Below are 72,089 nucleotides of genomic sequence, written 5' to 3'. Positions count from 1 at the left end.
ATTCTATCGCAATGCAATGTTTATGGTACAATGAACAAATTCTCTTGGATAAAAAAACAACATTCGAGTACCCACACTACTCTAAAATAGGCATAACATTTGCACATGACTTGATGGACACTGATGGAACAGTGTATACTTATCAAATGTTTCATGAGCAAACTACAAACCATTTAACAGCGAACTTCTTAGAATATGAAAGCCTAGTAAGAGCAGTTAAACAATATTTTAAAACATATACAACATACCATTTGGAGAAAATCTTGAATTACCATTCATTCCTTATCACATTCAAGACATCTTTAGAAATAAGAAAGGTTGTAAGATATAGTGCGATAGACTTATTCCAATTTTAGACTCTGCTATATATAGCTTTAAAAAGAAATGGGAAGATGAACTTGAAACAGATATAAGTGAAAAAGAATGGAAATCCTATCAAAAGATTATATTTCGAGCTCATATAAATTCAGACTTTAGATAATTCCAATATTCCTTAGGGCATATAATCTTACCAACAAACCTACTTTTGTTTAAGATGGGATATATGTCGAAAATAGTTTATGCTCATATTGTGAAAATGCACCAGAAAGCGGAATTCATCTCTTTTACGACTGTCCAAAATCAGAATCATATGGAATCAATTTTCCAATTGCATAAAAAGAAAAACAGATATCACATGGAATATCGATGAGATGAAAATCATATTTGGATTCTATGAAAAAAGGAACAAAGTCCTTAGTCTCCTGATAACAGTTGTCAAATTTACTCTTTTTAAAGTATGAACATATACTTGTACACCAAGTTTCGACACGATCAGAAAGGGGAAAAAAGTAAAATTTACAATATCGAGAGAACACGTGCCGTCTCTTCGTGTAACTTAACCAAATTTCTGATTGCCATTAATTGCTTGATTGATACTAACGTACAACTGACCCTTTTTCCTACAATGTCATTTGTTATGATATGCTTGTCAATGTGAGATACCGCCAAACTTATATTTGGTTGTGACTTGATGTCATGATTTTGTACCTAAAAATAAAGATGAAAAATCCCACAACCTCCGATAAGACCCATGCAATACAGAGCATAAAGCATTAGATACAATGAAGGATCATTCAAGTACATACATAGGTGGGTGTAGACAATGTCTGTGGGGTCAGTGGTTACCAAGTTCGCTGACTTGGATCACACATGTCATCATATCCCAGTTGTGTACATCGATACCATAGTTGTTCATCACTGGATTGTCTTGTTCAGTCTCGATTATTTACAGACCGCCGCCATACACCTGGAATATTGTTTAGTGGGTTGTTAAACAACAACCAAACTAAACTATAATATTCGTCATTAGAAATACGCATCATTAGTGTTTTAGTTTCTTAAATGAGGTTTATAATAGTACTAATGCATTTTGGAGTTCGATTAATTTTCTTGCTTCTGAAACACTTGGTATAGTATATTGTATTTCAAAGGGGTTGTTTGTTTGTTTAAAGTCGCAGCAAAAAATATTTCGTCTATGTGGCGGCGGTTTGTGAATAATCGAGTCTGGCTCAGATAATCCACCGATCAACAGTACGAGCATCGATGTACGCAAATAGGAATCAGCGAGCATGACCACACGTCATATCTGTAGGCCTAAACGAAAGCCGATAGTATGGTTAATTGTATATACGATTATAGTGTCAAATTAATACATTGTATATATGGAAGATTTATTTTCAGCTGAGAGGTTGCACGATTTTTCCGTGAACGTGTACAATATAGATCCCTCCCTCAATCCACATGCTATTGCAAAACAATGCTACTTCTACTCGGGCAATGTGACGTCTCCTGTGGTCACAGTCACAGTGACCTGCACGAGGCCCGTTAATGGCCGATATCTTCGTCTCACAGGGAAGAACAGAAGAGATTATGATGATGTGCTACCGTTCTGTGAAGTGCAAGTCTTTGGGGATAAGCAAACACACTTCAGTTCATGTAAGTCAGTACAGCCACTACGCTTGGACATATATATACTCTTCGCTAAAAGGTACGCATAGGCGTATTTTCAATTCAATCTTCCAACTGTAAAGTGAGATAGCACATGTAATTCAGGATCAGGTGCAGCCACATTTCACAGTATAAAAATTATTGTCTGGTACCATGCATAGTTTATAAAGTTGCCTGTTTTGTAGATTCCTGTATTGAACGTTAATGTACCACTGTACCCGTTATCCTGAGTGTGAGAGTGAACATAGTGTTACACCACATGTTGTAGTATTCTAGAAATATCACGGCAAGGGGTGGGGTGGGTGGGGTGGGTGGGGTGTCTTTGGTTTGGGGAGGAGGGGGAACCAAAAATGAGCTTGACACATTGTGCCCTTGTGGGGAGTCGAACCCGGGTCTTCGGCGTAATGAGCATTACGTTTGTGCTGCATTAAACCAACAAACAAAGAAACAAACAGACAAACAGAAACTTATTGTGGACAGTGTTAGCTACAACTGATCACCTACCTCTTTTACAGTATGTGTAAGAATGATAACGTTGTATTTACAGGCTCGACGCTCAAACTTCAGCGTGGTAAACGGTTCAGAAGTGCTTTCATTCAAGATCTACAGTCGGATATCGACGACCCTGCCGCTTGTGCCTCGGTCTGTGAAAGGGACATCCGCTGCACCGGTTTCAACTTTAGGTTGACGGAACGTACATGCCAGATGGTGCATGACACGGAGATTGGGGGCAACGGTTGCTGATGCTTCCTGGAACTGTTATCAGCACGAACCATGTTGGGTGCCTTGTCCTGCAGTTTAGCCACTGCCCAGTACATAAGTGCTTCATGTTGGGGGTCGGTCGGGTAGCCTAGTGGTTAAAGCATTCGCTCGTCACGCCGAAGACCCGGGTTCGATTCCCCACATGGGTACAATGCGTGAAGCTCATTTCTGAGTTTCCTTGCCGTGCTCTGGCTGGAATATAGCTAAAAGCGGCGTAAAAATAAACTCACTCACAATCATGCTGGTGTATTGTCGCTGCTGTACATCCTTAACGCATACACAGATTGGAGAGCACCGTACTGATGACGATCAACTGTATTCATACTGGTAGTTCAAGAACCCGTGAAGCTCCAGGTTAAATTGGTCTTCAGCAATCTGTGCTTGTGTCATAAGAGGTGACTAACGGGATCGGTGGTCAGCCTCGCTGACTTGGTTGACAGGTCATCGGACACACCACCACCATATAGCTGGAATATTGCTGAGTGAGGCGTTAAACAACGAACAAACAAACCATAGTTCCAGTGGGTGCCTTGTCACTTAGCACAACTAAATTATAGATGTTGAGACGGTTGCACTTTGCATTTAAAGGCAGACACTTCCACTCAATGAATTCAGTCATGATTTTTGCGCTCGAACGTTACTTGGACACCTTGTCCTTTAAGAACGCGAGGTGAAGTGAGGTGAAATGGGGTTTAACGTTGTGCTTAAGAATATTTCGCTCATTTGACGGCGTGCATGGTGTATGTGTGGCTGCTTGTACTAGCCCAGACTCCAGCTGGTTTTATAATGTTAGCTTACTGAGATACCATGCTGCAGTTAAAAAACACATTATACTGACTCCGAGCCGACGATGCCTTGTTGTATCCATTAATGCCAAGCGCCAGGCAGGGACCAACAAGTACCATATTTTAACGTCTTTTGGTAGGACGCGGTCGGGGATCGAACCCGCGACCTTCTCTCTCCGGGCGGACGCTCCAACCACTACACCACTGAGGCGGTTCCTTTAAGAACGTTATAGCGGAGGTGTTTCACAGATGTTTTTTTCGCTTTGCACTACATTTAATTTGCTGCGCACTCTAGAACATCTTCAAGAAGGATGAAAACAGCGGATGTTCGCCATTTGGAAAGTTTGTTTAGATTACTGAGTGAGTTTTACACCGCTTTTAGCAATATCCCAGCAATATGACGGTGGTTATATTAATGACGCCAACAAACGGAGATTGCATGATACACGCCCACCATACAGATTTCACAGTTGACTACATCTTGAACTTGTTTAATTATTTTATCGGCACGTGCAAACAATAGGATTTGTTCAATTGTCACGATTGTTCTGTGGAGGTAGGGGGTCATCAATTTTATGGTCACATGTATGAGAGGGGATGTCATTGATTTTGCACATGTCATGACTTTGTACATAAATTTTGGGGGAGTGGGTGTTTGGGGGATTGGCATTCACAATGTACGGTCTCTTACATGCTCTTTTAATCAGGAGTTCAAAAGGTGTCACACAGCTCAGAAGTTCAAGGTTGCAACAATCAATGCCCCAGTAGAGCTTTCAAAATAGTTTTTATTGATATGTGGAGGACATTTCAAATTTGTAATGAGACCTCGTATGTAATGAGACCTTGTGTAGTATTCTCTATATGTGCACATGCACATATCACTTTTGCCTAGCAACCATTGTTTCTGTATTTCGTCGTTTGTGACGTCATTAAACAATTGATCGTGACGTCAATGAAAAAACGCCGTCATACTTGTTTACCGTGTTTTACTGAACACATGTACATGAATAAAATGAAAAATAAAGAAATTATTAATGATAATGTCTATATATACAGTATATGTGTATATGTTGCGTACGTGTGTATATGTGTATGTTTTAATGCCAAATGTTTTAGAATTATGTATATTAAGGTATCGTTGGTGTCCCACAGGCCACATGGCTGCACATTGTTAAAAATATGTACTTTTATCGAATCGGGTTGTACCAATAATGTGTGACACCATAATAATAAACAAATTTTCTTCTTCTTCGTTTTCTTCTGTGCTGTAGTACTTCACTCTTGCTTGACAACGGTATACGAATCTATACCGAAACGTCGCATCATATATAATTTAGAAGGTGCTATCCATGAAGTATCGTATTTTTTTTCTTTCTTAGGGTCAATGTGTAGTCCCTAGGCGTCCGCATTCAAAACTGACCAACCGTAGCTTAGTGGTCAACATGAATAATTGACTGTTAATCGACCACTGTTTCTTATTTCGAAGCTTGGCAATTGTTTTATTGCTATTAATTTTTAACTTTACACGCAGCTGAGTGTGTGTTCAGAAGAAGATACAAAATAACTTGCACACATCGCTAAACGTGACATTTCACTATCCATCATTCCGCCATGACAGGTAGAATGATGGTGTGTGTTTTGATGTTGTTTGCTGTACAAGAAGCAGCAGGGACGGGTAAGTTTACCAATATTCGTAAGTTGTTTCATTTGTTTGGGTATTACGTTGCTATTCCATGGGGTGATTATTTTGGCTTTAAGGCTTTGCTCTGTATTGGGGATCGACTATTTGACGTTTATGGCCCTCGGGGTAGTTTTGTTGCGCTATTGTTAATTTGTTTGCGACTGAATGTTTTTTCAGTTACAGGTGAAAAATGAAATTTTTCAAGAACATTTATGAAAAAGGAAAGCCTGATGCAACATTTTTTTTAAGCAAAAGATTCTCGATGTTTCAATTATTTGTTTATGTATTTTTTATAAATTACGAGTTGGTCCCCGTATTTTCTCGGTATTTCCAGCTTCCAGTTTTTTTTTTTGTTACTTCAGTTATTTTCTTGCCCCCCAAATCATTCACTGCCCGAAATTTGAATGTAAAAACTAAGCAAAAGATTACAAAAAGGTAAAATGCCATCATTTATCAGGCCATAATCTTTCATGATTTAAAAGTGCATTATAACTTATAAATTATAAGTTGGAGAGAACTATATATTTAAAAATTGACCCCGTGAAAATTCACTATCCAGTCGGGCCAGTGACTCTGGAGATTTATTGGCCCGACTGGATTTTTACTAGCCACGGGCTAGCGGGCCAGTGGCTATTTCGCACAGTGTTTGAGTTTATAAAGTAATTTTTTAAACTTAGATGCTCTCAGATTCAATTTCCTGCTTTCTGGAGGTAAAATGAGTGAATCTCCAATTTTGTACAAAATATTATTTTTTCCTGCTACGTTTGACCAAACTTTTCAATGTTTTTTTTGTGAAAAAAAGTTTCTTTGTTCAAAATTGTAGCCTCTATACATAATGTTATGAACTAAACTTTATGAATATGTTTGGACATATCTGTATGCATGCAAAACAACTGTTTTGTTCAGTTTAAGTATTTACATACAATAGTTGTATTATTAAATTCAGTTGACAGTCCAGAAATTGCACGTGAAATGTACATCATATACATGATATCTTCAGGTTTGTTCAATATTGCTCACTCACTCAGTTTACTCATTGCAACTTAACAAGATAAGTCAGTCAGAAAAATCAGGGGCGTAGCTACCATTTTGAAAAAAGACCGGGCTTACACAAGATTGTTGCTAAAAAGGTTGAGCAAGCCCTCCATACTATCTAGATATATAAAGCTTTCCAGCCCATCGGGCTTACACGAAACAATTGGCTTGCTACGCGCCTGAAAATTGCTTTATTTATTTAAGTGATCGGGAAAAGGACAGATATTCAGTTCCTTGACGCAGCAAGAAACAGGATTAAGCTTCATTAAGTTCCTGAATCCAATTACTTGTGACAGTATTATCATAATATGATAGTAATTAATTAAGACATTAGAACTGACTTGGATTAGTACATTGTATATAGTAGGTAGTTCCATGTTTAACCTTGCATGAAGCATAGCCACTAGAGAGTAATATTTTTTGATAAAAGTGTAGGCAAAATGGGATGTAGGCAAAATGGGGACATGCCATGTCATTGCCCTGGATTCCTTATTTTACTTATCAAAGGTTGTTGTTATCACATGTAATTAGGTTTATTACTGATACTGCAGTGTAATATCTTTACGGCAATATTACACTAGTGTACCGCTAGACTTATGACGTCATAATGGTTACAGTTATGACGTCACAATGCTAATGCCTCTGTCGCAATGGTATTAGACCTTGCTTGACTCACTGGAATTGATATGAAAGTCATCACACTGTAGGCAGTTTCTATCAATTTATGTTGGAGAGTAATAACAGAATACTAAACTAGTTTTCGTGAAATGCTGTTTCTATTAAACTCAAGAAAGATTTAGTATCAAACTCCCTTTTACTCGTTTTGATACCAAAGTCGTTTAGTATCCTCTATGTATAATTCGGGTACCGATCAACTGTCGGGTATTTGATCTCGATCTCGATCTCTCTATCTCTCGATCTCGATCTCTCTCGATCTGGAGCCCCCGACTACCTACGGCCCTGAAATGGAAGTTTTGCACGATGTAATACCAAACATTACTATGATACAGATCTGAACCATGCTCTGCGGAAGCCAACAACTTCCAGTACTGTCGAATATCAAGGTCCAAGTGTCGCTGTTGATGGCAAGAATGGCACGCACTGGGATTCTCTTAGTTGTTTCTCTGTAGACTTCTCCGATCCTGATCACTGGTGGCAAGTGGACCTTCAGTACCAGGTCTTAGTGAAGATGATCACTGTGTCATCGAGGTCGGACTGCTGTCGTAAGTAATGATATTTTTCACCCTGAAGATCCGGGTAAGAATTGATTTTCGGTGACCCATGCTGTTCGTAAGAGGTGACATACGGGATCAGGTGGTCAGGCTCGCTGACTTGGTTCACACACGTCATCATATCCCAGTTGTGTACATCGATACCCATGCTGCTCATCACTGGATTGTCTTGTCCAGTCTCGATTATTTACAGACCGCCGCCATATAGCTGGAATATTGTTGAGTGCGTTCAGTTGGTACTGTTAAACAACAACCAAACCAAACTATAATACTCGTCATTAGGAATACACATCATTAGAGTTTTTGTTACTTGTATGAGGTTTCCAATAGTACTGATGTATTTCGGAGTTCGATTAATTTCCTTGCTTCTGAAACACTTGGTATTGTACATTGTATTTCAAATCTGTGGGCTTTTGGCAGTGTATGAAGTAAGGCCCGTCTGACGGGTTAGATTTCTGCTGGACGGTTTAAATTAACACTTAAGTTAACAGCTAGCCAGCCCGATGGACGGGTGAAAAATATATTCAGATAGCGTGTCCACTGGCACTGTCTATTTAGTATTTAAGAAGGACTGGTTAAATCTTTTCTCGGCTGGTAAGTTTTTGAAGTTATCAGCCCAGATGTCTGATTGGGTTTTTGGCTTATTTCATACACTGATTTTGGGCCTGTTTGTTTGTTTAACGTTGCACCCATTAACACTGCGTCTATATGGCGGCGGTTTGTAAACAGTCTGGATCAGACAATCCAGTGATCAACAGCCTGTGCATCAATCTACGCTTTGGGAATCGGCGAGCCTGACCACTCGTCAAATCTGCAGGCCTAAACGAAAGCCGATTTTAAAGTTTTTGTACACACGATTATAGTATCAAATTGATACATTATATATACTGATGTACAAAAGAGAGTACAAACCTTGTGTTTTCTAATTGGGTACTATATCTATGGTGTTATTACAACACGTACACAATGTTTGTGACTTGTCAGTCACAATCAGAACACTTTTCTAAATATTACGCCGTTTTCAAGAAAACATTTTACCAACACATCAAGTGTGTACTTTCTTTTGTACGTCAGTTTTATATGGATGATTTATTTTCAGCTGAGAGGTTGCACGATTTTTCCGTGGACGTGTACGATATAGATCCCTCCCTCAATCCACATGCTATTGCAAAACAATGCTACTTCTACTCGGGCAATGTGACGTCTCCTGGGGTCACAGTCACAGTGACCTGCACGAGGCCCGTTAATGGCCGATATCTTCGTCTCACAGGGAAGAACAGAAGAGATAATGAAGATGTGCTGCAGTTCTGTGAAGTGCAAGTCTTCGGGGATAGGCAAACACACTTCAGGTCATGTAAGTCAGCACGCTTTAACATATATATAAGTCTACTCTCCCCTAAAAGAAACGCATAGGTGTATTTTGACTGTAACTGTAACATAAGACAAGATAAGATAAGATTTATTATCCTCGGAGGAAGTTTGGTTTACATTCATAAGAGCTCCGGAGCATTTAAAGGATAGAAAATATTACACTGGCAATATCCAAACACAATAGTAATATTAAGATTGACAACAGCAATGTACATTATTAACACAAGTATTAAACATTTACGTGAGATAGCACATGCAATTCTGGATCAGTTACAGCCAGATTTCACAGTGTGAAAGATCAATGTCTGTTACCATGCAAAGGTTATGAAGTCGCCTGTTTTATAGATTCCAGAATCAAACGTTATTGCACCACTGGGTCCTTTTCTTTTGGGGGAGAGTATATGTTTGGTCCTGATTGAGTGATTGAATATAGTTTTACGCAACTTTTAGCAGTATTCTAGAAATATCACGGCGGGGGGACACCAGGAATGGGCTTCACACATTGTACCCTTGTGGGGAGTCGAACCCGGGTCTTCGGCGTGACGAGCGTTACACTTGTGCTGCGTTAAGCAAACAAAGAAACAAACAGACAAACAAACAAACACTTATTGTGGACAGTGTTAGCTACAACTGATCACCTACCTCTTTTACAGTATGTGTAAGAATGATAACGTTGTATTCACAGGCTCGACGCTCAAACTTCAGCGTGGTAAACGGTTCAGCAGTGCTTTCATTCAGGATCTACAGTCGGATATCGACGACCCCGCAGCTTGTGCCTCGGTCTGTGAAAGGGACATCCGCTGCACCGGTTTCAACTTTAGGTTGACGGAACGTACATGCCAGATGGTGCATGACACAGAGATTGGGGCAGCGGTTGCTGATGCTTCCTGGAACTGTTATCAGTACGAACCATGTTGGGTGCCTTGTCCTGCAGTTTAGCCACTGCCCAGTACATAAGTGCTTCATTATCATGTTGGGGGCGATCGGGTAGCCTAGTGGCTAAAGCGTTCGCTCGTCACGCCGAAGACCCGGGTTCGATTCCCCACATGGGTACAATGTGTGAAGCCCATTTCTGGTGTCTCCCGCCGTGATATTGCTTGAATGTTGCTTAAGGACGGGTAAAACTAAATTCACTCACAATCATGTTGGTGTATTGTCGCTGCTGTACATCCTTAACGCATACACAGATTGGAGAGCATCGTACTGATGACGATCAACTGTATTCATACTAGTAGTTCAAGCAACCGTGAAGCTCCGGGTTAAATTGGTCTTCAGCAACCTGTGCTTGTTGTAAGAGGTGACTAACGGGATCGGTGGTCAGGCTCGCTGACTTGGTTGACAGGTCATCGGACGCACCGCCACCATATAGCTGGAATATTGCTGAGTGAGGCGTTAAACAACGAACAAACAAACCACATTTCAAGTTGGTGCCTTGCCATTTAGCACAACTAAATTATAGATTTTGAGACGGCTGCAATACTTTTTTTGCATTTAAAGGCAGACACTTCCGCTCAAGGAATTCAGCCATGATCTTTGCGCTCGAACGGTACTTGGGCACCTTGTCCTTTCAGAAAGTGAGGTGAGGAGAAATGGGGTTTAACGTCGCACTTAAGAATATTTCGCTCATATGACGACGTGCGTGCGTGTGTATGTGCGGCTGCTTGCACTAGCCCAGACTTGAGCTGATTTTATAGTGCTAGGTCACTGAGATACCATTCCGCAGTTAAGCATGAATACCACACTCAGACACATATTGACCCCGAGCCGACCAGTCTTTGTTGTACCCATTAATGCCGAGCGCTAGGCAGGGACCAACACGTACCATATTTTAACGTCTTTTGGTATGGCGCGGTCGGGGATCGAACCCTCGACCTTCCGCTATTCAGGCGGACGCTCTAACCACTACACCACTGAGGCGGTTCCTTTAAGAATCTTATAGCTGAGGTGTTTTACAGATGTTTTTTCGCTTTGCTCTACATTTAGTTATTTGCTGCGCACTCTAGAACATCTTCAAGAAGGATGAAAACAGCGGATGTTTGCCATTTGGGAATTTTGTTTAGATTATTGTGTGAGTTTAGTTTTACGCCGCTTTTAGGAATATCTCAGCAATATGACGGTGGTTATATTAATGACGCCCACAAACGGAAGAAGATTTTGAACTTGTTTAATTATTTCATCGGCACGTGCAAACAATGGGATTTGTTCAATTGTCACGTTTGTTCTGGGGAGTAGGGGGTCATCAATTTTATGGTCAGATGTATGAGAGGGGATGTCATTGATTTTGCACATGTCATGACAGTGTAAATAAATTATAGGAGGGTGTGTGTGTGTGGGGGGGGATATTTGGGGGATTGGCATTCACATTGTACGGTCTCTTATATTCAAAAGGTGTCACACAGAAGAGAAGTTCAAGGTTACAAGTATCAATGCCCCAGTAGAGCTTTCAATATTCATATTCATATGTGGAGGACGTGTCAAATTTGACGCATCAGTGACAGAAATGATGTCCGCTGCAATTACCTGTTTTGATTGGTACCATACGTTCCTGTTTGCAGTTGCACATTGACTTTGTATTGTGCGTGTATTTATGACGGGTTCCGTCAGGAGGGCAGTATACGCTGTCGCTTTTATTCATCTTTCTGGTGTTATATGTCCATTCGTGTATAAGTAGATAGTCTGTAGAATATAATTGCAACTATTACCTTTAATACATTTGATGTCCACAGTTGTTACTTGTTGGGAGATGTTCCTGTGTATCATTTCTACAACTTTTAAGATTTTTACAACTTTCGTAAAGATTAAATGAAACAAAGTATTGATTATATCATTTTAAATCAAATGCCCTTGACTATTTCATGACCATATACTCTTAAAAAAACGTTCCAAGCCGTTTTGTATTTTTGGTTTGAAAATGAAAATCGTACTCATGCAAATTTCTTTCTTTTTTTTCTTTTCTTTTTTTTTTATATTTTTTTAAATTTTTTTTATTCATGTCATATAATATACATTGCTGGTTATGAAAAAAAAACCCATATAAACAAAATTATAAGCTTACAATCGCAAATCAAAAGTGCAATATTTTGTACCCTTTTTTTTTCAGACGGGAAGAGTTTGAAAAGAAAAGGATAGCGGTATAGACACAGGGTGCAGAAAGGTTTTACTCACAAGGGAACAAAGAATTCCATTTCATACGAAATTTTTCATCCTTTTCTCCGAAAATATGTTCTTCTAGTTTGAAATGGTATTTTATGAAATATATAAGCTGGTTGATATTTAATTCCGTAAAGTCATATCTTGTTTTGTTAATATATTTCTTGATAATGATAAACAGATGGTTAATAAGGACAGGTGCCTCCTGATCTCCCAGCAGGAAATGTTCAACACTTATATTACAGCTAGTTTTGTATCGATACCACTCAACAAATGTTGAGAGAAGGTGTTTTGTTTTTTCACAGAAATAAAATAAATGTTCTAAAGTTTCTATTTCTTTGTTGCAGAGGGTACAGGCATTATCATCATTGATACCTATCTTAAACAAAAATGACTTTGTTGTAACTATTCGATGAATCAGTTTACACTGAAAATTCCTGGCTTTATTTTCTATGGTAATTTTATTTATCAGTGCAAAACAGTCACAAAGATAGTCATCTGCTAGAGTAATATTAAGTTTGGTTTCCCATTTCCGCTGAAGATTATATAGAGAGAGCTTCCTTGACTTTCACATAGCTGAGTATATATGAATTTACAGTTAGCTGACTTGAGTATTTGTGTGAGAGTATTACACTGAGTGTTTACTGATTCTATCTTTTGATTTGTGTCTCTGATGGCTTTGATCCAGTGTTTGGGTATATATTTAAAAAATCTGAAATAAAGGAGATATGCTTCTTTAAGGTTAAATTCTTCTTTAAGCGTATCATAGGACTTGAACTCACCGTTGTTCGAGACAATTTCTTTCATATATTTCATGCCTTTTTTTATCCATGAGACGAACAACCCAATATCGGTAACAGGTACAAAATTAAGAAGTGGCAAGCACATAAAATCTTCAACACTTTCACTAATTTTAGAATGGATACTTGCATAGCATGAAACAACAAAAGTAGTTTTTAATATTTTTGGAGTAGGATTGTATTTTTTCCACTTGAAAGTTGAATAGATTAATGTCACTAAAAGATGATAATGTCTCAACTGCTAGGTGCTGCCACAACCCCTTTGATGTCAGTAATCTCCTTATCCATTTGATTTTCATGTACTTGCGGAATGATATAACATCGATCATTTTTAAGCCACCCTCACAGTAGTCGTTTATCAACATTTTCCTTTGGATTTTATCACGCTTCCCACCCCAAATAAACGTAAAAAGTATAGTATTCAAACGTTTGAAAAAGAGTTTAGAAGGATTAGGGAGGGCGATAAACAAGTGTGTAAAAAGGGGGATAATTTGAGTTTTAATTATCGTTATCCTGCCTATCAAAGTTAATGATCTATTTGACCACGAGAATAATCTTTTTCTAATTTTTGAAAACTGCGGTTCGAAATTTAATGTAATCATTTCTTCTAAATTGGTTGAAAAAATTATACCCAGGATTTTAAATGGTTCTTTGGACCAGCGAAGAGGTATATATGGGCAGAGTTGTTCATTTGTGTCTCGTTTGGACCCTATCCAGACAGCTATAGTTTTATCACAGTTTAAATTTAGACCAGATACTATTGCAAATGTTTTAATAATATGAATTAGCTCTGACAGTCCTCGTTCAGATCCATCTAAAGTGAAATTCATATCGTTTGCGTATTGGAAGATGAGATATTCTATATCTTTTATAGTAATACCATTGATATGCTTATTAGATTTAATTGCAATAGCCAACAGTTCGACACATGTTACAAAGAGATATGGCCCTACTGGGTCTCCTTGACGACATCCGCGTCCTAAGGAAAAGAAGTTCGACAACGAACCCGATAAAATTGAGGCACTACAGCTATTACGCTGAAAGAGTTTAATCCAATTTCTAAGTACCGGGCCAAAATTAAATACTTCCAGTACCTTGTCAATAAAGTCCCATTCGATAGTATCGAATGCCTTCTCAAAATCTACTGCAACTAAAAGACCAGGTAGTTTATATTCTTCACAATAATTCATTAAGTCATATAATATTCGAGTTTTTTCTCCTAGAAATCTATTTTTAAAGAAGCCTGTTTGAGTTTCACTTATTATCTCAGGAAGGACTTCTTTCAGTCGTGAAGCTATGGCCCCAGATGCAATTTTGTAATCTACATTTAGAAGAGTATATAGGTCGCCAATTTTTTAAGTATCGCCTATCACGAGAGTCTTTAGGCAAACATGTTATGATACCTTGTCGTTGAAAGTCTGTAACATTCCAGATTCCTATGCATATGTTATGGATCGCCAGAGAAATACACCTATGTCTTTCCAGAAAATTTTATAAAACTCTGCTGTGAAACCATCCGATCCAGGACTCTTTCCATTCTTCATACTATTTAAGGCTCGTGTACATTCATCTAGCGTAAGTGTATTTTCACAAAATTCGCGTTGATCATTTGATAATTTCTGGTCATAATCTTTCGTAAATACATCTAGGTAATCTTGCCAATCTTTTGCGTGTTTACTTGTGTATAAATTGCAATAATATTCTGAACATTCTTACAATATGTCTTCCTTTTCCGTCAGAATTTCATTTTCTGTTATTATTTCATTCATGTTCTTATTTATATAGCTTCTCTTTTCTAATTTCATAAAATATTCAGTATTCTTCTCTCCCTCTTCATACCATTTGGCCTTGCTCCTAAATATGATTCCTTTTATTTTTTCTGTCCTAATAGTTTCGAGTCTTTCTTTTTTTAAACACAATTTTGTATGATCATCACTACTTAATATTTGGGATCTAGCCTCCATTTCATAGATTTCACGTTCCAGCGTCTTTTCTTCTTTTTCAGTTTGTTTTTTCATTTTAATTGAATATTCAGTTGTGTTAGTTCTTATCTTCATTTTTAATATTTCGAAAAATACTTGATCGTTTACTGATAATTCAATACCTTCTAGATTGTCGATGTTTCCGGTAAAACAATATTCGGCCACTGTTTCACGTATCGTTTGCTTGACTTGTGTTACATAATCATTGTCATACAATAAAGATGGGTTGAACTTCCAGTAACCCGGTCCACGTTCTACTGGACTAAGGGCAAGTTCTAGGGAAATAATAGAATGATCTGATCTGTAACTTACATATACGTTTAACTAGGGACATAAGCTCTTCAGAGACGAGGAAATAATCGAGCCTACTCTGTTTTACTCCATTCCTTTGACGCCATGTGTACTGCTGTTTATCAGGATTGAAAATTCTCCACGGGTCAACTAAGCCTAGTTTTGTTTTTATGTCGACAATTTTCATATATGCTTCAGGATTATTTCTATGTTTTAAATTATAAGTGTCCAAATTATAATCCTGAACTACATTCCAGTCACCGCCCCAAATAATCGCTCCAGGTAATTGTTCTAATTCATTGGCAAGATCTTGAAAGAATTCAGGATTATCCTTATTTGGTCCATAGATATTTGTAATTGAGAACCGAATACTTTCTATTGTCATATCCAATATGATAAAACGTCCATTTTCGTCCAAAATCATTTCATGCACTTCATATTCAAAGTTATTTTTTAATCAGTATTAATGTCCCTGCACTATTACTGGTTCCATGTGAGAAGTAACATCTGTAGCCCCACTCGGCTGCCCATGTCTGTTCATTTTCTAAAGTACTATGAGATTCTTGAATAAATATTATAGATGATTTCCTATTTCGTACGAAATTAAAAATATCTACGTTTTATGCTGTCCGACTGGAGGCCCCTGGCATTTATAGATAAAATACACAAATTACTCATGTCTTATTTTTAATAAGTGAGTAGAACTGAGTGAGTGTGCGAGAGAGAGTAAGAGAGAGAGAGAAGGGGGGAGGGGGTAGTTTGACAGGGAGAGGGTAGTTTGACAGAGAGGAGTAAGAGAGAGATAGTAGGGATAGTAGGCAGAGAGGAAAAAATAAAATGAGAATGATTGGTAATCCCTTTGACATTTGCCCAATTTACACAATGTATTTTGCCCAATTTACACAACATATTTTTACATCTTAATCAGCATATATCAGTAACTTATTATGAACTACCTTCATGTTAGTGGTAAAAAAAAAGTCACAAATAAGATAATGAACGGTATCTAACACTTTGTCGTTGAAGTCTGTTGAGTCTATCACCAGTTACTGATTCTCGTCACAGGAATGAATGGACAGATGATCATGGAACACATTTGGTTATATACCGCCAATAAGCTGTCGCTTCCTACACTGTCCATGTGGGGCAGTATGAGTATCCAATGTAAACAATGATTCCCTAGAACTAAAAAACAAAAGGGGGTTTAGTTCAGGTTATATTCGACAACACAAGTGAGAAGATCCGTTAAATTCGACCTCGCGCGCAATGTTCGTGGGGCGCGTTTAACCGTTACGTTATCCTTACGTAACACCGGTGTATTGTCCACTATGTTAAATGAAACGATACAGTCAATCACTTTCGGTTTATAACCTTGTCAATGTCGTCGCAGGGGTTAAACTTGAACCTTTTGCCCGTCGTTGTTGTCGTTGCGTAAACCCGCCCGTTGAAATACCAAGCACTTTCAATCCCAGCGTGACTCTTGAGGACAACGTCAGTTTTAGTAACATCATCGGCTAACTTCGACTCCGACTTCTCCCGAATCTGTTTCCTCAAGCGAATAACTTGGCCTTTTGCCTCTGAAGATGTGAATTTTATTAACACCGGTTTTGTAATTGACTTGTTGGCATGGTCAATTCTATGAATAGCCAATATATCATCCTGGTTTACATCAAAGTTTGCTTTACTTTTCATCAATTCCATGAATTTTTTTCTCACATCTTCACCTTAAGATTCGGGTAAATTGAACACTTTGATATTGTTCTTTCTGGAGAATTGCTCGTTTTGATTACTCTGTCTAAAAGCTTCGGTTGCACGAGAAGCTACTTCAGCAATTTTCGATTCCATTTCATCCATTTGCGTTTGGTTTTTTTCTAAGTCTCTTCAGAGCTTTTCGTTTTCGTTCTTTAAGACCATCATATCAGTTTTAACCTCGTCTATGCCCACTTTGGAGATCACAGTTTCCGTAATTTCGTCTTTCAACTGCTCTCTTAATGAGTCAAAGTATTCGTCGACCACCGACTTCATTAGTTGTTTTATGTCATTTTTCGTAGGCATTTCCGATAAAAGATGACGAAATTCCTGCATATCTGCATTAATTTCTGTCAAATCTGGTTTTTGCTTAGGTGGCATTGTTAATGAATAAATTGCAGAGAAGACAACACACCCGTAGCACGCACTGCACGGTATCTTTCACCTCTGTACCGTCGGATGGGATTTACACGTGGTTAAAGTTTTCCTTTCAAAAACACAGTTTCTGACCCAAAAAAATCACAAAAGCTCACATCAATAGTGTCAGTAGCTTATGCACTTACTTCTCAGTCCATTTGGTTCTTAGGAAGGGCACTCCAAATAATAACTTTGGGCTTTTTGTGAGAGCTGTGATTACACGCGTCTGCACATAGCCAGCCAAGGGAGACAATCCTCTCATGCAAATTTCATGTCATACACCAATCATCTTTCAAGAGCGATTACTGTACAAACAACCATGGTCATAAGGAAGTGCAAGTAGTGATGCACTCTCACAACTTTCATTATTATCACAAAAACATAGATTGACTCCGATATATCTCCCAATTTCTTCAATCGTCAATTAAAAATGAAGTTCCACTACTTTTTTTGAAGAGTATAGATACCGGCGAATGCCAGATATTTATGTTCGGATGCATGCCATGTATTGTTGTGATATTGTACATTCCTCCAGAGCACAACATGAGATGCAGTTATCACCCGTTTGATGTCTTCATTTCCAATTTATCGGCACTATTATAGTACACTAAGGGAGAGAAAACAGTTGCTCAATTCTCATATGTGCAAATAATCTTTGATGTGATAAATTATTACTTATTCTTATCGTTTGTGAACTGTTAGCTAATGTGGATGAGGCCCAACAGGATGAGTCAGGAATTGTTGCCTTGTGTTCGCCGCGGATTTAGAGGAATGTCGAGAATGTCGGAAAATGGACTTCGAGTTTGATAGCATAGTACACGTTCACCTTTACGTGAAACCCCGTGATGATACCTGGCTAGAATTGGTCTTCAGCAACGCATGCTTGTGGTAAAAGGCCATTAACGGGATCGGTTGGTCAGGCTCGCTGACTTGTTTGAGTTGACGCTTGTCATCATAACCCATTGATCACTGGATTGTATGGTCCACACTCGATCATATACAGACCACCGCCACATAGCTAGAATATTGCTGAATGCAGCGTTAAACAACCAACCAACCTTTTCGCGAGAACCTTGTGAGGTGAGGGTGCTTTAACTTTGGATTCATGGTTATTCCAGTTTTATCGGGACGTGCATGCACGTGTGTGGCTGATTGTACTAGCCCGGGCTAATGCAAGTTGTACAATGTTGGCTCACTGTGCTATGTCGCAGGTGAAACACTCAGAGGCAATCTGTGTTTGTGATCGCCCTTAACGATGGAGGCAGGATAACAACATGTGCCATCATTTAACGTATGATGTACAGCAAACATTCAACCGCCGACCTCCTTGACGGGGCGGTGAGGCAACCTAGTGGTTAAAGCGTCCGCTCGTCACGCTGAAGACCCGGGTTCGATTCCCCACATGGGTACAACGTGTGAAGTCCATTTCTGTTGTCCCATGCCGGAATATTGCTACAAGCGGCGTAAAACCATACTCACTCACTGCATACCGTTAGTTGCCTGGCATTTAGCCTTAATATCCCACGCAGATTATTATCGTGTAAATGACGTAACACAGATGGTAACTTCCAGTACACGTCACCATTATGACATCATACTATTCAACAGGCAGTCCCAAGCATTTCGCCCGGTTATCTGCTCAGTTTAGGCCACTTCTGGTGTTACAGAATTTAAATATAATCTCTTGGTCCTTGTTCGTGTGGACCTGTAAGATTTGAGTTAGTTGTCTGACGACTCACTCCAGCTAGTCCAGTAGCTAAAACTGTTTTGAGTTCTAACCTTGCATTTTAGGTCCATCAGTATCACTTGTACAGTGAGAGTGGAATCTTTGTGATCTTTGCGACGGAAACTTTGCGATATGTCACAGAGTCTTTGTGATGTTAGCATCAGGAAGGGAAGGGTAAGGCTCTATAAATGGCCTGTATACCTACAAAATCAATATTACAAGAGAGCTGAAGTCACATTTACTTACATTAGGTTTCCATCAGTAACAAGTCCATATATGTTGTTCAGAAAGCTACTGATAACCATGTACAACCATTAATAGTCACAAAATTAATACTTTTTGATAAACAATCGGTATATTGTGACAAATGACACCACAAAATGTGTAAAAATAATACAAAGTGTTCCAATGAGGGTTTATCCTCTTTCATCATAAAGCATGTGCTGTTTTATCAGCGTAAAAAGCCGTACATATCAATTTCCACGAATTGGTCTAATGTCACATACCCGTCAACTCCATTTTGTCATTGGGACTTATCTGTGGTAATGAATGAATTTTCCGTTACATCAATTTCGTAATCACAAAGTTTCTGTGACATTAGCTGCATTAACTGCCTCTGTTGTTGAAATGTATAAGAACCATTTAGAGATGCATTCATATATTCATGTTTGCAAACAACGTTCAAATATTAGCACAGAAGAAAGCTACATTCCAGCAGTCTGTAAATAATCGAGTCTGGTCCAGACAGTCTAGTGATTGACATCATGAGCATTGATATACACAGCTGGGATATTGAGGAAATGTTTAACCTTGTCTTGTATTTGTGAATGCAGGTTTTCAAGCTTATGTTCGGCGAATAACTGGTTTTGTTTGATTGCTGTGTTAGTGTCAATGCGGGTTAAATCAATGGTTGATAACATGATCACCTCCCACGCGCTGTGACTACCATCACACACAATTACCATCGCGGCAGAACCATGACATGAACTCCGTTACAGTTGATGCTGATAAGGCAAGCACGAGTTACAGCAGCATCGTCTCTCACTCGACATTCGGGACGGTGGGGTAGCCTAGTGGTTAAAGCGTTCGCTCGTCACGCCGAAGACCCGGGTTCGATTCCCAGCATGGGCACAATGTGTGAAGCCCATTTCTTGTGGGCCAGCCGTGATATTGCTGGAATATTGCTAAAAGCGGCGTAAAACTAAAACTCACTCACTCACATCCTCGACATTCCCATTGAATCACGAGGCAAAGGTGCGCTAGGCTAAATTGTGAAATATCGGTGAATGGCTGCCGATATTTTCCTGCTTCATGTACTTCTGCTGTATTCCATAGAGTGGACTGTTGCAGTAGTCTAGACGTGATGTCACAAATACATGGGTTAGGCATTTTACTGATGGTGTGTCCATGTACCTGCTAATCTGTCTGATGTTCCTTAGGTGGAAATATGCAGATTTGCAGATGTTACTGACGTGATTTTCCATGCTTAATGTTGAGTCAAAGATGACACCTAGATTTCGAGCATGGCTTTCTGGTTGAAAGCATTGGTTTCTGGTATTCTTCATTGTAGTTTTACAATGCCATTTGAGAGTCATTTTTTAATATTGCAATTAGTACGGTGAGAGATAAAACAAAAGTCAAAATGATTTTATTAAATATCAAGTACATATGGTCTAGGGGCGATGGGGTAGCCTATAGGTTATAGCGTTCGCTCGTCACGCTGAAGACCCGGGTTCAATTCCCTACATGGGTACAATGTGTAAAGCCCATTTTTGGTGTCCGCCGCCGTAATATTGCTTGAATATTGCTAAAAGCGGCGTAAAAACATACTCTCTCACTCACGCACATATGGTCTAAAATGTACTGATCACTGTTCAGTGTTCTATCATTACGATGCAAATAACGTTGCAGCATAGATTTCTCCAGTCTCTAGAGTCGCACGTGATAGCACTGAATGCCCAACCCCTTACATCAGTGTCAACCAAAAATATCCTGGTGGAGTTCTTTATCTGTGCTCTTGATATGTTGATAAATAGCTGTCATGGTAACACCCTGTTCTACACAGAGTCTGGGGTCTATAGGTATATCAGATGGGTTTTCGGGGTATCCTGCTTGTAACATGGTGACAACACAGACTTCACCGTGGTGCACGACAAAACCTGGTGACCCTGACGCTCCATGTGTCAAGGAGCAGTGGAACTCCAGAAAGGAAGAGTCTGTTCCAAATTTGTCATAGATTTCCAGATGATCAGGCTTGATTCCTCTTTTCCACAATTCTATTTTCATCCTCTGAAAGACCTCCCTCTCAGTGATGGTGTAGCAGTTGTGTTCTCTGTACAGTTTCCGGTCCCCTACATGGCCTATTAAGCTGAACCTGCCTTTATAGTCTCCCCGGAAGCGTGTGAATGCTTGTGGAAACGGGTTCCCATCTGTAGAAGGTGCTAGTTCTACCACAGCGGTATCCAAATGTATATCAACATACCGTAAAGTCGTGAGTTTGTAGTAACAATCTCGCCCATGGGTGAAATGTGCATATACGTGTAGTTCAGTTGAATTTAATTTTTTTTGAACACAACGTTTGAAACATGATGAACGTTCACCAAAATCCACGTCCAAAATCTCTCCGTCTTGTATTTCTGCAGTAAATTAAAAAAAAGGGCATTACAATAAGCAAATACTCCTTCATCAACCATGAATAGATTCCTAAACTATAAATAAATTACTATTATTGTTGCCATATTAGGTCAGCAGTTGATATTTACTTTTTATCCTGTGTGAAATAGTAAGCGATAGGTTGTAGTAATTCAGTGTTCACACTTGATTACTCAACATATTCATTCAAGAAAACTGTAACTTGGTAAATATCCTATATAAATTAGTTTCTTACCAAGGGCGAATTGGAGGACATGCGCTGCTGTCATTATACACTTATCGCCCACTCTGAAGCCGGTTCCATAGGTGCCAATTAAGCAAACAGATGCAGCAGCTAGGCTGATCAGATCCATATCACTAACTGTTTCGACATCTATACCTTGGGTTGGCTTTGCCAAGAGAACCTGGAACAATAAAGTTGATATCAAACTATAATAGGAAATGAGGTACAGAAGCGCTGAAATCAAACATCACTGTAATCTACTGACGCTCATTGAAGGTAGAATAAGAGCTGATATGATCAGTTCGACTGGATGATGATTACATTTTTCAAGATGTATGCCAAGGTGGTTACCTGGAAATAGAACTTTAGTTGTGGCTTTCTTTGCATCAGAACCAGGTGCTGCTCCATCAGGTTTGGGCGCAGCGGCGGCATGTCCCTGCAGTGAGTGAGTGAGTGAGTTTAGTTTTACGTCGTATTTTGCAATATTGCAGCAATATTAAAACGGGGGACACCAGAAACATGCTTTACACATTGCATCCACGTGGGGAATCGAACTCGGGTCTTTGGCGTGACTAGCGATCGCTTTAACCACTAGGCAACCCGAACGGCCCACAGAAAAAAAACGCGTTTAGTACTCTCGTTAGTTCAGATCTTTATATTCCGGAAATCCCATATTCCATACGATCTAGTAGTGTCTGTGTTTTTGCCGAATAACACCAGTTATTTCGCACGACTGTCGCTGGATGGGCGTTAAGAGCTAATCCCGGATTGAGGTAGGAGTAGGCAATAGATTCAACACTGATTCAGATTCACTGTACGCAAAACATGTAAGATTTCATTATAACAGATACTTACAGAGTCCTGACGAACCTCCTGTACAGATCTTCTAGAGGCACCTGCAGAAGCTGAAAACACAGAATGTAACATATGTGCTTGCTTGATATTGTGAAATGAATAAATGGATGCATGGCCACAAGTTTATGTCACAGATTACAAGCTAGGCAACAGGAAACAGGAAATGTGTTTATATGGTTGGTTTGTTGTGTAATGCCGCAATAAGCAATATTCTAACTTTATGGCAGCGGTCTGTAATTAATCGAGTGATCAACAGCATGAGCATCGACCTACGCAACCGGTATACAATGACATGTGTCAACCAAGTCAGCGAGCCTGACCACCTGATCCCGTCAGTCGCCTCTTACGACAAGCATGGGTTACTGGAGACAAATTCTTGCCCGGATCCTCAAGGGTTTCATACCATATGAAGACTGACACAAAGGGTTTACAGAATCACGACTTATTGAAAACATATTTGAAGTCTTACCTGCGCTGAATGTTAGAAACTATAACAATATACGTACCCTTGTAGTCAGGAAGGTCTTGCAGGAGATCATTCCGTCCAATCTGAGTCAGACAACTCTTCAGTTTGTCAATAATATTATCAGGCATGACCTGTTCCAGAATGGTCAACAAATCAAAAGCATTTCTGATTGTTTCCAGCTTTTTTTTCCCTATTATGTCTTTAAAATAGAACTTGGCCTGTTTAACTTCATCTGATGTCAGATCCCGTGCTATCCCAAATAAGACCAGTCTGAAAAACAACAACACATAATATAGGTCTACATTATACAGTGATTCCTATCTTTCCTACATTATACAGTGATTCCTCTATCTCTTCATTATACAGTGATTCCTCTTGGGCTACATTATACAGTGATTCCTCTTGGACAACAGAATTATACAGTGATTCCTCTTGGGCTACATTATACAGTGATTCCTCTTTTAACCACATTATACAGTGATTCCTCTAGGTGACAAGGAGTGTTTATACAGTGATTCCTCTTGGGGGCTACATTATACAGTGATTCCTCTTGGGCTACATTATACAGTGATTCCTCTTGGGGCTACATTATACAGTGATTCCTCTTGGGCTACATTATACAGTGATTCCTCTAGGGCTACATTATACAGTGATTCCCTCTTGGGCTACATTATACAGTGATTCCTCTTGGGCTACATTATACAGTGATTCATCTATACATTATACAGTGATTCCTCTTGGGCTGATTCCTCTAGGGCTACATTTATACAGTGATTCCTCTTGGGGCTACATTTCCTACAGTGTGATTCCTCTTGGGCTACATTATACAGTGATTCCTCTAGGGCTACATTATACAGTGATTCCTCTAGGGCTACATTATACAGTGATTCCTCTAGGGCTACATTATACAGTGATTCCTCTAGGGCTACATTATACAGTGATTCCTCTAGGGGCTACATTATACAGTGATTCCTCTAGGGCTACATTATACAGTGATTCCTCTAGGGCTACATTATACAGTGATTCCTCTTCTACATTATACAGTGATTCCTCTTGGGCTACATTATACAGTGATTCCTCTGGGGCTACATTATACAGTGATTCCTCTAGGGCTACATTATACAGTGATTCCTCTAGGGCTACATTATACAGTGATTCCTCTAGGGCTACATTATACAGTGATTCCTCTAGGGCTACATTATACAGTGATTCCTCTAGGGCTACATTATACAGTGATTCCTCTAGGGCTACATTATACAGTGATTCCTCTAGGGCTACATTATACAGTGATTCCTCTAGGGCTACATTATACAGTGATTCCTCTACAGGGCTACATGATATCTAGGGCTACATTATACAGTGATTCCTCTAGGATTCCTACATTATTTTTCAGTGATTCCTCTAGGGCTACAGTGTGATTCCTCTAGGGGACTACATTACAGTACAGTGATTCCTCTTTATAGGGCTACATTATACAGTGATTCCTCTTGGAGGATCCCGACTACATTAATACAGTGATTCCTCTTGGGCTACATTATACAGTGATTCCTCTTCTTCGGGCTACATTATACCCCACCGCAATGGGTACAACAAGGACTCCTCAAGAATGGTATCAATGTCTAAGTGAACTTTTGATAGTTCAAAGTCTTGCTTCAGATCAAAACGGCAACTGACAAATTTTGGACATTTTAAAAAGAAATGGTTAGCATCTTCCACCGGAGTACCACAATTGCAAGCTGTACTCTCAGATAGATTAACACGAACGGTTCTGCATGTATTTAACTGTAGTATATTTCTCTTTCTTTCACCAAATAGAAAATATTTTGGAACCTAGTAATTTTTTCCAGGTAACTTTGATTTAAACGATGATAATGAATTTGTACATTTTGTTGTAGAGGAGAGAGCATTCCATAAACTTGCAGAATCATAAATAAATTACTTTTGGAGAATTGACGTGCGAAATTTAGGAACAGCCAAATCTGATTTGTTACGCAACCTACAATAAACGGAAACATGGAAACCAGGTTGAAACCTACAATAAACGAAAAAACAGAAACCAGGTTGAAACCTACAATAAACGAAAACCTGGAAACCTGGTTGAAACCCACAATAAACGAAAAAACGGAAACCAGGTTGAAACCTACAATAAACGAAAACCTGGAAACCTGGTTGAAACCTACAATAAACGAAAACACGGAAACCAGCTGGATCTGGCTTGGAGGAGTGGGTAATGAATCGCACTGGAAACCAGCCGGAAATGGTGCAAAATTCAGTTTCAGTTTTCATGGAAACCACAATGAAACTTTTAAAACTACATGGAAACCAACTGGAAATGGTGGTTTCCATGTCATTTCTTCTCAGTTTCAGTGTTCCGGAAACCAACTTATTTTTGTAGTGCAAGTTGTATCCGGAAATGGTTTCAGTAAAAGGTGGAAGTAAATCTATCAGGTAATCAGGAGCTTGCATATAAACAATTTTGTAGAATGTACAGAGTTTCCTTTGTGTTCGTCTGACTTTCAATGGTAACCAACCAGTTTCACTGTAAAAGCTATATCTCTGTCTATCTCCCACTACCGCCCACCGTTCTGTCCCCGTCTTACCTGAAGTCACACACAGTTCCATCGGGAAACTCGCTCTTTTGATCACGAGCCAGATCTTCTTGGTCAGTCCCCTGAAGGTGTTTTAGAAGGTCGTTGCGGCCAATCTTCGAAAAGGCCTGAGTCAGGAGTGACGTTTTGCCTTGCTGTATCAACCGTCTCTCTGCTAAAGTTGTGAACATACTAAAAGCATCATTCATCGTGCTTGGGGGGAGGAGATCCTTAAACAGGTATTTTAGGGCATCCAGGTCATCAGTGCCAAGGTTTAATGCAGTCTTCAGAATCAATGCTTTAAAGTTTGGTTCGGGAACTGCATCCGTCTCTAAAGTGGCCATTGTTGAATTTTTATGAGATGTGATGAAAGTCAACCTGAAATGAACAGGAATATTCATTATTACCTATAGGAAAATAACTGTAGGTAGATTCCTTTGATGTGAAGGTTTCACCTTAACATTATTCCAGTAGGACACACCTGTAATATAACTCCTGTAGGATTAGCCACCGTGTCCTGAAATCGAGTATTGACAAAATGCTTCATAAGTTATTATTCAGAAGGAATCTAGTGCATAGGTACAGCGGTACATGACCAGGTCGGTCACGTGTATGGGCTGACCATTACTGGATCAGTACTGATCCTTTACAGTTGAGCATTTTTGCAACTAAAGTTCGGATTATCTGCAGATGATGCAGCAATATTCTAGGAAAATCCTAGCTATTTTTTAAATAGTCTGAAATATTCATAAACTACGAATGGAAATTAAAGATAATTAAACAAAGATGGTAGTGTGGTGCTGGTACTTCCAAAAACGCAAATTTTGCTTTTATATCGGAATATAGAACAAGCAAATCAAACAGCATATTAGATATTAAGGAATTACTTTAATACAAAAACAAACATTAAAAGGCTTAGAGAAAATGTTTTGAAGCTTCCTATAGAATGCCTGTAAATAGTTTTTTATCACATGACAACAAACACGAGAACGCCTGCTTGTAACTTTTCGTTAAGAGTATATACATGAATGATAATACGTTTACTGTAATCACTTATAACATACTTTATCAGATGTACAAAAGAAACAGCTAACAATCCAAATATGTAATTTTCTGAATAAAATTGATATTTTATACTTATCCTGACTCATGCTACTTGCTTGTCTTCTTCTTCTTGCGAACACAGTGGAACACTTGTATCTCCCAATTGAAGTTCCCTTCAATGTAAAATCACTAATTAGTACTCACCACGAGTTATCTGTCCCCTCAAAAGCGCGGGAACGATGGCGCCACCTCCTGCCATGTGCCTCACTCTCTCCTCATACAGCGAGCCCAACACTTGAATTTTCAGGGAAATCCAAAGTGTTATGTGGGGAGGACGGGAGGGCTTACCTCATGAGTCAGGATAAGTATAAAATATCAATTTTATTCAGAAAATTACATATTTTTCCTTATCCTGACTCATGCTACTTGCTTGTAGAATCCGACGGAAACGGAGGTGGGAATACAGAATACTTTGGATTTAGATAATTAGTGATTTGTACTGTAATGACTGTAATAACCCTTATGGGAACTTCATAAAGGCACTGAATTGATGAATTCCTGCTGCTAACTTATCAGCTGCCATATATGGGTTATTACAATATAAATATTATGATCAAAGTATATACAACATGAATACTATGCTTAAGACTAAATAGACTTAAGCTTGACAATATGATAGCATAAACTTCATAGAGTTTGTTAGCTAATATACTTTTATGATATAACTATAGTACTGAGCTTAAGATATGATTAAACTTAAGCTAAAAATATAATAGCAACAAACTCCGTAGAGTTTGTTAGCTAATATACTTTTATGATATAACTATAGTACTGAGCTTAAGATATGATTAAACTTAAGCTAAATATATAATAGCAAAAAACTCCGTAGAGTTTGTTAGCTAATATACTTTTATGATATAACCATAGTACTGAGCTTAAGATATGATTAAACTTAAGCTAAATATATAATAGCAAAGACTCCGTAGAGTTTGTTAGCTAATATACTTTATAATATAACCATAATACTGAGCTTAAGATATGATTAAACTTAAGCTAAATATATAATAGCAAAAACTCCGTAGAGTTTGTTAGCTAATATATTGTTATGATATAACAACCTTAGTACTGAGCTTAAGATAATAAATGAACTTAAGCAAAATATATATAGCATATAGCTATTTAGTACTGTTATAAGATAAGTAGTAAATCTGTAAGATTGACTTATCTTCTCCGAGGAACTGTCAACTGTTGTGCGAGGACCATGGGACCGAAATGGTGGATACCCGAGACGTCCTTGGTGATATCTCTCAGATAATGGTTGGCAAACACCATATCGGATCTCCAGAAACAACCCTCCATTATGGTATTCAAAGAGCAGTTGCCGTGTAGAGCAAGTGTAGATGCTAGCGCTCTAATTTCATGAGGATTAGATGCTCTTGGAGGGTCGAGTCCTGCAGCCTTGTAGGCACGTAGTATGACAGTTCTCATCCAAATGGAGATAGTAGTACGTGAGACTTCAGTCTGCGTAGCTGTTGATAGAGGAATAAATAATCTCTTGAATTTTTTTCCTCCTCTGTTTGGATCGGTGGAGATATATTTTCAGTGCTCTTACTGGGCATAGCGATAGATCCATCGTATCATGAGCTCCAAGTATAGATGAGAGAGCTGGGACGTGGAATAACCTGTCTGGTTGACCTGGTAATTGGTTCTTGGCAATAAAATCCCAACGTAGTCCCAAATGCACCATGTTATGAATATCATCAAAGCGTGTTCTCTCGTAAATCAATGCGTGAATCTCTGACATCCTGGCAGCCGTAGCTAGAGATAACAGGAACAAAGTTTTCTGAGTCAGAAATTCAAATGATGTAGATTCTAACGGTTCATATGCCTCACTTGTGAGGTGTTGGAGCACTATATTTAGATCCCAAGCTGGAGCGTGAAATCTTCGTTTCTGATCCTCCAATCGGAATGCTCGTAGCAAGGCGAGTAACTCTGGGGTCTTGGTTAGCTTGACACCCGTTCTCATAGTTATAACAGAGCTTAATTCTGCAAGATAAGTGGATAAGGTTGAGCCTTTTAGATTTTTAGTCTGACGCAGATAACATAAGTAGTCAGCCACTTGAGGATGAGTAGCATATCTAGCTGTAAATGCTTTCTTTGCAGCATAATTGACAAAACTGTGCCATTTGTCATCGTATAAGTTGCGAGTGGAGTTACGCAAGGCAAGCGTGACTGCTTTGCCGCTCTGGCTGAATAACCTCTCTTATTTAGACACGCCTTGATACAGTCCATACGTGAAGTTGGAATGCTTCTGGCTTTCCGTGTGTTTGTTTGGTGTGCGGATGTATTAACAGATTCGGGCACTTTGGAAGTTGTAGTATTGGTTGTCCGATTTCTTGTATAAGAGTAGGAACCACGTTCTCACTGGCCAGTAGGGCGCTACCAAAAGAGTTGGAGGCTTTGAGTTAGCTTGATTTGAGTAACACTTGTGGGATTAACGCTGGCGGCGGGAACGCGCGCGCATTGAGTCCTTCCCATGATATGCTTAGTGCGTCAGTTGCCCATGCTAGTGGGTCTGGAACTGGCGATACGAATGTTGTCAGTTGATTGTTGAATCGAGTGGCAAATAGGTCTATTAGTGGAGCTCCTATTTCCTTGATAATTTGTGCGAATATCTCTGTATGGAGCATCCATTCTGTAGGCGATGGTAGGTGTGGCCGAGAGAGAGCGTCTGCTATTACATTCTTTGCTCCTGGAATGTGACATGCTCTGACATGTATGTTGAGATTGTTGATTAAATCGAACAATTGTAAACAGAGTCAATAGGTTCGGGGACCTGGTTGAGCCTTGTTTGTTCACATAAACGCCACTGTTGAATTGTCTGTGTGAATCATCACCTGAGCATTCTGTAGTAAGTTGCTCCAGTGCATGATGGCGTTTATCACTGCTTGCATCTCTAGCAGATATATGTGTAATTTGCTCTCTTGATTGCTCCATAGCCCTGATGCCGTCCTGTTGGCGAGATGAGCTCCCCAACCTTGTAGTGACACGTCTACGTAGAGATGTGTTTCCGATTCCGTCATTATTATGGAGACGCCTACGCAAACATTCGATCTCTTGGTCCACCATAGTAGGTGAGGTTTGACGTGATTCGGTAGACTGAACGGTAGAGAGTCCTCGAGATGCGAATTGATGAGGACTTGCAACGGACGTAATTGTAGTCTGCCTCTGACTGTCATGTCTTGAGCTGACGTGAGTAACCCCACCAGGCTGTGCCACTGTCGTAGTGGTAGCGGAGAGAGTAAGGCTTGTGGGATTGATTGTTGGATCTTGATCCATTGGTCCTCCGGTACAATTATACGATTCTGCGCCGTTACAAATCAAATACCTAGAAATTGCAGATCTTGTTTAGGTTCTAGGTCCGACTTAAGTAGATTTACTAACCATCCTAGTTGTGTTAGTAGCTTGATGATGAAGTTCAACTGTAGTCTGAGACACTTTGGATCTGGATTCACTTGTATCCCGACGTCGAGGTAAAACGCGCTGCGAAGTCCTTGACGATGTAGGTGAGCAACCAGGGGTGACTGCCATCGTTGAACTTTATGTAAAAAATCGCCTAACTGCCGTGCCCCTCGTCCTTACTTGACAGGGGAGGTCTCTAATCTCATGAAGGCAGCCCAATCATGAAGGTTCAGTTTAACTGGACTGTAATGAAGGCTTTGCTCGTTCACTGATATGTTGTTGTCACTTGCAACCTATGTCTTGAACTGTGAACTATGATCGACCTCTGCGTAGGGCGTTGTCCCTCGCGGTCCAATCAGAACAAGGCATTTTGATTCTGTAGTGTACCCGCGCGCTGTGATGTCACCGGTGTAGCAGGAAAAGGAACCTTGTATAATTTAGTGCCGTCGTTGATATTAGATCAATCGTCGGTCTTGTCCTTAACTTCCCGAAGTTACACGAGTGACCACGTGTTACGAGGGTTAAAGGTAAACGTGCGAATCTTCCGCTGCGAATTACCTCGCCCTGTAATATTAATGCTGGGTAGGTTATTTTCCTGGCTGCTGTGAATGTAACTTCAGTCTTGAAGATAATGCCGTCGTCCTTATATATAGGCTCAATAAAACTTGCAAGTTGTCAGCTTGTAGACTGCATACATCAATGCAGCGTCATAATTTTAGAATTAATGCTGAACTTGTTGTACATATTTCTTCTCAGGAGATCGTTGACGATTATGTGTTTTACTAGCTGTAACAAGGCTGCTGCTCAATTTCGTTATTGAATTGTCTGCAGATCTGCGTAGTGGTCAACTTGGTGTGACTGTATGGCGCCTTGCATGTAAATAATCGTATCGTAGTCCGGGATTGCATACCTAGCAATATATACGATAATGGTGATTCCTGCGATGATCTGCGAAACGTCGTTGATGCCCTTGATGTAGGTAGTCGGCCTGAAGATCCTTAATTAGGCTCTTCATCTGTAAATAGTACTTCGCGTAACTATATAATGTTCAAGTTAAAAAGTTAAGTACTGCGACATCTCTGTCTTGTGGAAGTCTGTGCGAATACCTACGCGCAGGCTCGGTAATGACATATAGCGTTCTGTTGATAAATAAATACAGCGACGTTCTGCGTTGTAAATAGCCTGTGCGAATGCCTTCGCGTAGGCTTGTAGACGGCATGTGGCATACAGTTGACAGACAAGTACTGCGATGTCTCTGCTTCGCTGGATTCCATCCAGTATCTAATTTCTGCATCCGAGAATACAATACCCTCTTCTTCTTCTGACGTCAGATCACAGATAATAGAGTGAGGTGGAGTCCTAGATCTATATGAGGATCGACGAGAAGAATGTGGTGAACGGACTGACGAGTGGCTTGTATAGGGAGACCTAGGTGGAGACTTCCTTGGCGAACGCTGGTGGCTTCGTGAAGCTCTCGATGAATCCCTTTTAAGATCTTCTGGATGAAGATGACTTGGAGCCACTTAACCTTCGTGGAGTCCTTCGTGAAGGTATCGAGTGAGAGTCCGAATCATTAGATAGGAGCTTGCTTCACGAACGACCTCTGTGTTCTTCAGGGTCTGAGCTCGGTGAAGCACTCCTCCTCCGTGAAGCCTTTCGCGAATGATGAGGATGTGGGTCCTTCGTGGAGGCGGCCTGGGACGTCCTTCCCGAAGGCTTCGATACGGGCTGGGTTGCCCTTCTTGGAGGCGCGTCTGTGGGCTCTGGGGCCCTACGCGAAGTCATAGCGGGCTCTGGGGCCCTACATGACTGTAAGTGGGGTGGGCTCTGGGGCCCGCGGCTCTGAGGCCTCTGTAAACCGTATCGGTCTTCCATCAGCATCATAATCTGGTTGACCAAGTTGTCTGGGACGGTCTGCGCTGATGTAGACGCTGCCCTCTCTATGGTAGCGACGGGACCCTCAGGTAGAATCTCTGGCGTCAGCGTAGGCATCTCTAGCTGCGTGTTGATCTGCGCTGATACTGGTCGCTTCTTATGTCGTACATCTGAAGTGATAATCGGTAGATCGTCATCATATAAGGTCAATTCTGAAACAGGAAGAATGTCAGATGAAAAATCTTTAGTAGTCTTCGTAGGTTTCACTTTCGACGAAGCTGGAGCCCTTGGGGTGCGGAGCGTAAGTTGTGACGACGTAGAAGCTCTCCTGGTCTTAGACTGGGACGACGGGATGTCCTGGGATGCAGGTCGCTTCTTGGATATAGCGGACTGCGTCCCAACGCTTCTCCCCCGAGGGTAACTCAAGCGGAACACAAGACGGTAGAGGGTCGTCCGCCAACAGCTGACAGGGTATATCTGACTCTGATCTATCAGCCATGACTGAAGTCTGTTTCCGTGATCTATCTGCTGTGCGTCTCAAGACGCAAAATAAATATTTATCAAAATTAGATAATTTTATACAATAATTGCAACGTGAAACAGTAGAGCATGGCGTAGTACAACTAAAGCATATTAAAAGCGGATCAGCAGCAGAGAAACGTAATTTACAAACAGTGCAGATTTTTATTAACGCAATCTACTGAGCAAGCACGGCGCCCGTGAATAAAACTGTAGAAACACGAATAAATATCAATGCATCATGTATAAGGATACTAGTTACACCTCTATAGAAGATTATAAGAGGTAAACAACTAAATATAAATAAAGGATATAATGTGTAGGGAGACACAGGCGCTCTCACGTCCTGCTCACTGGGCGAAGGAGAGAGTGAGGCACATAGCAGGAGGTGGCGCCCTCGTTCCCGCGCTTTTGAAGGGACAGATAACTCGTGGTGAGTACTAATGAGTGATTTTACATTGAAGGGAACTTCAATTGGGAGATACAAGTGTTCCACTGTGTTCGCAAGAAGAAGAAGACAAGCCAGTAGCATGAGTCAGGATAAGGAAAAATAGATAAAGTGCATTAAGGATTTTTGATTATTGTGTATTAAGCTATGAACGGTTAGCCCAGTTGGGTAGCCCAGTCGCTCGTTGCTGGTCACGCCGGGTTCCATTGCACACAAGTGTACAATGTGTGAAGCCCATTTCTGGTGTCCCCAGCCGTGATATTGCTGGAATAGTGTTAAAAGCGGTGTAAAACCATACTCACTCACTCATTATATCAGCACCACATCAGAATTTGGACCCAAACTCTATGAAGGTGAAAATAAACCAAATTTGTTAGCCTTTTACCAAGTTAAGAACTATAGTCCGTTTGGCTCAAAAGCGGACCGATGACTTGCAATCTATAGTATGACCAGAAATTATTGAGAATTTTAGGAATATGTTTAGTTGGATTCTAGTGTAAACAACCTTGACCAGCTATCAAGTGTTACATTCAAAAGAGACAACTCCGTTAATCCTTTTTCATTAGTTTGTGAAGAGTTATCCCCCTTTGTTTACTTGCTAGCAGACGACATTTTCAGTGATCCTCAGAATGAATGATTTAGAGAAGAGGATTTTAGAGTATTAAAACAAGGACATCAGATCAGCTGAAGTGATTTCAAGTAGAACAGGCATCCCTTTGTCCACTGTTTATCATGTTTTGAAAAATATTGCAAATGGATATGGCATTGAGCACCAGGGAGGCGCAGGTAGGCCCAGAAAATTGACTGTCGGTGACAGGAGGCGGCTTGGTATTCTTGTTTCTAAAACAAACGAAGGAGTTTTGAAAACTTAAGGCTGGATATGATTGATAGAGGAACTGTCGCTGTCTGTAAGGAGACAATTAGAACTGAGCTGCATGCAATGGGTTGGCAGAAAAGCCGAGGAATTCCATCACCGATCATGAAACCTGAACAAAAGGAGCGAAGGTTGAACTGGTGCTTACAGCATAGAAATTTTCACTGGGACAATGTGATTTTCTCAGATGAAAGTTCTGTGTGGCTGTTTCCTAAAACACTGAAATTCTGGAGCAAACAAACTGAAAAACCTTTGTATCAGCGCCCAAAGTACAGTCTGAAATTTAACGTGTGGGGTGGCATATCTGTGTTAGGGGCAACGCCCCTCTGTGTATTTGAAGGGAATATGAGCAGGGAGCGGTACACAGATATTCTCGAGGGACATTTACTTCCATCTGCTCACGTGTTCTATGGAATTTTTTTTGATATTCCAGCAGGACAACGACCCAAAACATCGTTCCAAGCATTCACAGGCCTGGTTTTGGACCCAAAATATGACATTATTAGATTGGCCAAGCTATAGCCCTGACCTAAATCCAATAGAAAATGTTTGGGGACTTACGAAGGAAAGTGTCAATAAGAAAAATCTGACAAATATTGCTGAAATGAAAGAAGAGGTGGTCCGATATTGGGACAGCATGGACCACGACTTTCTAACTCCTTTGATCAGTAGTATACCCCGCCGCATTGAAGCCTGCATTGCTGCCCATGGTGACTTGACAAAATACTAACTGTTCACCTGTCTTTGAATCTGGAGTTATGTTCTGCTAATATTCACATTTAATACGTGAGTAATGAGTGAAAAAAAATAAAATTACAATCTTAAATTCTCAATAATTTCTGGTTGTACTGTAACTCGAAAACTGATAAACATATAACACTCAATGAAACGCCGATCATAACAAAAACATCAGACCAACTTTTTTATTTTTTCTGCAGAATTTATGTCCTAAAAATAAATAGTTGTTTAACAAACTACTATTAAAATAATGTAATTTTCTGAATAAAATTGATATTTTATACTTATCCTGACTCATGCTTATTGCTTGTCTCCTTCCTCTTGCGAACGTTAGTGGAACACTTGTATCTTCTATTGAAGCTCCCTTCAATAAAAACAGACGTAAAATCACTACTCACCATGAGTTATCTGTCTGGCCGTTTTGACGGGGAAAAGTGGCGCCACCGCTCCCACATGCTTCACTCTCTCCGAATTATAAGCCCGACACTTTAATTTGCAGGGAAATCCAAAGTGTCTAGTGGGGAGGTTGGGAGGGCTTACCTTATATGCATGAGTCAGGATAAGTATAAAATATCAATTTTATTCAGAAAATTACATATTTTTCCTTATCCTGACTCATGCTTATTGCTTGTAGAATCCGTCGGATTTGGTGGTGGGTCAAGCTACTTCTGGATTTCATTTAGTGATTTACTTCTTATATACCCCCCTATGGGAACTTCTTGTTGGCACTTCTATTTTACTGCTAGTCTCTGCTGCTGCTGTAACCCTGTAATTCCAGCTGTCTCTGATGGGGGGACCACAATTGTTAACTTTTGTTCCTGGCTTCTGTTAACATTTTATGTGGATTTTGCGACTCCATCTCTTGATGCAAGCATCAAGTGGAGAAGCGACCCTTTCCTGTACGAGTATCCTTACAAGTACTGGGTCATATCACTTATGCTAGTCTGTCCTTAGACGTGCATATAGACTCTAAAGCTGAACTCTTCCGAGTGTAGGCTTTTGCAAGTCATGTGATAAAAGGGCGATACTTCGTCTCAGCGCCTTTGAGGGACTGTCAACTGTTGTGCAACAACCAGCGGGCCGAAATGGTGAATGCCGGTGACGTCCTCGGTGGCGCTGTCCCTCAGGTAATGGTTGGCAGACACCAAGTCTGATTTCCAGAAGCAGCCCTCCATTATCGTCCTGATAGAGCAATTCCCATGTAGAGCGAGTGTTGACGCCAGAGCTCTAACTTCGTGTGGGTTGGAGGCTCTTGGAGGATCCAGTCCTGCTGCTTTGTAGGCCTGTAGTATGACAGTTCTGATCCAGATTGATATCGTAGTGCCGGAGACCTCCGTCTGTGTTGCTGTCGATATCGGGACGAAAAGACGCTTGAATTTCTGTCTCCTGGTCCTGGATCTTTGTAGGTAGACTTTCAATGCTCTTACTGGGCACAAGGATAGGTCCTGCGTATCCTGTGGTCCAAGGACTGATGATAGTGCTGGGTCGTGGAATTGTCTGTCTGGTTGACCTGGCAGTTGATTCTTTGCGATGAAGTCCCATCTCAGTCCCATATGCACGGTGTTTTGATTTTCATCAAATCGTGTTCTCTCGAAGTCCAGAGCATGTATTTCCGACATCCTTGCTGCTGTTGCTAAGGCGATCAGGAACAGCGTTTTCTGCGTCAAGAACTCAAAGGATGTCCTCTCTAATGGTTCGTAGACGTCACTGGTGAGATGTCGTAGAACTACGTTGAGGTCCCTCGCCGGAGCTTTGAATCTCTGTTGTTGGTCCTCCAATTTAAAAGAGTGTAGTAATTCTTCGTTTGTCGTAGGTGACAAAGGTAGTCCGCCACTTGAGGGTGTGTCGCCTTTATGGCTGTAAAGCCGGTCCTCGCAGCGTATGTCTCAAAACTTCGCCACTTGTCGTCGTACACGGTGCGTGTAGACTTGCGTAGTGTGCTAGTGTGACTGCTTTCGCTGCCCTGGCGGAATATCCTCTCTTGTTCAAGCACATCTTGATACAGTCCACCTCTGGGTTGCTGTGCGCCTGCTTTGTGTGAGGATGTACTAGCAGATTCGTCCACTCTGGTAGTTGCAGTTGAGGTTGTACTAATTCTTGTATGAGAATGGGGAACCATATTCTCGCTGGCCAGTAAGGCGCGACCAAATTCAGTTGTACGTCCTTCGTCTGGCTGATTTTCTGCAACACCCTCGGTATTAGAGCTGGTGGTGGAAACGCGTAAGCGTTTAGTCCTTCCCAGGAGATGCTTAGAGCGTCCGTTGCCCATGCTCGTGGATCTGGTACTGGTGAGACGAATGTTATCAGTTGATTGTTGAATCTTGTGGCGAAGAGGTCTATTAGTGGTGCTCCCATCTCTTGTATGATCTGCTTGAAGATCTCTGGATGTAGCATCCATTCTGTTGGGGATGGCTGCGTTGGACGGGATAGTGCGTCTGCTATCACATTCTTGGCTCCTGGAATGTGGCATGCTCTTATGTGGATGTTCAGGTTGTCTGTTATGCTGAACAGTTGAAAGCAGAGGTCCAGGAGGTTCGCCGACCTTGTCGATCCTTGCCTGTTGATGTAGAACGCCACTGTGGAGTTGTCCATCACCATTAGATGAGCATTCTCCAGAATGTTTGTCCAGTGGAGTATGGCATTTAGTACTGCTTTCATTTCCAGCATGTTGATGTGCAGATCTTTCTCCTCTTTGGTCCATGTCCCAGCTGACACTTCGTCGTCGAGATGTGCTCCCCAACCTTGGAGCGATGCGTCAACGTAGAGATGCGTCTTGCACTCCGGCTCTGCTAAATAGGTGCCTCCGCAAACATTCGATCTCTGGGTCCACCATAGTAGATATGGGCGTAGTGCGTCCGGGAGTCCGAAGGGTTCCGGGTTGTCCAGATGAGCATTGACGAAGACCTGTAGTGGGCGTAGTTGTAGTCTCCCTCTGGCTGTCATGTCTTGCGCTGACGTGAGGAGACCCAACAGACTCTGCCATTGTCGTAGTGGCCACGGAGAGAGTAGAGCTTGCAAGATCGTCTGTTGTATCTTGAGCCATCGGTCCTCTGGTACCACTATGCGGTTCTGTGTTGTGATGAACCGGATTCCTAGGAACTGCAGGTCCTGTGTAGGTTCTAGGTCCGACTTGAGGAGATTCACTAGCCACCCCAGTTGTGTAAGCAGTCTGATGGTGAAGTCCAGTTGTAGTCTGAGATGCTTGGGATCTTGATGTACTTGAATCCCGTCGTCTAGGTAGAATGCACTGCGTAGACCTCGATGATGTAGGTATGTGACTATGGGCTTCGTCACCCTTGTAAACAACCAGGGGGCCGATGATATTCCAAATGGCAGGACCTTCCATTGGTAGTGTCGTCCGTCCAGTGTAAACCTGAGGTACTTCCTTGAGTCCGGGATGTACAGGAATATGCAGGTAGGCGTCTTGTAGATCTATGCTGGCCATGTAGTCCATCGGACGGATGAGGTGTAGGAGTTGTGGTAGATGTATCATGCTGAACTTTGGTGGTCTGCGTAGATAATCTCTGTTGAAGGCCCTCATGTTGTAGATGAGTCGGAACTTTTCTTTGGAGTTTTTCTTTGGCACTAGGAAAACTGGGGAGTAGAATCCTGGTGAGAGCTGGTCCTGGTCCACCACTTCTATGGCTTCCTTCTCTAGTAGAGATGTGACCGCTTCTCGTAACCTCTCTGTTCGATGGGTCGTGAAGTTGAACTTGTGAGGTTCGTCTGTCAACGGCGGAGTTGCTTGCAGTTGTATGCGATATCTGTCTCTTAGGATGCTGGATACAAATGGATCTTGAAGAATTCCCCAGTTCTCCCAGTAGTTTTGAAGACGTCCACCCACTTGTGAAGGTTGTACAGGAATGGCTGGGGGTGGAAGACTCCAGTCGTTCCGAACCCCTCCTTCATCATCTCTTATCCTTGGCGCTTCTGGGTGCCCTGCCTCGTCCGGGTCGTCCTCGATAGTTGCCGGCTGGGCGACGAAAAGAGTCCTTCCCTCCTCTGAAGGTGCTCATTTTCTTGTCTCTTGCCTTCTGGATGCCTGCGAACTTCCACTTGCCCGAGTAGCGCTGGGACGTCTGCCTGATGACACTGGCTAGTGTATCGATGGACTTTATCATGAGGACTTCTCTGGAGTCTTTGGTATGTCTTTGGCGACGTCGTCAATCTCCCCTGCAAAGATGGATGATGTCGACCATGGGGCTCAGTAGAGCGACTTCGTGAAGCGTTCGCTTCGGTTGCAGGATGCCAGTAGTCCTCGTCGTCTCGCCAACGTCAACGCTGCTGAGATGGATGATAGATGGTCCGTCATAAACTGCTGGTCCTTCTTCTGCATGAGTAGAGCAGAGTAGATCATTTGGTCCTCCTCTGCGGTAGAGTCCTTGAACTTGGTGATGAGCGTCTCATTCACTGCCCTGGATCTGTTCAGGCCGAAGAACATCCTTCTGGACATCGTCTCTATCTGTGCCAGCTTTTTGTCGTCAATCTTATAAGACTTGGTTCGGGCGTCGTTGATAACCTTGTAGTTATCATCGATCTCTTGTGCCTTCATGAAGGGGTCCATATTGTGTAGAGAGAACTTCTTAGCGTTGAACTGTGGCATATTCAGCGCCTGGGATTTCGTTGCCTTCCTAAAGGCTGCGTCCAAGTTCTCTGGAACCTCCGAGATGGGATCAATTACGTAGAGTGATCGTGGTCGACATCATCGCCCTTCATCAGGTACGTGAGTGCTGCATTCTCTTCCTTAGAGGGTGACGCTAACTCAAGTCCGTTGGCCATCCAATATCTTATCTCTGCGGCCGAGAAGATAATACCGCCCTCGTCCTCTGTTTCAGGGGCGTTGATCTGGGATCGTTGATCATCCTCCGCTGGGGATCTGTGTGGAGACCTGCGCGGAGACCTGCGTGGCGATCTGCGTGGAGATGAGCCTGTAGAGCTGCGTCTGTAGGGCGATCTGCGTGGAGACCTGTGTGGCGGCAAGCGTCTCTTGGTTCGGCGAATCCCTTGACGATCTGTGAGATGTTGATGACGTCCTTGAGGCTGTCTCCGCAGACCTTCGCGAAGGCTGTTCATCTGAGTCGTCAATAGAAGGCCTCTCCGATGTTTCGTCGGCGGTGGGTCCTTTGTGCAGGTCCGGGTCATCTCTGTGGGTGGTGTCCAGGGCTGGTTGTCGATCTCTTTCCTGCGCGAAGCGCCTCTCCATCATCTCCATTATCTGCTGCGAGAACTGCTGCATGAAGGCCCCGGGGTTGAATGTCTGCGGTGATAGAGGAGCTGCCCTCTCTGTGTTGGTAGCGATATGGTCCAGGGATCGCTCATCTGCCGTCAGTGTAGGTACCTCGGACTGCGTAGATAACTGCGCTGAAGTTACCGTTGCTGAGGCCTGCTTCTTCTTGGGGCGATGTATCTCCGGGATGATGAGCGGCTGCTCATCATAGAGTCCTCTTTCCTCCATCGGGACAATCTCGGCCGAGAAAGTCCTAATCGTCTGCGCAGACGTCCCCGTAGAGCTTCTCGCCTTCTTAGGGGTGTGGCCGTCTCTGCGTAGAGGATGGCTTCTTCTTCTTCGTCTGCGATGAAGGGATGTCCGAAGTGGCAGCCCTCTTCTTCGAAGTGGCGGACAACGTCCCATGCCCATCCTCCGAAGACATCTCCGGCGGATCACTAGAAGGAAGAGGGTCGTCTGACAGCAGTTGACACGTGAGGGACTCAGCCGGATTTGTCTTTAGCATGCCTAAGTACACAGAAAATATATTTATTAAATTCAATATTGGTTAAATGCTGACAAAGGTTGCAGCGAGAGCTGGAAGTACATGGTGTTGTGCAGCTAGGGCACAATAAATGCGGGTCTGCAGCAGAGAACCTAAACCTACAACGAAAACAGGTTTTCATGAAACGTAAACAACGGAACAAACACGGACAAAACCGTGAATAAACAGTGAAAATTTGCGAATAAATTTCAAACCATATTGTTGAAGGATACTCCCTAAACCCCTATAAAGGTAATGTATAGGGTAATAACTAATAAATAAAAGGATAGCTCCCTAAACTGACATTTCACTACACACGCTTGTTGATAACCTGGCTGTTCTACCAGCAAGTGGTCCTCCCTTGTAAGAAATAGCGAAAAGTGACAACAAAATGATGACCGTTTCTTAAACAACTTTTTTATTCGGGTGTCCAAAAGTATGAGACAAATCATCAGAGTTGGTCTGTCGATTTCAAGTGACTGTGCCAAATTTGGTTTGGCTGCAATTATTAGATTTTGTGTTAGTGAGCAATTCATAGGTCTCAAATGAAATCAAACGGACTATAAATGATTCAATAGCCTTGTCGGCACTTGTGCACGTACACCTGGCTGTTCCTGTCTTTGCACTCCTCCCTCGTAAGAAATAGTGAACTGTGTCAAAATGTAAAGATAGTTTGTTAGACAACTTTTTTATTTTCAGGACATATATTCTGCAAAAAACTCACAGAGTTGGTCTGATGTTTTATTATGATCAGCGCTTCATTGAGTATTATATGTTTATCAGTTTTCGAGTTAGATTGCAATTCATCGGTCCGCTTTTGAGCCAAACGGACTATAGCAATCACTCAATATCTGTGAGATGGGACGATGGACAGCTCATCCTAGTTTGATAATATTTGTCCACTCCGGGGCGGTGGGGTAGCCTAATGGTTAAAGCGTTTGCTTGTCAAGCCGGAGACCCGGCGTTCGATTCCACACATAGGTAAATAGTGTGAAGATCATTACCATGTGAATACGAAGTATTACCATGTCAAGCCGAACCACCCATATGCTACAACAATTATGTTGCACTAGGACTTAGCAGATTTCTTACTTGTATTTTTAGATGATTCTCCTGTGTACCGAATTACTCTTGCAAATGCATGTGTTATACAAATGTCCCTCTTGTGTTAACGTCCATCACCTTCTGTGAGTGGTTATTTATTGAACCACATAACGTCGGTGTCTGTGTCGGCTGCTTGGTGAACGAGAAGATCCTGAGACAACAGTCAGAGCCACCAACGTGTTTTCAGAAGTCAAATGTTCACGATCTACGATTCCTGACAATACATGTCTTAAGTGTCTTCCTCAATGCTCCAAGTAGTATATACAATTGGGACAAATTACACAACGATGCAACGTGATACAACTGGGTTTATTTTTTGGGTTTTTTTATGTTGAGTGCTTGGGATTGTCCTCAATACACTGTTAACTATAGAGGCTGAAGCCCCTGGAACCTGCCACTTACGCCATAATGCATTATGGCATGGTCGATGCAGCTATTACCCAGCATGACCCCACCATAGAGCTGGGACTTTGGGTGCGTGGGACGGATCGCTCTGAGCAAGCAAATATACTCCTCACAAAAAATTAAGCTCACACACACATTTTTAGTCTCATTACATTTTCATTTATTGAAATTGTACATCATGGAATGATGCAATAGAAAGGTGAAACATATGTACACATGAATAACAAAATGAAATGAAATGGTATTGAGCAATAATAGACTTACAAATCATCAAAAGCATGTACCCGTGAAAGAGTCGTGCAAAATGTGCTGCGTTGATGGAGCAAAATGTTAACATTAAAGTTCAAGTCAGTTTTGGACAGCGAAGCAGTGTTCAGCAACGCGTATGACCACAATGAGCACGAATGCAAGCTGCTACACGTCTTGGCATTGACCGGAAATGAGCCTTTAAAGTTGCTGTTGTGGAATGTTCTGCCACTCTCTCTGTAATGCCTGTTCAAGTTCATCCAGAGTCGGGGTGAACATGGAGACTGTAAACACGACTTCCAATAATGTCCCAAGCATGTTCAGTGGGATTAAGATCATGTGAGCTTGCAGGCCAGTCCATATATATATCTATATATACAATCTTTCTTGGGCATTATCATCCATGGACAGGCATTATCATCCATAAAAATGAAGTTAGGACCCGCCTGTTGTACCAGAAGTATGGTTACAGGTAGGTTTTAACCGATCAGACTGCATGTATGAAATGTGGAGCACACTCATGCCACACATTTGCATGTTGTTTCTGAGGGTGGTTGTGTGCGGGTGATGTTACCAATGTTATCAGATAAATCAATTTGACAGTCACTAAAGGTTATGTATTCTTTGAATATTTACCTTTCAGTAACATGCCGGCCAAAATCGCTGTCGATATTTATAAAGATATTACACTGAAAATACTTGTTGCTTAATTTTTTGTGAGGAGTATATATCGCTCTTCCGGGTCTGCGACAGCTCGAAACGCAGACACACGTCCTCCAGTATAGATGTGCCGACCGCTTGGCTGCCTCCCCCCTGATAAAGAACGTAACGGCAGAGGAGTGAGTGAGTTGGGTTTTACAACGCTTTGAGCAATATCCCAGCAATATCATGGCGGGTACATATTATCAAATAGGGATCGAACCCTGACGAGCAAACGCTCTAACCACAAACCTACCCCACCGCCCCGAAATAGAGGAAGGTCGATGACGAGCCTATGAATTTATGACTACTGATCACTACTAGATGTGGAGCAGCCTGAGGGTGCTAGGATGTTAGCTGCTTTTGCTTCTTTTGCCTCTAAAACTCTTATATCCCGAAGCAGCCATATTGGTTTGAGGCTACAGCAAGCGATTAACGCGATTGTTAGCTGCGAAAAGGCTGCGTTCCTTGGTAAGGCGAAGAGCTGTAATCACACACAAGCGGTGGAAGTCGCAGTGGCTGAGCGGGATAGGCGACTGACTTTGTGTGCTGCGATTAGGTGCCTGGCTCTGAGGGTGTTGGTTGAAGGATAGCAGGAATGTCAGTTATTGCTGATCAATAAGGTCAAAGTGAACATTCAAACGCCAACACCTAATACTCGAGATATAACCCCCTCAAGTATTAAGACAAGCAGTACCCCTCTGTCTCATTCATCACCAGACGTTGGAAGAAGGCTTGGGGTATTGCCTGCCAGTCTGCAATGAGATACTGGGCCAGTGTTACACGGTTGTTTGGAGGGGCGTGGTAACTCGCGCCAAACATGTTCAATAGGGGCTAAATCCTGTGAATATGCCGGGCATTCCATGTGCTGAACATTGTTCTGTCTAAGGAAGTCCGTCACGACAAGGGCACTGTGTAGTCGGGCATTGCCATCTTGGAATATGGATCTGACGCCAATACGCTGTAAACATGGCAAAACAAGGGGTCTGATAATCTCCCATAGATAGCGATTTCCGGTTACCATTAATTACATAGAGATGTGTCCTTTCATGAAAGGAAAACGCACCCCAAAACCATGATAACCCCGCCTTCAAATGGCAAACGTTGGTTGACGTTAACGTCAGCAAACCTTTCTCCTGGACGCCGATACACACGGGTGCTACCATCATTGAACTGTAAAGTAAACCTAGTAAACCTAAACCTCGTCAGAGAAAATAACTGATGCCCACTGAGCACGTTGCCAACAAACATGGCGTCTACACCAGTCACGTCTTGCCGCCCTGTATCGCTGAAGGAGTGGTGGTCGTATTGTTGATCGCAGTGCCCGAAGATTGTTCCTCTTCAGTCGGTTCCTGACAGTCTGATCAGATACCAGGGTACCTGTGGCAGCTCTCAGTTGGTCAGTTGTCTGGCAGTTACTGCGTAATGGAGGGACATATTTGTCAGGTATCGGTCTTCTCTAGGAGTTGTTCACGGAGGCCTGCCAGAACGTTGTCGATTATTCAGCGTTGCCATAACCTTTCAATGACACTCTGACTCACATTTGACTCTGAGCCACCCTGTGTTGAGTTTCGTCATCTTGAAGCCAGGCAAGAGCTCTTCCTCTGTCATGCTCAGTTGACGTCTTGCCATTGTTGAATTTCAAGTATCAGTATCCATGCAACAATTGCCAGGTTTGTAGGGAAAATAAGCATGCACAGCACTAATCCCACGAACACCATATGCAAATGCTGTTCATGATGAAACATCAGCTTCCACATGCTCAGTAGTGGCGTTTTTGTGAAGCACTCAATTATGTGTTCATTTTTTAAAACCCTACTACATGATGACTATTGGCACCATGGTTATCTGAAGCCTTTATCCAGGTCCTGCAATGGTTTTGAATAAACTACCATACACGGAATGTACAATTTCATCATGTAGAATGCAACCAACCTCATCAATAACATTATGGATTTGTTTTCTTATGGATATCTCAAGACATCGGCTGTATATCCACATTCATGGAAATATTTAAACAGAGATTTTATGACTGCTTCACTCAATACTGGCATGCCTCACTATTTTCGTCATCCAAATGTAATTACTATTCACAATTTAAATCATCTCTCAGCGTCGAACCATTTTAACCATTGAACTGCTACCAAATCAACGTAAAATCAGAACTCGCAGTGGAATGTGGCCGTCATACAAACGTATAATGAACGTCTCTGCCTCTTTTGTCATGCTGCTGGCCTTGATTACATATAAACTCGATATTTTATGTCGAAAATAGACCCAACAAAGATCTGACTGTTTTTCAAAACATTTGACTCAACCACCGACAACTGAAACCTTCATCCGACTGCTGTCATCGGACAATATCCATATCTTAACATCATTGAGTAAATATTTCCGTATAAGGAATGAGTAAATATAAGATTAATGAATACTTAATTGTACTCAGTTTTGCCGGGTTGTGAATATTATGTGAAAAGTGAGCCCTTGCTCTTTCATTGCTCAGACATATATGCAAACAATCTCGGTCTTGACAATTCTTTTGCTCGTGTTCAGAGTTCTGTGTGGAGAACCGGAACTCCAACAACAATCAACTCGGGTGACAGCAGGTTGGTTTATTGCTGTTTTCTGCTACATTCTATAAGTAGAGATCCTGTACGCAATCGTTTGATATTTCTTTCCACACCTGTGATACCATGTTCACCTTTTGATACAGTATAATGGTTTATTTTATACATGACTTGTCAAAAGTCTCGATAACGAGAATCGTGGATAATATTCGGGAACGTCACTGGTCATCATCATCATTGTCCAATTGACTTTTTGTTTCTTTGAAGTTTGAGAAGGGTGGGGGTGCTTTGGGTGGGGGTGTTGTAATCCATAGTTAGTTTAAAATGGTTCATCATCCGAGCCCCCACCAAACATGACGTCTCATGAAAAAATGCTGAAGACAAGTTAATCTCCCACTCGCAGCACCAAGGATACTCAGATGATACATTCAATGTAACCATATGTATATACATAATGTTATAGTGACTAATTCAGGACAGCCATCGTCCAAATATTTAAAAAATCAAAAGCTATGTAGTCAAGACATGTGACTTTATTGTAATTATTTATATGACGCTAATCTGTATTCTATGTAATCCTTATCACTTCCGCATTGTACATTGTATTTGGACTGTCTGTAGGGACGACCACGAGCAGGAGAATGCCGCTCGTTGGAAACGCCCTGGGGTTGAGCAGGTACTCCGCTCACCTTATGTATGTCTTGTGTATTTGTTTGTCATGTAACTAAAGAAGTTTGAACTCAACTATACCTTCGTCTTCATCAACGCACACTTCATCTTAATTATGAGCTAATACCCCAGTTGACGTATAACCACGCGTTGACAACTTGGTGTTAGAATCCGGCTGGAGTAACTTTTTAGCTTACTCCCGATCTTGAAAACCTCTCTATGTGCCTACCATTAACATGATGTATCAAGGATGATTCCCCAAGTTCTACGTCTACTTGAAGAGATTACAAGCGTCTTGATCAACATGGATCCTCAACGCCGCCATCTTCACTGGTGCATCATACAACAACCACCTGATGGACAACCTAAAAGTTAAGGATGAAACACCCAGATACCACAGTCCAAGCAAGTACACAGTATTAAGAAGACATTGACAGCGAAGTAATATTCAGCATTTTAGAGTTTTGAAGTCAGAGTAGGATTATTGTTATTTTTTTCTCATTGGGCATAGCACCCACAATATATGGGCAAGCTCTGTCAACGACACAGGAATAGCACCCATCGTACTTAAACGGGCAACAGTACCCACAAGTACCATCTGAGTCGCGCGGTAAAGTTAGACTCCAGGGCCCCTATTCTCGAAAGGATCCTAGCCCTAGGATATCCTAACTTTTATCCTAGGGTCTAGGATAGGTGCCCTACCTTATTCTCGAAAAGTATCCTAGCGCTGGGATATCCTAACTTAGGTCAAATACTAGGATAGGTTCTGACTTGTCCTAAGTCTATCTTAGTGGAAATCAACATGTTGTGGTTCTTGTTTGTTCACCAATTTTGACGTTGTCAAACAAAATAACTCGCCTAAATTACATTTGAATTTACAAGAGCACACAGTTTTGATGTGTTACAAAGAGTTTTTGAGTTTATATTATCAATTTATCGATAATGAATAGACACACTTCTTGCGATGCACATATTCTTTAGATCTACAAAGAGATTTGTTCAGTTCTTACCTATTCTCGGCCTTTTTAATCACAACATTGCTCTTTCCAGTCACATTGCCGTGAAATGTCAATGTCAAGGCCAACTTGATAGGGGAAGTAACTCCGATCCTGTTTATTTCCTAGGTGAATTTTTCAGTTTGTGAGATATGCATAATGAGAGTTCAAATGACGATTTTCATAAAAGCAAATCACGATGAAAATATTTTTTGCACATATCTTTAATATCCTTATTGTTTTTTGGCAGACTTTCAAACTCTGAAGTAGAAATGTTATCGCCTCGTCAAAAAATTAATTTTCAAAAAACTACCATATAATGTGATGAAAATATCGAATAATTTCTTCTAGATCTACTAAGTCCACCAAAAGCTGAATTTCCTCATATTATGTGTTTTTTTATGAAATGAATCATGGGTAATATTTAGGGGAATCCCCAACTTAATGAGGGTTTTTCTATCTCACCTACTGAAGAGCTCGCTATCCTAGCTAGGATAGGCAGCACAAGTTAGGACAGGGATATGATCGTTTCGAGAATGGGTCTTATCATAACGGTAGGATGTCCTAGCTTCTGTCTTAACTACTTAGGATCTGTCTTAGCTGGGACACTTTCGAGAATAGGGGCCCTGGTTTCAAATTTCTTAATGTGAAATATTTGCTGAGATGTTTAATGTGTACTTTTTATGTGGCCAATTATTGTCATTATTTGGTACTGAGCCTCACCTCCCGATTTCAAAGATATTTTCCAAAGTTTTAAATACCTGGATGTGAAATGTACATTACAAAGATCATTTAATTATTTTTCTAATAAGTCAGACTGGCAAGATGATCACATTTATACCGTAATTGCATAGATATATTTGTTGCACGAGATGTCAATGACTTGTTCCTGAATTGTTCCTTTGTGATTATTTACCGATCTGAACTGTTGGTATTTATATAGCTTCACTCCTATCAGTTTGGACTCAGTTTATTTAAGCTTGGGGTCCAAGCTTTACGGAGCAGAGGGAAGTTGTTATAGGGACTAATTCAGGACAGCCATCGTCCAAATATTTAAAAAGTCCAAAACTATGTACTCAAGACATGTGAGACTTTATTGTAATATATACATGACGCTAACCTGTATTTTGAATCCCTACTGTACATCCTTATCACTACTGCATTGTAAATTGACTTGTCAGCCTATTAATTATTGTATAAGACATTTATAACCTTCATTGGTAATCCCCCTTGGCCGTGTCTACCATCACATCATCTGGTCAAGGAAGTGCTATTGTTTTTCTGTCTGTCCATTGATGAGTCGTCGCCTGTCCATTGTTGTAAAAAACTGTATATATACTTAGTATGCTCACATCTAGACAGTGAAGGAGTACGAGTTCGGTATTTGGACTGTCTGTAGGGACGACCACGAGCAGGAGAATGCCGCTCGTTGGAAACGCCCTGGGGTTGAGCAGGTACTCTGCTCACCTAAGTTATGTCTTGTGTATTTGTTTGTCATGTAACTAAAGAAGTTTGTAATACATTTTTATTGGAGCGGATCTGTTACAAAGTCTTCATTGTATATATCATTCAAATGTTATAATTTCCATGAATAGTTGAAACTTTCAGACATTATCTGTCTTCATGGTATTGAACTAAAGTGCATACTGTTGTGTACTGACTCCGACCTTCTAAATGAAACACATGAGATATCGTAGGTCTGCATAGTTTAATCGCACGGTTCGAAGTGAGGTACATCTGCCAAGGTTATTACGTCACTGTGTGACGTAATCACACCACCTGCTCACACGCGCGGATGTAGATGACATAACATAACATTTCCCCCCTTACAAAGAATACCTGAGCGAAACCCACTGAATAGATAAACAGTTCCTATAAGTAAAAGCTAAAACTTCTTAAACATAAACAAACTATCTGAACTATCATAAACAGATGAACTATTACCAAATAAACACTTGAGTTAGTGTATTTACTTTGGCTTACTTTAACTAGAAAGGTAAAACTTTAACAGGAGATAAAATTCAACGACCATTCAGCTAATATTTAGAGTCCACTTTGTTAGATGTTCCCTAAGTACAGGTTCAGTCTATCTGGAGGACCTGGATTGTCCTGCTTGAGCCGTCTAGGAGTGGGCTGAAGCACTGGCTCCAGTGAGCTTGTCTCACCACATGAGACACTAGCATGATTAGAGTCTCTCGTCGGTGCTGCACACCTCTCTGGTAAATCTGGTTCAATTTGAAGGCTAATATTGTGTTCCTCTCTGGATCGCAACTGGTCGATGTGTCTGCGACACTGCCCGTTAACCACATCGACATCATAATGTCTCTCACCATGCTGAGCAGTAACTTGTCCTGGTACCCATTTATCTGCACCACGATAGTCTCTCACCCACACTTTACCGTCCACTTGTCTGGTCTCTGTCATATTACCACTTTGACTCAACAGCTTTGTTGACATAACAGATTGAATATCCGGTTTTAGCAAATCCAGTCTTGTTCTCAGTTCTCGTCCCAAGAATAACTTGGCTGGTGTCTCATTTGTGACACAGTGCGGAGCAGCCCTGTATGCTAACAGGAACTGAGCAACTTTCTTTTCAACATTTCCATCACTATTTTCGGATGCTCTCATGGACTGCTTAAAGGATTGTACCAATCTTTCGGCCTGACCATTCGTCGCTGGATGGTACGGAGCGGACAAAACATGCTTGACTCCATTACTCTTCAAGAATGCCTCAAACTCATTTGAAACAAATTGTGGCCCATTATCAGTTACTAACTGATGTGGCAACCCAAACTGGGCAAACAATTTTCTCACTTCCTTTACTGTAGCTGCTGAAGTTGTAGACTTCATGATTATTATTTCTGGCCATTTGGAATATGCATCCGTAATCAATAGGAACATATGACCTATAAAGGGGCCAGCAAAGTCCATATGAATACGATGCCATGACCACGGCCGCACTGGTGCAGACGATGGATTTGCCTGATTACTTTGACATGCTGAGCATGTCTTGGCGATACCCTCAATATCGCTGTCAATACCAGGCCACCAAATGTTAGCTTCTGGCTACAGATTTCATCTTCACTACACCAAAATGGCCCATGTGTAGTTCTTGTAATACATGTTCTCTCATCTTCATTGGAATGACAACTCTCATTCCCCACATCACGCAACCCATATGCACAGACAGTTCATTTCTCCTTGTGTAAAAATGTTTCATTAGAGCATTATCTTCATGCTCTTTGGACCATCCATTCATCACTGCTGTGTACACTTCAGACAACAGTGCATCACATCTTGTTTCGTTCCTCACGTCAGCGCAAGACAGGGGCAGCTGCTCAAATTGGCTGTTATAGAACAGCGCTACATCATCATGAGAATTCTCATTTTGTAATGTTGTACTCAAAGGCAACCTAGACAAGACATCCGCATTGGCATGCTTCTCTGACGCTCTGTACTCAATAATGTAGTCATATGCACTCAGTATTAGCGCCTCTTTCAGCTGCAGACAAAGTTCTTGATGCAAATGCAATAGGTCTCTCCAATCCATCACTCATCACATGTGACAACACAGCCCCAACACCATACGAAGAGGCGTCACATGCTAGCCGTAATGGACGTGAAGGATCATAATGACACAGAACCTCAGAACTGGCTATCGTAGCTTTGCATTTGTTAAATGCTGCCTCACACTGAGGAGACCAAACCCACTTCCTGTCCTTCCTCAACAGGTTATTCAAGGGGTGAAGAACTTTTGACAAATTTCTCATGAAGTGCCCATAGTAGTTCACTGCACCCAAAAAGGAACGAAGCTGAGATACATTTTCCGGTCTTGGTGCATCTTGTACAGCTTGTACTTTGTCCTGACTTGTATGCAAGCAAGCCATTTCTGTCAATCACGTGTCCCAAGTACTTCACAGAGTCAACAAAAAATGTACATTTTTGCTTTTTGACTCTCAAACCATAGTCCTGCAATCTCTTTAACACCTGTTCGAGGTTTCTGAAGTGTTCCTTATCATTTGCACCAGTCACCAAAATATCATCTTGGTGACACAACACTTTATCAAGTCCTTGCAACACTTGGTCCATGGCTGCCTGAAATATCGCTGGAGCTGAGGTGATACCAAATGCTAGTCTTGTGTATCTGAACAACCCCTTCGGTGTGTTGATTGTCAGGTACTTCTGACAATCAGCATCAACTTCCATTTGTTGATAGGCATGAGCCAGGTCTATTTTAGAAAACTTCTGTCCTCCTGCAAGTGTGGCAAACAGATCTTCAATTTTGTGTAGCGGTGCACTTGTTAATGTTAAGTACTGGATTCACTGTGGATTTGAAATCCCCATATCCTTACGCTTGAATCACTTTTGATCACTGGCACTATAGGAGTTGCCCATCACTGTGATCAACTTTGACTAACACACCATTTTTCTCCATCCTATCTATTTCTCATTTACCGCTCTTGTAGAGCACAGGGCACTGGACTTGCCTTCATGAATCTTGGAGACATGCCATCTTTTAAAGATAAGTGAGTTCTGATATCCTTAATTGTACCTATCTGATCTGAGAAATATCACAGTATTTCACCAATAATTCTTGAATTTGTGTATCACCCTTGTCTTCCTTCTGCAATAGTGAATCTCATCATCTCGAACGCTTCCAGTCAATTTTAGACAAATGGTAGCCATGATCTTCGGAGCAGGGTGGTCCCTCCCCCTTCACAACGTGTAAATCAAGTTCATGTACATCTTTGCCATTTGTAACGTCAACTTTCATCATTCAAAATCAAGAACATGCTGACCTGTGTAAAGTCTTCATAAGTATTTCCGGCTTTTCGTGACCGGCATCCTTTGAACTTCTTTTCAAAGGTGCTCGTTGATGATCGAGTGCCTCGACCGGTATCCAACTCAAATTGCATATCACTGCGTTGACATTAACAGTCACCCAAATAACATCGGCACCTTTTCTTTAAGCATACATATGACTTAAACAATCCATAAGGTCATCAGGATACAGTTCACTGTCATTTTCTGTGTCAATTGCCTTCACGAGAAGTCCTTGAATTGTTTACATCGCCATACATGTTTGCTCACCGCCACACTCGGAAGATGAAGGCCGTGAACTTGAACCTGGGTCATGACTCGACCTCTGACCTCTACACACCGACTGCAAATGCCCTCGCTTGTGACAGTTCAAACACACGGTGTCTTTATGCTTACAAGCGTTTGTGAGATGAAAAACGCCACATCGAAACACCATTTACTGCCAGAGTTTTAGGTTTGCTGTTAAAACATATACATCCGCAGTACTTCCCTTCAAACTGTCAGAGCCTCTGCTTAGTTCCTCGCAATCCTTCGCTGCTAACTCCATAGAATTTCGCGATAGCAAGTGCACGATCAAGAGTCAGGTCATTTTTCTGCAAGTAATTTCCTTTGAATTGAAGTAGATCTTAATCCAAGCACTAACTGATCACGTAACGTTCATTCAAAGTGTCTTCAAACTGGCAATTCGGTAAGTCCTCTCAAAACCACAGAATATTGCGAAATAGTCTCACCGTCAGCTTGCATTCTCTTGTGAAATCGGGTATCTCTCTGCTATCACGAGCGGGGCTGGTGTGCAATGATTCTGTAACAGGGTTACCAATTCACCAAGAGTCCGGTCTTGTGGTCTTGCTGGCACGGTCAACGACTTCAGCACTGCATAAGTCTTACCTCCAATCATGGACAAAAATCCTGACACACGACGAGCAACAATGACTTCATTAGCATCAAAGAATAACTGCACTCTTTCGGCATATGATGCCCAATCCTACTTGTTTTCTTCAAAAATCCCAACTTCGCCAATGACGCCCGCCATATTGAAATATCACTGAACAATTAACCACGTTTTCCAATGTCAAACTTCAACTTTCACTGCTAACGATGAAATATTCATTAGCAAATGTAATTAGCACTTCCAATATAGGTAGGAATTCCGTAATCCTCTTCGCCACTGTTATGTTATGTCATCTACATCCGCGGCGTATGAGCGCGTGTATGAGCACGTGGTGTGATTACGTCACATAGTGACGTAATAACCTTGGCAGATGTACCTCACTTCGAACCGTGCGATTAAACTATGCAGACCTACGACATCTCATGTGTTTCATTTAGAAGGTCGGAGTCAGTACACAACAGTGGCGACGAGGATTACGGAATTCCTACCTATATTGGAAGTGCTAATTACATTTGCTAATGTCATCTACATCCGCGCATATGAGCGCGTGAGCACGTGGTGTGATTACGTCACATAGTGACGTAATAACCTTGGCAGATGTACCTCACTTCGAACCGTGCGATTAAACTATGCAGACCTACGATATCTCATGTGTTTCATTTAGAAGGTCGGAGTCAGTACACAACAGTGGCGACGAGGATTACGGAATTCCTACCTATTTTGGAAGTGCTAATTACATTTGCTAATGAATATTTCATCGTTAGCAGTGAAAGTTGAAGTTTGACATTGGAAAACGTGGTTAATTGTTCAGTGATATTTCAATATGGCGGGCGTCATTGGCGAAGTTGGGATTTTTGAAGAAAACAAGGAGGATTGGGCATCATATGCCGAAAGAGTGCAGTTATTCTTGATGCTAATGAAGTCATTGTTGCTCGTCAGGTGTCAGGATTTTTGTCCATGATTGGAGGTAAGACTTATGCAGTGCTGAAGTCGCTGACCGTACGGCAAGACCACAAGACCGGACTCTTGGTGAATTGGTAACCCTGTTACAGAATCATTTCACACCAGCCCCCGCCGTGATAGCAGAAAGATACCCCGATTTCACAAGAGAATGCAAGCTGACGGTGAGACTATTTCAGAATATTCTGTGGTTTTGAGAGGACTTACTCGAATTGCCAGTTTGAAGACACTTTGAATGAACGCTTACGATCAGTTAGTGCTTGGATTAAGATCTACTTCAATTCAAAGGAAATTACTTGCAGAAAATGACCTGACTCTTGATCGTGCACTTGCTATCGCAAATTCTATGGAGTTAGCAGCGAAAGGATTATTGTGAGAACTAAGCAGAGGCTCTGACAGTTTGAAGGGAAGTACTTCTTCGGATGTATATGTTTTAACAGCAAACCTAAAACTCTGGCAGTAAATGGTGTTTCCGATGTGGAAGCTTTTCATCTCGCAAACGCTAGGGCATAAAGACACCGTGTGTTTGAACTGTCACAAAGCGAGGGCATTTGCAGTCAGTGTGTAGAGGTCAGAGGTCGAAGTCATGACCCAGGTTCAAGTTCACGCCTTCATCTTCCGAAGTGGCGTGGTGCAAAAACATGGCGATGTAAACAATTCAAGGACTTCTCGTGTGAAGGCAATTGACACAGAAAATGACAGTGAACTGTATCCTGATGACCTTTGCGGATTGTTTAAGTCATATGTATGCTTTGCAAGAAAAAGGTGCCGATGTTATTTGGGTGACTGTTAATGTCAACGGCAGTGATATGCAATTTGAGTTGGATACCGGTCGAGGCACTCGATCATCATCGAGCACCTTTGAAAAGAAGTTCAAAGGATGTGAATTACTTAAAGCCGGAAATACTTATGAAGACTTACACAGGTCAGCATGTTCTTGATTTTGGAATAATGAAAGTTGACGCTACAAATGGCAAAGATGTACATGAACTTGATTTACACGTTGTGAAGGGGAAGGGACCACCCCTGCTCGGAAGATCATGGCTACCATTTGTCGAAATTGACTGGAAACGTTCGGGAGATGAGATTCACTATTGCAAGGAAGACAAGGGTGATACACAAATTCAAGAATTATTGGTGAAATACTGTGATATTTTCTCAGATCAGATAGGTACAATTAAGGATATCAGAACTCACTTATCTTTAAAAGATGGCATGTCTCCAAGATTCATGAAGGCAAGTCCAGTGCCCTGTGCTCTACAAGAGCGGGTAAATGAGGAAATAGATAGGATGGAGAAAAATGGTGTGTTAGTCAAAGTTGATCACAGTGAGTGGGCAACTCCTATAGTGCCAGTGATCAAAAGTGATTCAAGCGTAAGGATATGTGGGGATTTCAAATCCACAGTGAATCCAGTACTTAACATTAACAAGTACCCGCTACACAAAATTGAAGATCTGTTTGCCACACTTGCAGGAGGACAGAAGTTTTCTAAAATAGACCTGGCTCATGCCTATCAACAAATGGAAGTTGATGCTGATTGTCAGAAGTACCTGACAATCAACACACCGAAGGGGTTGTTCAGATACACAAGACTAGCATTTGGTATCACCTCAGCTCCAGCGATATTTCAGGCAGCCATGGACCAAGTGTTGCAAGGACTTGATAAAGTGTTGTGTCACCAAGATGATATTTTGGTGACTGGTGCAAATGATAAGGAACACTTCAGAAACCTCGAACAGGTGTTAAAGAGATTGCAGGACTATGGTTTGAGAGTCAAAAAGCAAAAATGTACATTTTTTGTTGACTCTGTGAAGTACTTGGGACACGTGATTGACAGAAATGGCTTGCTTGCATACAAGTCAGGACAAAGTACAAGCTGTACAAGATGCACCAAGACCGGGAAAATGTATCTCAGCTTCGTTCCTTTTTGGGTGCAGTGAACTACTATGGGCACTTCATGAGAAATTTGTCAAAAGTTCTTCACCCCTTGAATAACCTGTTGAGGAAGGACAGGAAGTGGGTTTGGTCTCCTCAGTGTGAGGCAGCATTTAACAAATGCAAAGCTACGATAACCAGTTCTGAGGTTCTGTGTCATTATGATCCTTCACGTCCATTACGGCTAGCATGTGACGCCTCTTCGTATGGTGTTGGGGCGGTGTTGTCACATGTGATGAGTGATGGATTGGAGAGACCTATTGCATTTGCATCAAGAACTTTGTCTGCAGCTGAAAGAGGCTATTCTCAAATTGATTGAGAAGCATTGGGTATTATATTTGGTGTAAAACGCTTTCACCAGTACCTGTATGGCAGGCACTTCATACTGATAACTGATCACAGGCCTTTGACAGCTCTATTCGGAGCTGGTAAGCCAGTGCCGGCAAACACTGCAGCTCGCATGCAGAGATGGGCGCGAATACTGAGTGCATATGACTACATTATTGAGTACAGAGCGTCAGAGAAGCATGCCAATGCGGATGTCTTGTCTAGGTTGCCTTTGAGTACAACATTACAAAATGAGAATTCTCATGATGATGTAGCGCTGTACTATAACAGCCAATTTGAGCAGCTGCCCTGTCTTGCGCTGACGGAGGAACGAAACAAGACGTGATGCACTGTTGTCTGAAGTGTACACAGCAGTGATGAATGGATGGTCCAAAGAGCATGAAGATAATGCTCTAATGAAACATTTTACACAAGGAGAAATGAACTGTCTGTGCATATGGGTTATGCGATGTGGGGAATGAGAGTTGTCATTCCAATGAAGATGAGAGAACATGTATTACAAGAACTACACATGGGCCATTTTGGTGTAGTGAAGATGAAATCTGTAGCCAGAAGCTAACATTTGGTGGCCTGGTATTGACAGCGATATTGAGGGTATCGCCAAGACATGCTCAGCATGTCAAAGTAATCAGGCAAATCCATCGTCTGCACCAGTGTGGCCGTGGTCATGGCCATCACGTCCTTGGCATCGTATTCATATGGACTTTGCTGGCCCCCCTTTATAGGTCATATGTTCCTATTGATTACGGATGCATATTCCAAATGGCCAGAAATAATAATCATGAAGTCTACAACTTCAGCAGCTACAGTGAAGGAAGTGAGAAAATTGTTTGCCCAGTTTGGGTTGCCACATCAGTTAGTAACTGATAATGGGCCACAATTTGTTTCAAATGAGTTTAAGGCATTCCTGAAGAGTAATGGAGTCAAGCATGTTTTGTCCGCTCCGTAAAGTGGACTAACAAAGTGGACTCTAAATATTAGCTGAATGGTCGTTGAATTTTATCTCCTGTTAAAGTTTTACCTTTCTAGTTAAAGTAAGCCAAAGTAAATACACTAACTCAAGTGTTTATTTGGTAATAGTTCATCTGTTTATGATAGTTCAGATAGTTTGTTTATGTTTAAGAAGTTTTAGCTTTTACTTATAGGAACTGTTTATCTATTCAGTGGGTTTCGCTCAGGTATTAGCAAACAGAAAAAATTATTTGTCAAGATTATGTACATAGAAATATAATCTTTACTCTATTTGTATTTGAATTCATCGTTGCACAGGGGATATGGATACATTTTGATTCCTAGAGATCTGCGTTCACTTTCTTTCAACTTCTTCCCTTTTCTTGAAAAGGAAGTGGAATCCTTGCAAAGACCTATCTTTTTACAGTTATGGTGTTCTTGATTGGTCATTGATGTAAATAAATGATGAACAGTACAAAGGTTCAACAAAAATGTTAAAAATTACAAAAAATCAATGAGGCACTACATAAATTACAAATACAAATTGAAGAACTATAAATTGTATATTTATATACTTATCCTTTCTCATGGTATGCACATCTATCTCTTCTTCTTCTTTGACCATGCGTGGAAACGTGCTATCAGCTAAGCTGAATCAAATCTTACTGGCCTCTAACCACCTGACCTCTGTCCCCGCTCCGACATTGACACCTGTCAATCATATCAATATGCGTGCAGATTGCTCAGATAATCACGTGACGCTCTGTGCCTGTCATTCCCTTTCTTGTCGCCACTCCGTGTGGGCGTGTGTTAGCTCAGCAAATTTGATTGTGTTTCAACATGGGTAAATCGAATCGCAATGTTTCCAAGAAGCACAAACATTGCGACAAATGTAACAGCAACTTCTCAGCTGCAGATCCACATGCGCTTTGTGTGGATTGTTTAGGTCGTTGTGATTGGTCTCATCACTGCACTTTTTTGTGCTGATCTTGACAACGATGCATTTTCTGAATATCGTCAGGTTGCTTTTAGATGCATGTCAGACAGGGACCATCGTAAACCATCTGAGGGTCCATCTTCATCCAAACGACCTAAGACTGCCGTAAGAAAATAGCGGTTAGACGTTTGAAGTCCCCGTCTCCCAATGAGGACCTTCACCTTCATCAGTTATTCCGTCCGCATGCATCCAGCCCTGTCACGGCAGAAGAGTCGTCACCACCTAGGGTGGTAGTGCTTACATCATCTCTTGTTCAGTCCCGTCCGTCATCTGTGGTGACTGTACCTCAACACTCCTATGTGCCTTCGGTGGTTGTCTCTAGTGCGGGCACTTGGTGTGATACCTGACATTTCCTCCCAAGTGACGCTTACTGCCAGTTCAGCACTTTCCACTTTGGTGGTTGTTACTACATCTACTACCCATACGACCCTTGTGTCTAGTGTGACGCTTTTTGTTCTGGTACAATGGATCATTCTGGTTTGGCTCTCTCTCACCCTCCTGTGATACCTGTGAGTGACTTCTTGTGGGATTTTTTCCACATCCATCTACAATGTTGCACCCTTTGGTAATGGACCACCACTTTATTTCAATGCGTCGCTTGCCTCCGGAGCGCCACTTTCAGCGGGTGAATTGCCTGTTTGTAGAGCTTCTTTTGGTTCCAGTTCACACAGATCCTGGATCCTGCTTAGAGGAGTGGGTAATGAATCACACTGGAAACCAGCCCAGAAACGGTGCAAAATTCAGTTTCAGTTTTCATGGAAACCACAATGAAACTATAGAAAACTACCTGGAAACCAACTGGAAATGGTTGTTTCCATGGCGTTTCTTCTCAGTTTCAGTGTTCGGAAACAAACTTATTTTTGTAGTGCAGGAGGCCTAGTGATGGTTCCACATCCTGATTTTGGAGTCAACTTGTCCATTATCCCATGCATGCAGATGATTTACATGAAAAATTCAAAACAAGAGAGAGTTAGCTTGCTGCCAACAATATAATTTAGCTTATTTTGGTTTGTGCGCAATACATTCATAAAGATACTTTTTCCTGCAAACAAATTGTCTGTTAGTGCATTGTAAAAGGTGACTTTTATACATTGAGGTCATTACCTGGAATAATGCATGGGCAGTGAATAATACAATGTACATGGGTTAATAAACACATAAATGTCAAGTATGAGCAAAGACCGCCTCCGTGGTGTAGTGGTTAGAGCGTCCGCCCGGTGAGCGGAAGGTCGCGGGTTCGATCCTCGACCGCGTCATACCAAAAGACGTTAAAATATAGTACTTGTTGGTCCCTGCCTGGCGCCCGGCATTAATGGGTACAACAAGGACTGGTCGGCTCGGAGTCAGTATACTGTGTCTGAGTGGGGTATTCATGCTTCACTGCGGCGTGGTATCTCAGTGGGCTAGCACTATAAAACCAGCTTAAGTCTGGGCTAGTACAAGCAGCCGCACATACACATACACATGCATGCACGTCGTCATATGAGCGAAATATTCCCAAGCACGACGTAAAACCCAACTTCACCTCACCTCATGTATGAGCAAATATATATACATGTATATAAATGCTTGTGCATTAATTCATTGAATTCATACATATTCATTTTCTAAGATGCCAAATTAATACTTTCTAAGGATAATTACAATTAATTTAAGGCAGAAAACAAACGACAGTGTCGGTGACCTAAATTAAGAATCCTCGCACACGGCTAACTGGCACGGTGTTCTATTGATGTGTCTGCCCCCCTACGTTAAGATGAACGTTACCAGTAAAAAACAAATGAAAACAGTTTGATGACGGTTTACGTTCGGATTAAATATCTTCTCTGAATTATGAACGTCGCATTTCTACAACCAACGTAAGTTTAGATCAGTACATCCAGATGAAGTTGAGTAGTCAAGCGACATTCCACGATTGCATTGTGGGAATGTAAACATTGCGAACGTTACCGTGTTGCTGAAAACTTGTGAGTCGAATTGACACATTTTAACTGTTGTAAAACATAAACGTAATGTTTCCACCAGTGATGTTAGCTGCATGAAGCAACTGCAAACCAAGAAACGAGATGCAACGGAGTAGTTTAATGTAGGAGGCCGTACGAGGTGATGACAACTGACATGCATCGTGACGTCGCTTACATTGTGACGTAATGTAAAATGGTTCGATTACGAGGGGGCACGGTGGGCGAGCTGGCTAAGGCGCCAGGCTAGTGATCCAGTGAGCATGAGGTGCCGGGATCGAGCCCACTTGTGACCAGGTGTGAAAACCTTGGAGTCAACTTTGTGTCCAGACTCTTTCAGTGTTGTCACAACCCCTAGTGTACAGTACACAACCCTGTGCACTTAAAAGAACCCAGGAATCCGTTGGTATATTCATGGTGGCTACATGAATTCGTGCAAACACCTAGTTGCGGGTACAGCAACGTGCAGTGAACTTGAACAAAGTACTGTGACTATGTGACCCAGTCCACCCAGCTGTGAATGGGTACCTCGTTAGGATGAGAAAGTCTCAATAACTTGGTGTGCCTAGTGGCTGCACGAGGTGTATACTCCCCAGGGAGTTGAGATTGATAATATGATGTGCCGTTGAGATTGACATCCAGTGATCGAGGGGAAAAATACCAGCGCCTTGAGCAAGCACTAGTTGTCTGGATATGTGCGCTATATAAATATCCTATAATAATAAAAAAAATAATAGAATGGCGTAGTTACGGGACGTCATTCAATTGTTACGTCATCAAAAAACTATACCTTTATTGTCTGATAATGTATTTTTTTTTCGATTGTTCTAACCGCTAGAAATGTATATAAATGCTTGTGCATTTAACAAGTGCATAAATTCATTGCATTCATACATATACATATTGTGTTAAGAACCATTTGTTAGGTACCTTGTTAATTTGATTGATTTTGTTAGTCTTTTAAACATCTTAATTGTTTAGGGATTTTTATTTTATTCTATTTTATTTTAGCTTTGATTCATTAGTTTGAGTTTACTTCACTCAATTTTGGTTCATTTTGATTCAGCTCAGCCTGTACGTTTGTTTAATTCACTTCCGTTTTGCGTTGGTTTCTTCATTCCTCTTTGTTACGGTTTTTTTTGCTCTCATTTCCCATTGGTTAAGTTTGTTCCACTTCGCTACGATTTATTTCGTTTTCATTAAGCGTTTCTTAGTTTGTGTAAGTTCACTTTGCTTTTGAGATTGGTTGATCAGATCAATGCTCAAAATTTGTTGTGATGCAAATAACTCAGATGATCAGGCTGATGCCATTTGCTCACAACTAGTGACGTCAGGTATCACAAATGAAATGATTGGACGCAAAATGACCTACCCCAGAGCTTAACAGTAGCGTTTATTAAGGCGATCTTGTACCTTTTGCAGGTGTATGGCTATCTGGCGACCACAGGTATATATCAGGAGCGAATATTGGTATGGTATCTTGAGTCTGTGACATGCGTGTGATACAATGTTGTACGTCTATAGATTGGATATACATCTAGATCAATCTCATCTTCAGGGGTGTTTGTTTCGAACCACTTACAGAGATCCCACTAGCTGTCATTGATGTAGTCCTGTATGAGGTGGGGAAGAACAGATTCAAAATAACTTGTGTGGATAAGAGGATCATTGTTGTCGTAGCTATACAAGACTTTGACATAGCAGTCACCTTGAACCATTTCTATGCCCGCAACTTTCTTTACGTCGTCATTGAATTCTCGTAGGTATCTTGGTACCATTGGATATGGTTCAACATCCAATTCCAGGTCTGTAATGGTTGATTTCTGTTTGGTTATGGTCAATTGCTGTTTGAAATTCTTCAAAAGAACATTGACCGATTGATTATCTTGTGCTGATTCTCTTTGGCTGAAGAACTTGTGATTCTTCAGTGGCCGTTTTCGTCGGTTTCCTGACATATTTCTCTTCACATGAAATTCCCTCTGAATTGAGTCTGGTATGCTGCTGCAATATTCCCATGTGTTTCCTCTTTCTGGATCCTTCCATTTCACCCTGTAGTAGATTTTGTTGTTTGCTTTCTTGGAAGCAAGAATTGAATGAATGTCATCAGGATTGAAAACCTTGGCGTCATTGCTTGACGTTGGTTGTTGGGTTGGTTGTTGAACCTGACTTGATTCTGATTGTGGTCTTGATTTTGGCTGATGATGCTTACTATTTAATCCACTTTTTCCCTTGTTTGTATTTTCCTTCTCCTTGGTGGGATTACTTGGACCTGGGGTGCTCTGTTTCTGGTTTGTAACAGTTGTATTTGGTCAGGCTGAGCGTTCCTGAACGCCTTTCTTCTTCTTGGTTGGAGCCCTTGGATTACCTGCCCTGGTTTCTGAATTGGCTTTCTTACCTTCTTCTTGCGCAGGTGATTGATCATTGGCTGAACTTGTTGACTCTGTATTGTTGCTGTCAAGCTGTGGGTCATTGACTTGTTTATTGGCATCTATAACCTCTGAATCCAGTAGACAGTGAATTTGGACTTTGCAAGGTATGGATGAAATGATCTAATGGCTTCAACTAAAGCTAAACCTTCTTTTTCTGTAATGCTCCAATTCTTCTCACTGCCGTGAAGAGCTCTGCCTCCAAAAGCTATAGGATGTTCATTATTCTTCTCATCTTCTTGACTTAAGACAAACCCTATGCTCATATCACTGGCATCGGTTGTGAGAAAACATTCTTTGTCAAAGTCTGGATAAGCCAGAACAGGTGTGCTACACATAGCATCTTTGAGTGTGTTGAAAGCCTGATCACACTCAAGTGACCACTGGAACTTTGGGTTCTTACCAGTTTCTGCCTCTGAATGCTATTTTAACAATGCATTCAATGACATTGCTATATTCGCATAATCTTTCACATATTTTCAGTAAAAGTTTGTGAGGCCTCAAAATGAACGAACCTGTTTTTGTGATTTGGGTATTGGGGAGGTTTTAATTGGTGTAACCTTTTTGTCATTAACTTGAACACCTCCACACGATAAAACATGATCCAGAAATGAAACCTTGTGTGTTGCAAAATAACATTTTGATGGCTTCAGTGTTAATTTTGCCTGTTTGAGATAGTAGAAGACTTGCTCCAAATGTTGGAGATGTTCTTCAAAGTTTTTGCTGTAGATTATCAAACCATCAATGTAAATCAACACAACTTTGATTTTCTTAGCACTTTGCTCATGAGTTGCTGAATGCAAAGTGGAGAATTATAGTATTTTCTGTAGTCACAAATAAATCTATATGAGCCATCACATTTCTTAACTAAAATGATGGGGGCTGAATACATTGAAGTGGACTCCTTAATTAAATCATATTTGAGAAAATCTTCTACAAGTTCTTCAGTGACTTTTTGGAGATGAGGAGATTGACGATGTAGCATACACTTATCAGGGGGATGGTGGCCCGTGTCAATGACATACTTGTGCATGTCAGCTTTTCCTAAATCTGCAAGACTTGTGAAAAACCTGTCTCTGTTTTGTCCTAAAAACCTGTGTAGTCTTTGTTGTTGGTCTGGCGTCAGTTGTGTCTTGGTCAAGTCAAATCCTAAATCTTGAGCAATTTTGACATAATCCCTAGTGTCATTGTTTTCTTAATGTCAGTGTTAACTGAATTTATTAAAGGTTTATCACAGTCAATTTCAAAGATAGAGTGGCTGTCAATGTAACTAAATTTTCGTACAACTGTACCCTTGTCTGAAACCTTTTCAGATAAAGTTAAATGTCAACAAAAACATTATATTGCTCTTTAATTGTTCAAACACACACATATTTTCAAGACTGACTTTGACCTTGACATGAATGTCATAGTGTATGAAATATGCAAAACAAGTACTAAAAAATTGCTTATTGAAAAACATTCAAGGGAGGTCTTGTAAGTACATGAAGAAAATCCAGTGAACTGTTCTTAAAATATCTCGCTGACAATTCAGGTTAACATTCTGAAATCCTGCTCCTTTCCTAGATAAAGCTTGGTATTGAATATGAAGAAAATCCAGTGAACGGGTCTTGAGATAGCTTAACATGCAGGTAAAACGTGAAAGTCCCCTTGTGACCTTGAAATGAAGGTCAAGGTCACCAAACCTAACTTGGCCCTTTCGTATAGTGTGATGAACCTAGGTACCAAATATGAAAAGAATCTAGTGAACGGTTCTTAAGATATTCCAATTAGTACGTACGTATGTACGGACAGACGGACGGATCCTAATACTATATACCCCGCTTTGCTCTAAACGCACGGCGGGGGATAATGAGCAGTGAGGGAGGCAATTGGTTCAATGAGAATGAGGGAGTCATCTTTTGCCTCAGGAAGTCTTACCTTGACATGAATTTCACTCAGAGGGGGGATATAAATCTGATCTATTGTTTTTGCTAATCCACAAATTTCTTGATCTGGATTGGCAATGAAATTGATATATTGCCTATCAGAGGTGCTGTTGCCTATTATGAGGGAATGGCAGCTATAATCTAAGACTGCATCTTTGTCATTGAGGAAGTTCTCACCTAGTAGGACTGACTGTGGTAATGAGGGCAGGACATAGAAATGTTGTGAAAATTCCTGATCTTCAATGAAAAAATCTAACACAACTGAACCCAACACTTTGTGCAATTCGCTGCCAACACCTTCAATCTGTGGAAAGGGTGAGTTTCCAAGTACAGGGTTGTTGAAAGCTTTGTTTAGAAAAAGCAGACGAAATGCAGCAAATGGATGCCCCTGTATCTGTTAAACAAGATGTTGTTTCAGTACCAAATGTTACCTGAATTACACTTTTGGCTAAGGACACAGTTGGAATTTCACTTCCAAAGTTGCTTTCCATACCAGACTAGATATTGGCCATGACACCTTATAGTACGTACTGTACTATAAGTTAGAAAGACAAGAAACCAACAATGTAAAGTAGTACTTACAATATTTGAAGACTTTTTCTTCCTTGGTTGGTGACTTTACAGGAGTTGGTGGTCCTTAATCCAGTGCTGAGCTCAGAGATGGATGCATTCACTTGTTATTCCATATGTTCTCGTAGCTGATTGTACATAGTTCTTGGGCTCCGAAAATCATTGATTCTCTGCCAACTATACTGAACAGCAAAGGAAACGCAAGTGTTAAAAAATGAAATCTCATGAAACTAAGCGTTCATGTTTATGAGATGATGCTGTGGAATTTGATGTCCATACGAAACTTCACACAAACACATCCACAGTGCCGCTAAACAATAATTTTAGCACATGCATCAACGGTTCTGGATGGAAAGCATGCATTTCACTCTGAGGTATCCTTTATGAAGGTTTGTGTCAAGAAACTCTCGCCATAGCTACAGTCCGTTTGAGTCAGAAACGGACCGATGAATTGCAAATTTTATCATTGTACAAAATTGCCACAGAAATATAAATAGTACACATGTTTATCATTTACTAATACCCAACAGCTTTCTGATATTTGAAAATTTTCCGGACTCCACCAAAAAAGTTGTTTAAGAAACTATCATCATTGAAAACGCAAAAGTTGTTATCTGTTGCGGCGGGGTGAAACCGAAGAAACGGAACAGCCACTATCTCATCGTGCGGAATACACATGCCTGATGAACAATGAAGTTGAATGCTGACATGAAACAGTTGATGATTAAAGTGTAATGATTTTTCCGTGCTGAAGCCGAAAGGGGCAAACCATTTTATGCCATTAATAAATGCCATAAGCGGGCAGCAAAAGCTTTAGGAGTATCAGCAAGGGTACTGACAAATGTTCTGGAACACAAACATTGTGAGGGTGATGCGAAGCAGGTAGGGGTCGTGTCAAAATCACACAAATTAAAACATTTGGACAACTTTCAAAAGAACCTTGTAAGGCAGTCTATCAACAAGCTCTATTCTGAAAACAAATACATGTCGCTGAAAATTTTAAAAAAGCATTTGAACACAACCTCTGAGTATCAAAGTACACACTCTGGCGACTCTTACACTCTTTCGGGTATCGTTATAAGTATATTTCGGGGGAGAATAGGTCAGTACTCTGTGTACGCCCTGATATCGTTCGCTTGAGAAATAAGTTTCTCAGGGCTATAAAGAAGAAGCGCGAGGAAGGGTTCGAGCCAGTGTACTTGGACGAGACCTGGGTCAATGCCTCGCACACTGCCAGCAGTCAGTGGGTACCCGATGGGGGTGATAAGGGGTCACGTAGAAAGCTGCCTCTAGGGAAAGGAGAGAGACTAATCATTCTCCATGCTGGTTGCTCCAGCAAAGGCTTTCTCCCAGGCTGCGACTTGGTATTCAGGGCAAAGTCCACAGAAAACTACCAAAAGTCACAAGTACACCACCAGATCTATCTATGTGCCAAGTTTGGTGAAGAAATAGTGAACGGTTTTAGAGTTCTGCTCCGCGGAAAAGAGCACTACCACTAATTTCATTCTAAGTCGAACTTGTTGCCATGGAAACGCCAAAAATGTTTTATTCAGAGTTCCAAAACTACCAAAAGGCACCAGTACACCACCAGATCTATCTATGTGCCAAGTTTGGTGAAGAAATATTGAACGTTTTAGAGTTCTGCTCCGGAAAAGACAAATGTGCACGGATGGACGCACGGACGGAGTCCATTTTAATACCCCCCGCAAATGCGTTGCGGGTGATAATTAAAATATTGAACGTTTTTCTAGCTATGCTCCGGAAACAAGCCCACCCCTCCCTTTAAGACTAAGTCCAAAACGTTTCCATGGAAACCAAGAAAAATAAAAATGAAAAAAATCTGTTAATAGCAAAAGGCACCACTTTACGTTCTGTTTGTTATATCTACCAATTTTTGTTGAAAAATACTGAACAGTTTTTTGTTATGCTCCGGAAACAAAATGACTACAGACGGACGAGGCAACGACTATATCTATCCCCCCCCGCATTATATGCCAGGGGGATAAAAACAGATAGAGATTGTTCAATAAATTTAGCATTAGCCATTCCAGTTGTAAGTGATGTCTACACTATGGACAAAAATCTATTTTGATATTTTGCTTGTCTTTGAAATATCTTTTGTTTCATCAAAACAAGAGTCATCAGAAGATGACATATCCCCCGACACATTTGAAAGAACAAAGCATCTGACAGTTACTTAAAGTCCAGCATGATTCCTGTTTAGACTGAGTCAAAAAAGTTTCCTTGGAAATCATGAAAAATATAAATGCCAGAAGTCTGCAAATAGCAAAAGGCACCACTTCGAGATCTGCCTCATATATCTGCCAAGTTCTGTTGAAAGATATTGAACAGTTTTTGAGTTGTGCTTCAGAAATGAGTCCCACCCCTCCCTTTTAAGACTAAGTCCGAATCATTTCCATGGAAACTGGAAAAAACAAATATGCCAAAAATCTGCAAAGAGCAAAAGGCACCACTTTGAGATCTGCCTCACATATCTGCCAACTTTTGCTGAAGATATTAAGAAGTTTTTGAAACCCACCTCCTTTTTGAGACTAAGTCTGAATCATTTCAATGGAAACCGAGAAAATAATAAATTACAAAAATCAGCAAATAGCAAAAGGCACCACTTTGGAATCTGCCTCACATATCCACCAAGTTTTGCATAATAATATCAAAAGGTTTTTGAGTTATGCTCCGGAAACGAAACCTACCCCTCCCTTTTGAGGCTAAATCTGAATCGTTTCAATGGAAACTGAGAAAAATAAAAATGACAACAATCTGTAAATAGCAAAAGGCACCACTTTGGAATCTGCCTCACATATACACCAAGTTTTGCATAATAATATTAAAAGGTTTTCGAGTTATGCTCCGGAAACGAAACCCACCTCCTTTTTGAGACTAAGTCTGAATCATTTCCATGGAAACTGAGAAAATAATAAATTACAACAATCTGTAAATAGCAAAAGGTACCACTTCAAGATCTGTCTCATATATCTGCCAAGTTTTGCTGAGAAATACTAAGAAGTTCTTGAGTTGTGCTCTGTAAACGAAACCCACCCCACCCTTTGTAAGGCTAAGTCCGAAAAGTTTCCATGGAAACTGGGAAAAACAAATATGCCAAAAATCTGCAAAGAGCAAAAGGCACCACTTTGGGATCTGCCTCACATATCTGTCAAGTTTTGCTGAAGATATTAAGAGGTTTTTGAGTTGTGCTCCGGAAACAAAACCCACCCCTCCTTTTTGAGACTAAGTCTGAATCATTTCCATGGAAACCGAGAAAATAATAAATTACAAAAATCAGCAAATAGCAAAAGGCACCACTTTGGAATCTGCCTCACATATCCACCATGTTTTGCATAATATTATAAAAAGGTTTTCGAGTTATGCTCCGGAAACGAAACCCACCTCCTTTTTGAGACTAAGTCTGAATCATTTCCATGGAAACCGAGAAAATAATAAATTACAAAAATCAGCAAATAGCAAAAGGCACCACTTTGGAATCTGCCTCGCATATCCACCAAGTTTTGCATAATAATATCAAAAGGTTTTTGAGTTATGCTCCGGAAACGAAACCTACCCCTCCCTTTTAGACTAAATCCGAATCATTTCCATGGAAACTGAGAAAAATATAAATGACAACAATCTGTAAATAGCAAAAGGCACGACTTCAAGATCTGTCTCATATATCTGCCAAGTTTTGCTGAGAAATACTAAGAAGTTCTTGAGTTGTGCTCTGGAAACGAAACCCACCCCACCCTTTGTAAGGCTAAGTCCGAATCGTTTCCATGGAAACCGTGAAAAACAAATATGCCAAAAATCTGCAAATAGCAAAAGGCACCACTTTGGGGATCTGCCTCACATATCTGTCAAGTTTTGCTGAAGATATTAAGAAGTTTTTGAGTTGTGCTCCGGAAACAAAACCTACCCCACCCTTTTTTAGACTAAGTCCGAATCGTTTCCATGGAAACCGAGAACAATAAAAAATACAAAAATCAGCAACTAGCAAAAGGCACCACTTCAACATCTGGCTCATATATCTGCCAAGTTCTGTGGAAAGATATTGAACGGTTTTCGAGTTGTGCTCCGGAAATCAAACCCACCCCTCCTTTTTGAGACTAAGTCCGAATCGTTTCCATGGAAACTGAGAAAATAATAAATCACAAAAATCTGTAAATAGCAAAAGGAACCACTTTAGGTTCTGTTTGATATATCCACCAAGTTTTGCAGCAAAATATTGAACGGCACTTGAGTTATGCTCCAGAAGTCCAAAACGTTTCCATGGAAACCGAGAAAACTAAAACTGACAAAAACCTGTAAATAGCAAAAGGCATCACCTTAACTTCTGTTTGATATATCTACCAAGTTTTGTTGAAAAATATTGAACGGTTTTTGAGTTATGCTCCAGAAACTAAATGATTACGGACGGATGGACAGACAGATGGACGGACCTACTAGGCGTTGACTATATCCCCCCGCATTACATGCCGTGGGATAGGAATCTTTTTGCATAAAAATGGTAGTTGAAGGATTGTTTCCACACTTCACTTCATTCTCCATAAAACTTAGGTGAAGAATATTGTTTAATGTTATGAATATTGCAATGAAAATTATTACAATCACAAATATGTTAAGATTATGCTGTATTATTACCTCACATTTTGACACTTCTAAAATTATTGCCCACATTTTTAGTACCATATTTGTGATTTTTATGTTTTATCATTTTCACCTTAATTAAAAATATATTGACCTTAGATCAGGGCCCGTTCCTCAAAGCAGTCAATTAGCTACAATCAGCTGTAAGCCCTACGATCAACTTTACAATTATAAGTAAATAACAATTTATTGCCATTCCTCAAAGCTTTTGTAAAGGAAATTGTAAGTATCGCGATTGTAAATCATTCGATTGTAAATTACAATCGTGATCTTCTGTACGAAAGTTAGAAATAATGCATTGACATTCCTTTCGGTTGGTGAGAGTTGCTTCCCCTTTCAAGCAGATAAAAAATAATCCACCCTTAGCAAGATATCGCAAAGTACTGGTGCCCGTTCCTCAAAGCGATCGTAGCTCTAGGGTGATCGTAACTCCCATACTTTAACATAGACTTACGACTGTCGTAGCGCTACGATCGCATTGAGGAACAGGGCCCTGGGCCCTTATTCTCGAAACGTTCGTAGTCCTAAGAATTCTTAACTTTGATCGTAGCCAGTGTGTTAAGAATGGGCTTAAGAAGTTCATAGGGCTACGAACGTTTCGAGAATAGCTAGCCTGCTTTCTACGGAAAGTGCATGTAAACGCTGGGTGTCCGAGGACAACCCAGGTTCTAGCATGCTTACCAGTTTTAGAATGGAAGCCCTCGTCATTCTGTACATTGAAAATATTTCAGCATCATTGTAAACATCAACAACACGACTACGGTCTCGAAATACCCTTTCAGGGCCAAATTTCTGTCTCCTTTGTTTATGAATTGCAACAAACGCCGCCATCTTGTTCATACACAACAATCGATCCTAAGTAAGTTACAGATGGTCATACGCAACCTACGGAAGTGATTGTAACTTACAATTGCTTTGAGGAACAGTGGAGTGATTGTAAGTCAAAGTTACAATTGGATTGTAGTGATTTACAACTATTGTAGTGTTACAATCGCTTTGATGGAAGACGTTGGTGTGTGACCGGTTCAGGTAAAGAAATGGCTGTATTTTCTGTTTCACTGAACCTATTTCCAAAAAGTAAAGTGTTTTGCTTTTCTGAGGCATATATGAATGATAAATTACAGAAAGAAATTTCTATTTAGTCATTTTGGGCATGCTAATATTAATAGTCATGACGTAGAAACTTAGACACATGCAATGCCATCTTTAGTATAAATGACTGTCGAGGTGGTATGACGGGTTTTAGGAATGGTTGTCGTGGAATTACTCACGCAAACGTTGTTTGATAATTACACCAATGTAAAATTCTCCACACACTAGTTGGATTTTGCCTCCCTTGAAAACAGACCAGTCGATTAAACGAACGCATACCTGAGAGGGTGTGTGATGACCACCTGTTTGCTAACATACCCGGAAATAGGTGCGTAATAGTTTCCTTAAGGCAAGTTATAATCATCGTATTTTGCTTTGGGCATGAGCGTCCTTTTATCTGATAGACCGATGTAAACGAATATTAATATCGCATTATATTGCATAGTTTTCTGGCATTTGTTGTGCACGTGAACGTAATTGACGTCCATGTGCGTTTCAAAAAGCGGATTTATGAAAACTTGATATCTTGTATATATGTAGATTTGGTTCTTGATTTAAAAGATTACCATATATTCCAAACTGAAAATAGGGAACGTACTATGTAGTAGAGATTCATTTTGGCTACAGCATCACCTACAAAAAAATCATCAATAATTTGTTGTTTCGCATTTTGGCTACAGCATCACCTACGAAAATATCATCATTAATCATTTCTCACACTGGCTGTCTCCATATATTCGAGTATTGACAAAATGCTCCATGAGTTATTATTCAGAAGGAATCTAGTGCATAGGTACAGCGGTACATGACCAGGTCTCAGGTCAGTCCGATGTGTATGGAGCTGACCATTGCTGGATCAGTACTGATCCTATACAGTTGGACATTTTGCAACTAAAGTTCGGATTATCTGCAGATGCGATGCAGGAAAATCCTAGCTAACTTTGAAACAGTCTGAAAAATATTCAAACTACCAATGGAAATCGAAGATACACAAGATGATAAGTCTTCCACAAATGCAAATTTTGCTTTTATATCAGAATATACAGAACAAAGGAATCAAACAACATATTAGGTTATTTAGGAGTTACTTTTATTAAAACAACCACTGAAAGGCTTAGAAAAATGTTTTGAAGCTTCCTATAGTTTTTACCACATGACAGCAACCCACGAGAACTTGGGTGAACGAGAAGATCCCGAGACAACAGTCAGAGCAACCAACGTGTTTACAGAAGTCAAATGTTTCACGATATAGGCGGTTCCTGACAATTACGTGTCTTCCTCAATGCTTCAACCAAGTAGTATATACAATGGGGAAAGATTACACAGCGATTCAGCATTGATACAACTGGTTTTATTTTATTTTATTTATTTATTTTGTTTTATTTTTATGTTTTATTTTTTT

The 72,089-nt window shown here is 40.9% G+C and overlaps 3 protein-coding genes across 9 annotated transcripts; 1 reads left to right on the top strand and 2 right to left on the bottom strand.

Moving 5' to 3' along the window:
- The first annotated feature begins 1,703 nt into the window (after window positions 1-1,703).
- LOC124271422 lies at window positions 1,704-9,888 on the top strand. Its single transcript, XM_046706575.1, has 4 exons — window positions 1,704-1,977; window positions 7,263-7,475; window positions 8,584-8,838; window positions 9,541-9,888. Exons 1-4 carry the CDS (start codon window positions 1,704-1,706, stop codon window positions 9,792-9,794), a joined length of 996 nt encoding a protein of 331 aa, XP_046562531.1. The 3' UTR covers window positions 9,795-9,888.
- A 10,714-nt stretch (window positions 9,889-20,602) lies between these two features.
- LOC124271447 lies at window positions 20,603-70,969 on the bottom strand. Of its 7 annotated transcripts, none has more exons than XM_046706602.1 (9): window positions 70,867-70,969; window positions 64,953-65,121; window positions 29,614-29,623; window positions 25,767-26,132; window positions 23,207-23,436; window positions 22,701-22,750; window positions 22,197-22,281; window positions 21,858-22,026; window positions 21,405-21,606 (listed from the first exon to the last, which is right to left on the bottom strand). In XM_046706602.1, the coding sequence occupies exons 4-8, from the start codon at window positions 26,096-26,098 to the stop codon at window positions 21,980-21,982; spliced, it is 744 nt and encodes a 247-aa protein (XP_046562558.1). In that variant the 5' UTR covers window positions 26,099-26,132; window positions 29,614-29,623; window positions 64,953-65,121; window positions 70,867-70,969; the 3' UTR covers window positions 21,405-21,606; window positions 21,858-21,979. The 7 variants fall into 7 exon arrangements, with proteins under 7 accessions (XP_046562553.1, XP_046562555.1, XP_046562554.1 ...); XM_046706604.1 differs by having other exon boundaries at window positions 22,716-22,750; XM_046706603.1 differs by having other exon boundaries at window positions 64,953-65,116; window positions 70,867-70,957.
- LOC124271421 (uncharacterized protein K02A2.6-like) lies at window positions 49,208-49,999 on the bottom strand. Its single transcript, XM_046706574.1, has one exon. It carries the CDS (start codon window positions 49,997-49,999, stop codon window positions 49,208-49,210), a length of 792 nt encoding a protein of 263 aa, XP_046562530.1.
- Window positions 70,970-72,089: the final 1,120 nt, after the last annotated feature.

Source organism: Haliotis rubra, unplaced genomic scaffold, assembly GCF_003918875.1.
Source record: "Haliotis rubra isolate DU_JTF1 unplaced genomic scaffold, ASM391887v1 Scf160, whole genome shotgun sequence".
Taxonomy (NCBI): domain Eukaryota; kingdom Metazoa; phylum Mollusca; class Gastropoda; order Lepetellida; family Haliotidae; genus Haliotis; species Haliotis rubra.
Note: the sequence above shows the minus strand (reverse complement) of the source record. Positions and strands in the feature narration are given on the sequence as shown.

Excerpts from the sequence above, each read along its gene's own strand:
- LOC124271422 (XM_046706575.1), top strand. The coding sequence starts at position 1,704 with ATGGAAGATTTATTTTCAGCTGAGAGGTTGCACGATTTTTCCGTGAAC. Across the intron at positions 7,476-8,583 it reads ATCGAGGTCGGACTGCTGTC|CTGAGAGGTTGCACGATTTT; the intron begins GTAAGTAATGAT and ends ATTTATTTTCAG. Across the intron at positions 8,839-9,540 it reads GCAAACACACTTCAGGTCAT|GCTCGACGCTCAAACTTCAG; the intron begins GTAAGTCAGCAC and ends TTGTATTCACAG.
- LOC124271447 (XM_046706597.1), bottom strand. The coding sequence starts at position 23,239 with ATGATCTCCTGCAAGACCTTCCTGACTACAAGG. Across the intron at positions 22,282-22,700 it reads AGGAGGTTCGTCAGGACTCT|GGACATGCCGCCGCTGCGCC; the intron begins GTAAGTATCTGT and ends CACTCACTGCAG. Across the intron at positions 21,607-21,857 it reads TGTCCTCCAATTCGCCCTTG|AAATACAAGACGGAGAGATT; the intron begins GTAAGAAACTAA and ends AATTTACTGCAG.
- LOC124271421 (XM_046706574.1), bottom strand. The coding sequence starts at position 49,999 with ATGAAGTCTACAACTTCAGCAGCTACAGTAAAGGAAGTGAGAAAATTG.